This window comes from Marmota flaviventris, chromosome 2, assembly GCF_047511675.1.
Source record: "Marmota flaviventris isolate mMarFla1 chromosome 2, mMarFla1.hap1, whole genome shotgun sequence".
NCBI classification, from domain to species: Eukaryota; Metazoa; Chordata; class Mammalia; order Rodentia; family Sciuridae; genus Marmota; species Marmota flaviventris.
Genome location: NC_092499.1, coordinates 81,708,802 through 81,768,992, shown reverse-complemented (window position 1 = coordinate 81,768,992; position 60,191 = coordinate 81,708,802). Strand labels below are relative to the sequence as shown.

Here is a 60,191-nt window from a genome sequence, read left to right as displayed (position 1 = left end):
GATATCAAATCAGAGATACGCCATCTGATAGAAGAAAAAGTTGGCTACGATCTACATACTGTGGGGTCGGGCTCCAAATTCCTCAATAGGACACCCATAGCACAAAAGTTAATAACTAGAATCAACAAATGGGACTTACTCAAACTAAAAAGTTTTTTCTCAGCAAAAGAAACAGTAAGAGAGGTAAATAGGGAGCCTACATCCTGGGAACAAATCTTTACTCCTCACACTTCAGATAGAGCCCTAATATCCAGAGTATACAAAGAACTCAAAAAATTAGACAATAAGATAACAAACAACCTAATCAACAAATGGGCCAAGGACCTGAAGAGATACTTCTCAGAGGAGGACATACAGTCAATTCATAAGTACATGAAAAAATGCTCACCATCTCTAGCAGTCAGAGAAATGCAAATCAAAACCACCCTAAGATACCATCTCACTCCAGTAAGATTGGCAGCCATTAGGAAGTCAAACAACAACAAGTGCTGGCGAGGATGTGGGAAAAAGGGTACACTTGTACATTGCTGGTGGGACTGCAAATTGGTGCAGCCAATTTGGAAAGCAGTATGGAGATTTCTTGGATAGCTGGGAATGGATCCACCATTTGACCCAGCTATTCCCCTTCTCGGTCTATTCCCTAAAGACCTAAAAAGAGCATGCTACAGGGACACTGCTACATCAATGTTCATAGTGGCACAATTCACAATAGCAAGACTGCGGACCCAACCTAGATGCCCTCCAATAGACGAATGGATAAAAAAAATGTGGCATTTATACACAATGGAGTATTACTCTGCATTAAAAAATGACAAAATCATAGACTTTGCAGGGAAATGGATGGCATTAGAGCAGATTATGCTAAGTGAAGCTAGCCAATCCCTAAAAAACAAATGCCAAATGTCTTCTTTGATATAAGGAGAGTAACTAAGAACAGAGTAGGGACGAAGAGCAGGAGAAGAAGATTAACATTAAACAGGGATGAGAGGTGGGAGGGAAAGGGAGAGAGAAGGGAAATTGCATGGAAATGGAAGGAGACCCTCAGGGTTATACAAAAGTACATACAAGAGGAAGTGAGGGGAAAGGGAAAAATAATACAAGGGGGAGAAATGAATGACAGTAGAGGGGGTAGAGAGAGAAGAGAGGAGGGGAGGGGAGGGATGATAGTGGAGGATAGGAAAGGCAGAAGAATACAACAGACACTAGTATGGCAATATGAAAATCAATGGATGTGTAACTGATGTGATTCTGCAATCTGTATATGGGGTAAAAATGGGAATTCATAACCCTCTTGAATCAAAGTGTGAAATATGATATATCAAGAAATATGTAATGTTTTGAACAACCAACAATAAAAAATTAAAAAAAAAATAAAAAGGGATATTAAACAGCAATAATTTGTGATTTTTTTGTATAAATTTGTTTTTCCTTGTGACACGTGTTTGAATGGCCTTCAAATCTGAGTGAAACCTGTGGTATGAGTATGAGCAAGTTTTAAATGTAAAAATTGTACAGAGGAAATATGAATGTCCAGGAAAACCACATTCTAAGTTGATATGCAGCAATAGAAATAGAGGGCACAGAGAAGTTACTAAACATCCAGTTGTAAAGTTTGAAAGTCAGGAATATGAATTATGGAGGAAGGCAGAAATAAAGTTGCAGGCTGAGGACATATTTTAGTGGCAGAGCACTTACCTAGCATGTGCAACTTCATGGGTTTGATCCCCACCACTGCAAAATTACATAGATAAGTAAATGCACCATATCTTCCCACAAATCTTTCAGACATCTATTTTTCTCCCAAAATGTGGACTCTGGCCTCACTGGGTGGGTGATCTTCTCACATATCAGGAATGTTTTGACATTGCAGAGACACTGGATTTACTTAAAAGTTGGTTTGTTCATGTTGTTTTGTTCTAAGATAATGGGATTGCATAATTTTAAAAAACAATTTCTGGAGTCATTTTTGAGTTTCAAGTCAGTTTCTTGAAACTGATCAGATTTATTTTGCATTTTAAATTGGTTTAAAAGTATAAAATAATTTTGAAATTTCTTCTGTGCATATGTTTTTTTCATCTTAAAATAAAATACTGTGAAATTGCATTTTATTTATTTTTTATCATCACATTTTCCTCAAATAAATTATCTTCAGTTTATTTGTTGATTTTTATATAAATCTAGTGGTTAACTGGTTTGTATTAATTAACAATTAATTAATTATTTTTTTAATGCTGGGGATTGACCTTAGGTGTGCTCTACCATTGAGCTACAACCCCAGCTCTTTTTCATTTTTTATTTTGTGACAGGGTCTCTCTAAGTTTCCAAAGCTGGCCTTGAATGTGCAATCCTGTAGTCACAGCCTCCCATTGTGCTGGGATTAGAGGCCTGGGCCACCCTGCAGAGCTTAATTAGTATTTATTTTTATGTATTATTTTCTGACATTTTGCTTTGTTATATTGTATTGTTCATTACCTAAATGGTAAAGCTAGAAAGTAAGTATAATATTTTATTTATTCTTAATTGTGTTTGAAATGTTTAAGAGTGATTAATTTTTCTCTAACAATTTTTTAGCTACAATGTAAAGGTTCTGATGACTATATTATCATTATTATTATTATCGCTACTTGACATTTTTCTTTTTAGTTATAGATGGACACAAGATCTTTGTTTATTTTTATGTGGTGCTGAGGATCAAACCCAGTGCCCCACCCATGCAAGGCAGGCACTCTACCACTGAGCCCCAGCCTCAGCCCCTCTACTTGACATTTTAAATTGCATTTTATTTGAACTAAAAGTTGCAAATTAATATTTTCTTTGTATTATACATTCCAATTATCACCTCTCTTATCAATTACAATTTAAAACATTTTTGTAATTGCTCTGGAATTAAGAATTCACATTTTTAATTAATTTGCTTTTTCAAACAGCATTATACCATTTCATATTTCATATGACATTTTCATTATAATAGAATATTCCCAGTTCCTCTCTTATGTCTCTTGTGACACCGTTATCATTCATTCTTCTATCTATATCTTTAATATGTTTCATTTTCTAATCAGTGAAGAATGAGGAAGACCTTAATTTAACCCTTATTCCATCTCCAAAGCTCTCCATTCCTTTATGTACATCCATTTTTTGATATATATATAATTTTCTTTCTGCCTGAAGAACTTCTACCATTTGTTTCAGGGTGGGTTTTGCTGGTGGTGGAGTTCCTCTGGTTTTTGTTTGTGGAAAATATTTTATCTACACCTTGATTTATCTACACTTTTAATATACCTGGATATAAAATTCTAGATTGATTAATTTTTCTGTTTGAATCCATTAAATATTTCAATCTATTCTTTCCTTGCTTGCATGCTTTCTATAAAGAAACCCAGTGCAATTTTTATTCTGTTCTTTTATAAGTATTTCTTCTTCCTCATTCTGATTTCTTTCAAGACTTTCTGTCTTTGGATGTCTCCAGTTTGTATGTCTTGTGTCTACATGTAGTTTTTTGTTTGTTTGTTTGTTTCTCTTATTATATATTTAACATACTTGGTGTTCTCTAGAATCACTGGAACTTTTTTTGGGTGCTTTCATGGCATTCAGATACTTCTCACCCATTTTTTCTTCAGTTATTTCCTAGACTTTTTTTTTTCTCTTTTTCTTCTCTCTTTGGTATTACTTATATCATTTCATATTGTCTCACCAATTTCTAGCTGTTTTTTCTAACTTTTTTTTCATTCTTTTTCTATTTGCATTTGTGTTTGAGAAACTTCAAATTCATGGCTTCTTTCCATGACTGTATCAAAACCAAATTTCTCTAATATTTTTATGTTATTTTTCTCTCATGTCTTGGGCTTCCTTAAGCATTTCTCCTTAGAATCTGTGACCTTCAATCTGTTGTTATGTACTGAATTTCTCTCAGTATGATAGTAAATTGTAGGAGGAAGGGTTCATTACAGTTTAGAAACCTAAAACAATGACAAGCAAAATAAACCTAGAACAGAGGAAAATAGATATTTAAATAAATATTATAGAAATCAACAAAGTTGAAAACAGAAAAACTCAACAACAGCAAAAAAGGTAGCTTATTTTGAAAGATCAAGAAAATTAATAAACCTTTGATAACAATAAAAGAAAATGGAGGGAGGGAGGGAAAGAGAAAGAGAGAGAGAGAGAGAGAGAGACACAAATTATCATGGAATTATTTAAAGGATAATGAAGAAGTATTATGAACAACTTTAAAATCACATCTTTAATTCTTTAGATAAAATGGATCAATTCCTTGAAAGGTGAAAATTATAAAAAAAAAATTTGAAAAAATAAATAATATGAATTGACCTACACATAATAAAGAGATTATATAAACAATAATTTTTCAAAGAAATACAGTTGGTCCAATGGGTTTCATTGGTGAGTTCTACCAAATATTATGGAAAAATGATACCATTTTTCTAAAATTTATTTTAAAAAATAGAATTGTGTGGGCTCTCTCTCATTCAGGGAGGCGGTCCTCAGAACAGGGTAGAGGAGAGTGTGGCTATGGAGTCCCTAATGAAGACATCCGGAGACCAAAGGAAGCAGTTCTGATTTTATTGTGTACTTACCATGTATATATACTCAGGCAGTAGCTAAGCAGATTACAGGAGCCACCAATGCAATTTCTGGCCAACTGTCCCTGCAGCGACAAATCGAGAAGCTGGAGCTGTCAGTGGAGCAAGCACAGGGACTGCAACACTTGGCCTCACGCCCAGGGCTGTGCCTACTGGGTAAACGGTTTGCCAATCACGTGTCTAGCATGAGAGGGGTGGCCTGCCACTCAGATGCCCTTCATGTATGCTATGTATGCAGTACTCTATGCACTTGTCCCCACATAGAAGCTAGACTAGAAACCTTTTAATTCATTTTATGAAGGCTGTATTATCCTTATGTCAAAGCATTTATGTAAACACTACAAGAAATGAAAAAAAAGACCAACATCTCTTCTGAACATAAATGCAAAAAAGTTTAAACAAAATATTAACCAATCACACATTATAATGTATTAAAAATTATAGCCATAGTATGTTTATTGTAGCCATGCAAGGCTCAGTAAAATTAGTCAGTAAAACCATCACAAGAGACTAAAAAAGAAAAGTCAGATGATTACATCAATCGATGCAGGAAAAGACATTGTATATTTTGTGGCAAAATACACTCCCCCAGTCATGATAAAACTTCTCAGCAAACTAGAGATAGAGGAGAATTTCCTATATTTGATAAAGAACATGTGAAAAACCAATATTAAAATCACATTTAATAATGAGGAAAAACTGTACGTTTTCCCTAGTCTTAAAATGATATTTAGGTTTATAATCCATTTTAAATTAATTATATACTCAATGACTTTGATTATTAGTTACTAGCTCCAGGAAGAACCCAAGTTATAAAATAAATATTCATAAATCCACACTGTCACAAATGATTGACTTAATTAATCAGTGGATCAAATTAATTATTAATCACAAATTAATTATTAAAAATTAATTCCTCTTTACCTGTGGTCTTTCTCCATTACATTCATATGCTTGCCTAATAGTCTATCAGAAAACTATCAAATAAATCCCAATAAAGGGGAAACCTACAATAAATTGGTCATGTTTCTTCAAAGCTGTAAAGGTCAGGAAAAACAAGGAAAGTCTAGGAAACTACCATGCAAGAGAAACCTAAGTAGACATTAGGTAAAATTAAGGAAATGTAAATAACTCATGGAATCTAATTGGTAATAATGTGTTAATATTGGTTCATTAATTATAACAGATATACCATACTAATGTAAGATATTAGTAGCAGAAGAAATTGTGTGTGTGTGTGTGTGTTATGTGTGTGAACTCTTTATCTATACTAGCTGCTGAGTTTTTATCCAAATCAAAACTTCTAAAAATAAACTATTAATAAAAAAATAAAAATAAAAAGACAGTATAAATACAAAAAATACTTTTAAAAAATTTAACAGTGATTACTTGATGGTTCATAAAAGATTTTTAATTTTCATTTTGTTACACTTTTGAAATCATTCATCAGGAATAATTTTTACTTCACATAATGGAAAGCAAAGAACAAAGTTGGAGAAATCACATTTCTTAATTTCAAAACTTACTACACAGCTACATCCGTATAAATTGTGTGGTAGCATAACACAAGGAGTGTGAGTGCTGAACAGTTCTTGTTTCCCACACCTGAAGAATGAAGTACCAGATGTCAGAGGGTGAGAATTCAGTAGCAGATGCATTCACAAGTAAGCAAGGAAAGCTCCCAAAGACGGTACCATGGGTAGCTTTCTGTCTGAGGGGTTTTATAGGGTTTTGATGAGGAACTAGACTTTCATTGGAAAGTTTCTCTTGATTGTTCTCCTTTTCTGACTCAATTGAAAACGTACAATGCTAATTGTACATTTTCCATAATGGGATGGTTTAATGTGTTTTTAAACCTGAGTTTTTCCTGTACTTGATCCTTAAAACAAAAGAATTTCTTGGGTTCAAAACAACCCTTTGAAGATGATTAATGATAGGTATTTGAAGAAGCCTGGGGCAACAACAGAATGTAGGGGTGTCCAAGTGTGAGTGGAGTCATCCAGTCAGGCAGCCAAAACCAAAACACAAGCTTTAGGCTAGGGTTTTAATCCGGGGTTGTGGGACCCTCTTTCTCTCTGGTTCCCATTTCTATCATCTGCTTCAGTACTAATATCAGGATAGACAAAAAGACCAACAGAGGAGAATGGGGATCCCATAAATAAATCTATGCATTATGTTAATTGATTCTTGAACAGAGTGCCATGACTGTTCAGGGGAGAAAGGATCATGTATTCAACTAACACTGCTGGAACAACTGGGAAACCATGTGCCCCTAAATTCCATGAAATGTCTCCAACAGAATTCTAAAACCGTCTCTTTAGTAAGTTCATTAATACCTATACCCTTTTCACTGATATTGGTCTACAACGTAGTTAATTTATTAACAGACAAATATAAGATGTTAATTTTCTTTGAAAATATTTTCCTATCATATTTTATTGAAGTTTCCTTTGCCTTCTGCTTACATTCTTAATGAAACTTTCAGTTTTGTTTTGTTTTTTCCTCTTTAACACCATGAGGATTCAAAAGTAGAATTCCCATGATAAATGGCTTGGGGACTCAGATCACCAGCCATCAGGTGGTCACCAAATGCTGCTGCTAGGTCCTCGTTAGAGCTGGAGCACTTGTGAGAGGCACTAAACACACAGCATGAGAAGAAAACATTTTTAAAAAAATCCTGTTAGGGCAGAAATATTGATTTCTGGCATCTTTCTTTTGTCATTAGCCAGGTGAATGGGGATGATGTAATTAAAGTTAACAGCTTACTAAAATGATCAGTTATTTTTCTTATATAGATAATGTCCGGTACCTATGCCAAAACATTAAAACTTTTTCTCCAATTCTATTCTTCGTTTCAAAAGCACCCATTGAGCATATACTTATTTTGTGTTTCCAAAGGGGAAGTTAGAGTTTTCATTGCTCTATATGCCTAGATTCTGCTTTGATTTGCAAGGAAATTTCTGGGTTTAGACCACATTATTTTTCTACAGAAACTAGCAAAGAGCCTGGAAATTGGTATCACGGTGAATTTTCTCAGAACTGCCATAGGTTTATGATAATTTATAGAGTTTAATAATTGAATTATTGTTTAACAATTTCACTAGCATCACTTTTCAATAGGACTGGCATCACTTTTCAACAGGATCAGGATGTAGTCTTTACCAAAAAAACTTCTTTACCAAAGAGCTATCATCCTCAATCATTCGTGCATTTATATACACATGCATGCTTGTACCCATCTAACCACACACTTCTCTCTCAACATGACAATACTTATGGTGAAGGAGGATTTATGAAAAAGATACAGTCCCTGCTATCAAGAAGGCATGGATTTAGCATGGCAGACAAGGAGAACACTCAGTGTAAATTATACCATGGGACAGGCAATATAGGAAATTTGCCAGTATGGTGCAAGAGCAAAGAGGAGGAATACCTAATACAGACTGGATAGAGAGGGAGAAGACCTTTTGTTGTTGTTATTGTTGTTGTACCTATTTATTTTTAAATGTTATCCATATTTGTATTGGTGCATTATCATTGGGATTCATTGTTACCTATTTATACATTCACATTGGCCAAGTGGGGAAGTTGTCCTTGATGAATTGACACATGGGATAGAATTTTTACAATAAAAATGTAAGGGGTCCCTTTATTTCATATGTATACATATGTTTATCTGAACCTGGGCAGTAGACTGATTCCAAGAGTTTTATCACTATACTCGGATATTACCAAGGCAGAGGTCAGTAGGGAATTTAAGCAAGGAGCAGGCAGGGAAGACGCAGGCAATGTTCCTCCACTGGTAAGCTGGTTCAACTGCTTCCCTTTCACCTTTGTGCTGCTCTTTCTTGCCTCTGTTCTCTATTTCTTCCCTTTCCTTGTCCAGTTCCCTCTCTCTACTCTCTTCTCCCTTTGCCTTTCATCTCCTCCCTGGAATGACAGACATATTCACAAGAAGCCAGCAACAGACTTCACAGGAACATGAGGTTTTGTCTTGGTGATAAATCCTTTGCCAAGAACAGGCTCTGGGAAGCAACTCTGAGGATTTTTCTTTTTTATTAAAAAAAGAAAAAAATATTTTTATTGAAATCAGAAAATAGTTGTTTTCTAAACATTTATAAAACTTTGTTATAATTTGTAAATGCTACTTGAATGTTTATGATATCCCTACATTGAATTTGCAGGGCAATTTGTCTTTAATCTCTTATTTTGTATTTAAAAAATCAACTTTTATATCCAAAGCAATACATGTTTTTTTTTTTAGGGTTGTATGACATAACACAAAAATATAGACCTTTGGTAGTGAAAACCACATTTTATCCTACTTCTCAGGATTTGCCACTGGTGGTATTTGGTGTGCATTCCAGGACATTGTTTTATTCAAATACATACCCTCATTTCCATAGTATTAAATTCATTATGAGTTCTTGTTTTTCACTTAAATATGAAATATTTCCAGATTCATGTGTGTAAAATGATGCAACTGATTTTAATAGCTTCAAATATGTTATTTCAGATATGTTCTATAACATGCTTAATACCTTCAATATTGATTTACACACTTCTATATTTTACTATATGCACATGTATCCACATGTAAATATATGTCATATAGATGTACCTAGATATATATTTGTTCATTTGCTAGTGTGTCTAGAAACGGATGTTACATTTTTGTAAATATCATCAATATGCAATTCAACAGTGTAAAAGAGTGCCTTTTATTTTGAAACCTGAACGTCCTGGGAATTCTATTTTTCTCCTCTGTGTTCTCCCAACCCCTTATTCTTTTTCTTTTCTTGTTGATTGTTTAAACAAAAACAATGAAACTAGTAATGACTGATGAATTTAATGTCAATCAGTCTACTTATTATCCATCCTTGTGTGCTCCTGTTCCAGTTACTTCTGCTTCCCTATGTGGTTTTTAAATTTAACCCTCTCTTCCTGTGGTGTTAACACATTGATCCTTCTATCAGTCATAATACTCTGATAATATTATTTTTATGTTCTTATTGAACTGTATGAAATTAAGACAGTTTATATCAACGTAGGGAAATTTAACATTTCAAAAGTAAAGATAAAAGAAACAAATTAATCATTCAAATTTTCTAACCATTCAGAAAAAATAAATCCATTAGCACTGCCATATTATACTTACTTCTGTTTTGGTCTTATTTTTTCATTTTTTTAGTTAGGAAAAATAGAGAATGAACATTAATTGTCCATTATTAACTATTCCATTAATTATTCCTGAATATGTGCACATTAAAATTCTCCCAATACATGATCAAAACTTTTAGATAGATCTGATTATAACTTCTGCCCAATATAACGTTGTCATTCATTGCAATTATTGTCCCTTTCTCTCTTGCTCAATTAATTTTTAATTTAAATTCAAAATTAACTATTTTGTAAGAACATAAATTGTACATATTTATGGACACCAAATAATGTTTTGATACATATACAAGTTGTATAATGTTTAAATAAGGGTAAACATAACTATGTTCTCAAACATGTATCATTTCTTTGGGTGACAGCATTCAAAATCTTTTCATTGGGCTGGAGTTGTGGCTCAGGGTTAGAGTGCTCACTTTGCACATGAAAGGCACTGGGTTCGATCCTCAGCACCTTATAAAAATAAATAAATAAAATAAAGGTATTGTGTCCAATTACAACTAAAAAAAATTGTTTTAAAAATCTTTTCATCCAGAATTTTGAATATAGAGTACAGTAGCAATAAGGCATTATGTCCCCAATTCTGTTCTATTCACACTTACTGTCTATGAAAGTCCTAACTTTGTGCCCTTTTGGTAGAGCCTCATCCCATCACCCCTGCTTGTTTCCCCCCCTGGCTACAGTGCCCACTCTATACCTTATGAGTAATGCCGCTACCTGCCTGGTCTCTCTGCTTTGTCTGTTTTTGACTATGATGGTTGCAGGATGCTCTGTCAGTTTATTTGCTTTCCTTCATATGAAGTGTACAGTGGTTTCCACGTGGAGCCAGGGCTTGTTGTGGAGTGGCAGCAGGGACAGTGATGACATGAGAAAGAAAGGTTGTTAGTGGGGTGAACCTGGGGAAAGCTTGGTGGTGGTAAAGCTAGTTGGAACCCAGGTCACTCCAGGTGTGAGAAGCATGAACTGTTGTTTATTCAAAGATGAATTGATTTTAAAAATTTAGACGGGAAAAAAATAAGTCCATAGATTAGATCTATATACAATCTATATTTAACCTTCATTTTACGGTGACTGAAAGAACAATTTTTTTTTCAAACTAAAAAGTAATCCATGAAAACCCAGAGATAATAATTTATCACTAAAGATTTTGGAAAAGTATCTTTGTATATTTTCTTTGTATATATACAATTTTTTAACAATAGGTTTCCTATGTGTTTTGACTAAATTGAAATAGTTTACACTGTCACTGTCAATGTAAGAGAGTGTCTAGTTCACTCATAGCCCCATTTATGGTAACTTATCAATTACTGAAAAAATTGTGACTTATGTTCAAAAGAGTAAACCAGTGTTGTCCTATTTAAGTTTCTCTAATACTAATAATATGTTTATAGTTCATATGTTGATTGACTATTAGGATTTCATCTTTTTTCCCTTGTCTTTATATAGTTTGTTCATTTTTAAATTAATTAACATTTCATCCATTATATTTGAAAGACTAATTTTTTTTATAAAAAGGTTAATGTTTTGTCTGATATTTTGCAACTATTTTCTAGTTTGTCTTTATTTTTATAGTGTTTTTAAGTTCTTATAAATATATCTACATGTATATCTACTTTCACTGTCTTCATGCATCCATGTGTATATATACACACACACACACACACATATGTGATATATTATTTATATTTTGTTATTTTGGATACTAGTTTAATTATATTCTGCATGACTTGTGAATATGGGGTATTCTGGCATGAATTTTTAATATTAATATATGCCTAAATATTCCCATAACTTCTTCGGATTTGTTTCTCCTTTCAACATTTAAGTATCCAGTTAATTTTCATTGATTTTATTATTTAAAATATTTTTAATTGTTCATGGACCTTTATTTTATATATTTATATGTGGTGCTGAGAATCAAGTCTAGCACCTCACACATGCTAGGCAAGCACTCTTACACTGAGCTACAAACTCAGCCCTGACTTTATATTGATAGGCAAAGATCTATAGTTTTCCCTGTTTTATCTTTTCTGTGACCATCATTGTTTGACTGATACACCTAGTCAACCAGTATAGCCAGTATAACTGTTATGTATCTTCACTCGGTCACCTTATAGTCACTATAGCCCTTTCTTTCCACTGAATCATCTATGAACATTTGAAAATAGAAATATGAGGAAGCTGTTGTTTAAAATCCTTGATAGTTTTCTGTTGCTTTTAGGATAAAAAAGCAAATCTCATGGATATAAGATTCTGTATCAATGTAATGTGATCTCAGTTGTTCATCCTCCTGCCCAATGCCTTCCTGCAGGTCTCAGGGTCTTTGAACAAACATTTCACAATATGGACTATACTTACTCTTAGTATAGTAACTTTCTAGTTAATTCAGTCAAAGCAGCCACCTTGAGTTAAGCCACTTGTTTTCGTGTAGTACTCAGTTCTTCTCTTCAATCAGTTATCAGTGTCTTATCTACATTTAAAGATATTTAATACCTAGATGCACCATTAGCCCACAAATCTGCTGAGGCCAGAATCAATGTTTTACTTCTACTTCGGAACTTGACATAGTCCCTGGCATACTGTATGCACTTATGGTGAGTAGTAGTTGAATGGATAATAAATACACTCACTGATTTTTCAAAATATATTATAGATATTTTTGAAGATTTCCTTTTTAATTATTCTACCTTATAAAATAATTTAAATCTGTTACAATATTTATTGATGATTAATTATTTTCTTATTGATTTGTTTTTGATGTTTTAGGTAGCACACATACACAAAAAGAAAGAGAACCAAATGTATGAATCCAATTTCTCTGAAGTTTCTGAATTTATATTGCTGGGACTTTCTAACTACAGACCAGTGCAGCATTTCCTCCTTGCCTTCTCTACAGTGTTTTATCTCACGATTATTCTGGGAAACACCCTTGTTGTGTTTACAGTGACCTTCGATGCTCATTTACATTCTCCCATGTACTTTCTTTTAGCTAACCTTTCATTTATTGATTTGTGTTTTTCCACCTTAGCAGTTCCTAAAATGATTCATGATCTTTATTCTGGGGATAAAACCATATCATTCCAGGAATGTCTCATCCAAATTTTTGTCCTTCATATCCTGGGTGGATCTGAGATGGTACTCCTGGTAGCCATGGCCTTGGACAGATATGTGGCCATCTGCAAGCCCCTCCACTACCTGACCATCATGAGCCCACGGATGTGCAGTTTGCTTCTGTCTGGTGCTTGGCTTATTGGTATCATTCACTCAGTGATTCAGGTAGCTTTTGTTGTCCATTTACCTTTCTGTGGTCCTAATGAGATAGATAGCTTTTACTGTGATCTTCCCTGGTTTATCAAACTGGCCTGCATAGATACCTATAGAATGGAATTCTTGGTAACTGCTATCAGTGGATTCATTTCCATAGGCACCTTCTTCTTGCTGATTATCTCCTATATCCTCATCCTGTTCACTGTATGGAGATGCCCTTCAGGTGGTTTGTCCAAGGCCCTCTCCACCCTTTCAGCTCACATCTCTGTGGTCGTTTTGTTTTTTGGACCATGCATCTTTGTTTATATGTGGCCATTTCCCACAGTGTCGGTGGATAAGTTTCTTGCCATTGTGGACTTTCTGATCACCCCCATCCTGAATCCTGCCATTTACACAATGAGGAACAAAGACATGAAGCTGGCAATGAGGAAACTGATTAGTCAGCTCCTGGGTCTGCCGAAAATATCCAAATAACTTATAAGAGCTCAATATGGATAATTTCACATATCTTAAGAGCTAGTAACACTTTTTTTGGTGGTGTTCACATTTTGGTTAGTCCTGAAAAAAAATCTGAAAGTTTTATGAATTCCAATGTTTGGTGTATATTTGTAGACCTACTGATATAAGTTATTATTTTCCTGTCTCATTGAGTTAAAACTATTTACATCTAAAGAGGAGAATTGATTTATTACAGTTATTTTCTTTGGCAAGTGAAGAAATTTATATTCTACACTGATTTGGGTTTGTTTTCCTTCATTCTGTACTTTATTCTATTACTTAAGTTAATAAATATACCCAGTTAAAATGTAATTTTTGTAAGAATTTTTTAATATAGTAAGGATCATTTAATATTTATGTATGCATAAAACAATAACATTGATATAGGGACATATATTTGTATTTTGAGGACCGTTTTGGTATCTAGTTATAGGAATCTGACGTTAGTCTATTTCCATCCTTCTTTAGTTAACATGCCCTTTAAATGTGTACTCGAAAAGTAAGGTATGAATTTGGAAGTACCATTCCATCAATAAAACAATACTAGGTTGGGATTGAAGAAATTTTAAAGAAAGGACCTCAGATGTGTGCTTGCCTCCAAAGGGATCCACTGTACAACTGAACACTACATAGTGTGCAATCAGAAATCTGGTTTTGAACATCCCAGCCTGGGACACTGACCAACACACAGAGCAGCACCGTTCCTTTTGTTGATATTATATTCTTAAACTGATTCCTATGATTTGCACACTGGTTGTTTATTTTAAATTCTGGCATTGTGCATAATAAACTATCTTCCACATTGTTCCCCCTTTTATTGTTTAAAAATCAAAATAACTCTACTTAGTTTCAATATTCTGTCTGAGGCTAAACATATGAATCTTACGTCTTTTTATTTAATTCAATTTCTGTCCACTTTTATTCTTTTTAAATGATACATAAAAACAAAAGTTGTACATGTCAATGAAGTACCATGTAATGTCTGACATGTATATGTTTTGTAATGTTTAAATCAGATGCAATGTATTTATCTCCACAAACATTTCTCCTTTCTTTGAGGTGAAAACTAAAAATACTTTCTTCAAGCTTTCTCAAATATAAAGTATATAATTTCTACCTATAGTCATAATCGTGTGCAATAGTATCTGTTGCGAGCCATCCATGGACTATGGGCGTGAGCTATGTGCATTTGAGCATATAAAGGGACGGGTCTGACGTTGCGCGCTGATTTGGTTGTGCGACACAAGTGTGCCTGTCCTCTTGCTCTTCCTGTGATCCCATATAGCACCTGAGATGAGTGAAACCAAAATAAGAGAAATAAACAATAGCAAAAGAGAACAAAAATAAACAAAAAAGTCTGCATGGGCTCTCTCATCCAGAGAGGAAGTCCATGGAACAGAATAGAGGAGAGTGTGGCTGTGGAGTCACTAATCAAGACCTCTGGAGACCAAGCAGGAAGCAGGTCTAATTTTATTGAGCAGTTACCATGGATATATACACAGGCAGTAGCTAAGCAGATTGGGTGCAACACATGGCCTCACACCCAGGGCTGTGCCTATGGGATAAGCAGTTTGCTACTCATACTCCTTGCATGAGAGGAGTGGCCTGCCACTCAGACAACCTTAACGTATGTTATGTATGCAGTACTCCATGCATTTGTCCCCATGAAAATCCTTAAACTTCAAAAGACAAAACAAAGAGAAAAAAATTATAATGCTAAAAATGAGAAAATGAAATAAACATAGATAAATATCTACATCTATGTGAATATGTGTATGTATATATGCATATATATATATATATATATATATATATATATATATATATATCCACAAATCAATCAACACTGAAAGAACCCCAAAAGAAAAAAAGGAAGAAAAGAAAAATGATTCTTAATAAAAAAGTAAGAATTATCTCCACTGAAGTGGCAAAACTGTCTCTGAGGATAAAGGTTCATTGCCCTTCTTTCCATTTCTTCTTGGGCTGCGTATCCCTCAGAGCAAAGGCTAGGAGTTGTTAAACTCTTTCTCTTTTTGTGTTGCTCATTGAACCACCAGCTGAAGTGGCCTAGGACTGAATGGCTTTCAACTTCCCTTCTCAGTAGGATAAGGTATGATGGAATGGGAAATATTATCAATCGGCATTCTGTTGGGACAGACCAGGTGGATGCACTCCCACGGTGGGGCTGCTGCACAATTCTAAGTGGTGGGCTTCAGTGGCTGAGCTAATCATGTCTTAGGAACATTGTTAGGTGATATCCTCTCTGGATAGTTTAGATCACTACACCCCTAGGACAGGCAGATGCCTATCTCAGGTGGTTGTCTGGATCTGAGGAATCTCTCAAGAATTTTTCACCAGGAGCTGGGGAACCAACCCTCCACAAGTCTTACACACTTTGCCATCCATGAATATGACCTTCCCAGGTTTACTCCCTGAGTGTATTCACACTCATCTGTTCAATTTCCTAACTCTCTTTAGCTTGTCATATGGGTCGCCATGCTCAAGGAAAAGACCAGTTATATTCCCCTCCATATCTCTGGCTTGAATCCTCCTTTGTACAATCTTCTTTGTGCCTGTTTCACTAACATTCTGCCACATACATGCCTTACCACATGGTTGCACTTGCAGAGATAGTCTGGCAATGTCTGCTATGATGTCCTGGGCTCCCACAGCAGCAAGCTACATACAACATGGCTCCTCAGCAGCGCTCCTACCTCAGCTCTCTGCTTGCCAGTTGAAAAACAGAGCACTTTTTAAATACCAGTTTGCTATAAAGCCTCTGGATCAGCTATGTCCACGTTGCTTTTCTGTTTCTACAGGTTTTTCCATGCCAATTTTGTTGTCTGTTTTGTTTCTTTCTCTGTGTTATCCTTCCACTCTGAGGTGAACAGTGATGTTCCTCTATTGTAACTTACTTGTCTCCAATGTAAGCTTTCTTGTTCTTTGCTGAGTGTACCCAAATTTATGAATCTAAGAGACTCTTACTGTCTATTACTAAATTTCAGTGATTTCTCTTTTTTACCCACTTTGCTAAAAAGCAGTATTTTTTTTTTGCATCAAGAACCACAGAAATCTAGAAACGCAGCCTTCTTCCAATTCTCCATCTTGAATTTCCAGCACCTCTTCTTAATCAAGTAATCACCATAGAATTCTTTCTTTGATTATTAATGTGAATTAAATTTCAAGTATTCAGCCAAATGTAAACCAATACAAAGCACAAGTAACATCTCAAAGAGAGTTGTGAGAATTAGAAAACAGACCTGGGATGTGGGATAATCCACAGGGCTGAGATTAATGAAAAATAAAAGAACTGTCTCCATTGAGGTGGTCAAAACTGTCACTGAGGATGGAGGATCACTGTGAATGCCCAGCTGTCTTTCTTTCCATTCCTTCCTGGGCTCTGTCATCTGATGAATCCAGTTGGAAGTAGGCTATGCTCCATGAACATGTTCATTAAATTCCTTTGACTTCACTGGGGAAAACTGGGTGCTTTTACATTGAAATTATCTCATTCCAGTCTTATGTTGTCAACTTTGTCACTTACAAATTCTATTTGTGATAGAATATGTTAAGTTTTCCACAGCATTATGATAAGCCCATACTGATTTCAGAAAACTTCCGAATGAGTTGCATCAATATGTTTGTACATATATGGTTATGGACATCATATGTATATTGGCCATGCCTTTCATCTTTATGAACATAATTCTTAAAAGGACTTATATCATCAAATAAACCATTTGACTCAGCAAACCCACTCGTAGTCATTTACCTATTTAAAAGAAAACAATATGTATCACAATTTCATGAGTATTCACACAATTTTAAAATTAGCCACTACATATTAGACATAACCTTAATGTCCTAAAGTGGAAAATGAATAAAAAAATCACGCATGGAATTGAATGTGAATCATCAATGAATAGAAATTACTAACACACACAAGCACATAAATGAATCTCAAGTGAAGAAACCTAGATTCAAAAGGGAACACTCTGGGTGGTTCTGGAAGTCAGAACCACAATGAGAACAAACAAACAACAACAACAAAAAACCCTCTACTTGTTAGGATGTCTGTTATTAAAAAAATAGAGTGAAATGTCAAATGAGGCAAAGTGGCACATACCTATAATCCCAGGTACTTGGAAGACTGAGGCAGGATGATCCCCAGTACCAAGCCAGGCTTTATATATCTTGAAATATAAAGTTCTGGTGATATAGCTCAGTGGTAGAGGACTTGCCTAGCATCTCAGTGTCTTGGGTTCAATCCCCAGTACAGAAAAAAAAAATGTTAAAGAGAGTAATTAAGTTATGTTGAGTATGTAGAAGGAGAACTCTTGGATACGGTTGGTAGGCATCAAAGCATCAAGAATTATAAAAAATTAAAAATAGGACTACTATATGATGTAGCATTCACTATTGTATAAATATGCAAAGAAAGGAAATAAACATCTCCAAGAGACAGTGTTTCACATTCATTGCAGCATTATTTGCAATAGCCATTGTATTATTAACCTGTATCCATCATTGGATTAGTTGATAAAGGAAATGTGGCACATATAAAAACAATAGAATACTATTCGGCATGTATAAAGGATATAATTGTGGCAACATGGATAAAACTGGAGGTCATTATGCTAAATGAAATAAATCAGAATTAGAAAGAAAACTAACATATAATCTCGTTTATATGCAGACACTTTAACAAAATCAATAAATAGCAAGAGCAGAGAAATGGGATTACAAAAAGCAGAGTTGGGGAAGAAATAGGTAGAAGTATCAAATTTTAAAATGTACTGTTAGGATGAATGAATCTACAGAAGTCATGTATTGCATGAAGACCATAGTTTTTAATTTGGTTATTGCATGCCAAAAATGTGCTGAAGATTTGTAGGTGCTCTCACCAATACAGTTTCTATGTAAAGTGATGGATAATGCTAATTTGTTTGAGTACAGAAAACATTTACTACTAAAATAAATAGCAAAACATCATGCTGTGCAATTTAAGTAGATGCAATGAAGGCACATTTAAAAACTAAAAGTAAGGCAAAACTGTAGGAACAAAAATCAGATTCTTGGTTGTCTGAGTCAGAGTGTGGGGCTTGGTTAACTACAAGGAAAGTCTGGGGTTTAACGGGACTGTTGTATATCTGGATGGTGTGATAGTTTTCCAAATGTGCATGTTTAGTTCTAGACCTGTGGACTTAAACCTTCTCATGTTATTACATGTATATTATATCATGACAAAAATAAAAATATTACATCATCATTTACACACTGTAAGGAATTGATTTATTGCATCACTAAGGTCCTACTACTTCTTCAAGTTTCACAGAAATCCTAAACTCCCTCCAGTTCTCTAAACCAACATCCTTGCCCAGATGCTGCCTCTCATAGCTCCTTCACTTCATAGCTGTGGGACATGCACAGGCATATACCATTGTTTATGCATTTTCACATCTGAAAGATCCCAAGGGCTCTGGTTGAATGAGGCAGTGCCAGGAAGGTTTTTAGAGTCCCAGCCTGCGAGAAAGCCTTGAGTCCTTAGGTTCTCTTATTGAGATGACTTTGGACCCTAGTCCTCAGGTTACAATAATGGATGGTAGAGCAAATAAGTTCATGTAAATATGTGAGAAAACAAATGAAAGTAGTAAGGAAACAATGATAGAGAGTGAGGGAGAATGAGGGAGGAGGGTAGCTGGATCAGAAAAAAAAGATGCAAAAGGCAGAGGATAATCATACATTTCACATCAAACTAGTTGAAAATAAAAATGGAAAGCCAAGAAACACAAGGGGAAAAATATCTCCTTTGATAGATATATGTTCAGTAGTCCCCCTTTCAAAAAAGGATGAGGGTTTGTTGGTTTCAGCAGATGTCTGAAACCAACAAACCTTCATAACTTTGTTTGTTCCTGTACATACTCACCTACAATAGAGTTAATTGACATGACGAGATTAGCAACAATAACTAATGAAGCAGAACAATTGTCAGAGTGCACTGCAGTAGTAGTGAATTGGAGCTCTCTCCTCTCCCCTCAAAGTGTCCACTGTCCTATGCTGATCTTTCTTTTTGGCCATGGTTTTTGGTGGGGAACTAAGACTGTGGAAAGTGAAATTGTGGATAAGTGAGGACAACTATATATACCCTTCTCATTTTTTATAGAAACAGTTAACAGATGAATTTGCTCCAAGCTCAGAAGTAACAATAGCATTTGGATAAAACTGATATAAAATGGCTGCATATAATTATTGTGTACAGTGTGATGAGTTTAATCTGTGCACACACCTGAGAAACCATGACCACAGTCAAGATAGTATACATATCCAGCACTTGCCAGTGTTCCATTGGGTCCCTTTGGTTTTGTTTGATTTGATGTATGGTATTTTGGGTTGGAGGTGCTAATTTTTGTTATTTTGCTATTTGTTTTTTGGCTTCTCTTGTAGGAACTCAACATTAGATCTATTCTCTTAAAAGATATTTAAGTGTACAATACCATGTTATTTAATCTGGACATAATGTTGTATGGTGGATCTCCAGGACTCATCTATCTGTCATAACTAAATCTTTATAGTTATTAATGCCTCTCTTTTTTTCCTCCTCCCCAGCCCCTGGACACGACTATCCTGTGGTCCACTTCTATGAGTTTCACCATTTGAGATTCCTCACAGAAATAGAATCATGCAGCATTTGACCTTCTGCAACTGGTTTTAATTCACTTTCGTATAATGCCCTTAAAATTTTTATTCACGTTGTCAGAAATGACAGGCAATAATACTCCATTATATGTACTCCATTATATGTACACACAATTTCTTTATTGATTCATCTGTCCATGAACACTTAGATTCTGTATCTTGGCTATTGAGAATAATACCTCAAATTACATGAAAAATTATATATTTCTTCAAAATACTTATTCCATTTATACAAAATATATTCCCAGTGTAGAGATTGCTGGGTCTCAGGATAATTCTATTTTTAATGTTTTGAGGAATTTCTACATTGTTTTTCATAGCAACTCTACCATTTCACATGGCAACCAACAATGTACAATTCCCCCATGTCCGGGCCAAAATAATTTACCTTTTATTTAAAATTTCTTTTCTTACATTGTAACTTGGTCTAACTTGTACCTAGCATTGAAAATGGTGCGGTATCACATTATGAGTTTTCAAATCAGGGAGGGCTGAAAGCTAAGGATCCCCAAGGAACATGTAAACAAAAGTCTCTCCACATACTTGGTCCTATTTAAAAGCAGAACTGGAAAGTCTCTAGCCCAGGTCTATTCTTCACAGTGTGTATGTATCACACTGAGGTGCACACACTGTCACCAACACGGAGGATCACCTTGTAAAGAAAACTGGACTTGGCTTGAGATGTAAAGTAGAATGTAAGGTAATCATCCTATGAGAATCTGGTGTCAGAGCTGACTCCTGTAGAGTAAGTAAATCACAAATGATCTGATTTTAAACTTACACTGCATCCTCCCATCCAATAATTTAAATTTTTTTTGAGCAGTTTTTCACAGCTAAATCTATTATTTAGTTGCTGTGCTATCAGAAAATAATATAGTTTTTTTTTTTTTTTTCCAACTGGTCCCTGAGACTTCTGGACTCTTTACAACAGTTTCACAAAGTAACAAAAGACAAAGTCCTTCTACACTCTTACAAACTCCCAGACCCTCATGTTTGGGAAGCTGTTTTACAGGTAATTTAATTTTCCTTAATTTTTTCTAATTCTTTTGGATTGTGATGACTAGTATCTTTTGCTCAAAGTGCAAAAAGCTGCAGAAATACTCAGGCACTATAATTAGTAGGATAATGTATAGTCAAGTTGAAAAGAAATGGTTAAGTTAAAATTATCTTAATATATAATTAGCTTCTTTCTCTACTTCCATATGCAATGTAAATTTATTTTTATTTTGATTATCTCCTCATAGAAAATATGTCTTATTTCACAAATATTATTAATTTATTAGTCCTCTCAAAATCAAGATTTCTATCAAAAGCCATGTCTAACATGAAATTTATATTGCAGACTTTGAAGTCAGACAGACCTAGCTTCTATTTCAGCTCTGCCGCTCTCTAGCCATATGATGGGAAAATCGAGTTTTCACATCTGCAAAATGGCAATAAATGCTGTTTTATTAAAATATGATTCTTTCAATGTGCCTAATACAAAGCTGGCATATAATATCTGGTAATTGTTGAATTTGGAATCTTCCAGTTTCTAACCTAAAAATGGTAAGGGAAAAAACATTGAAATTGAGATGGAAGGAGACAAAGAAAGAAATGGAGAAAAAAAAGAAGGAAATGAGGAAGGGAGTGAGGAGAGGAGAGAAGAAAGGAAGGAGAACAGGAGAGGGAGGCAGGGGGAGAAGAAAGAAGGAAAAAATTTTAAAAATGAACTTGGGGCTTTCTGGTATATAAATATAAATAGTTCAAGGAGAGCAAATGAAATAATATAGATGAATAGTTTAAAAACAAATGAGCTTATAATTTTATTATATCCCATGAGGGGCTAGCTGTCACATAATGATCATTTAAACTATTCCCTAAGATGATACCTGTCTTACCAATAAGAGCCAGGAGCCCATCAAGGCATGACAATAGGGGCATTGCTCAGGCCAAGGAATATACAGTTTTGAAAAAAATATATTCTTATGGAGGAATTCAAAATATTCAGAAATACAGTATATAATGATATAAATGTGCATTCAGCATCTGGGGGCACTTTTGGTAGCTAACTCCCCTATTTTAAATGATTCGATGAACAGTTTTTCACATACTTTGCAAGTAGACTTTGATTCAATTAATTCTCCTTTTACATATACATTTAACAATAGATTTATGTAGAAGAAATATATTTTTGCATCTGGAATATATCTACATTGTTGCTCTGGATTCACTCTGGTAAAATAAAAAGAGTAAACATTTTATAGCTGTGCATTAAAGACAAATCTTTCTTGCAGAAGAGGCAGATTCATTTATGACTTGGAAAAACTGTTTATGGGGAATATTTTATTATACATATTTTAAATCAGAATATTCATTTTGATAAGTGTGTATATTTCACTTTTGATGAGTTAAGTTTTTTGACTTGCCCTTCTTTTTTCTTTTAACACTTTTTTTCAAATGTCTCCAGTTTATTAAATATCAATTATGCCTTCAAAACCTCTTTAAAAAGACAGTGGAAAGAATTATATTAAAGATTTATTAAAACCTCACAATAAGCATTAGAAAACTATTACAAAATAATTATTGTGCATATGGAAAACATGAGCAAAATGGAAATTGTGATGTAGGATACTTTGTAATCATACTTGAAAATGACCTGCAGGGATGCACTGAGCAAGAAATACAATGTACTTCTCATTTCCTCAGAATATAACATCAACCCACTTAGGGATGTGCAGCATTGTACTTCCTTTGATGTGTAAAATGGAGTGAGGTTTCCAATGAAGCACATCACAGCATTATTATTTTGAGTCTTTAAAAACTTCTCTCCTTTGTACATCAAATAAATTCTTGGGCTATAAGAAGATCAGGAGAGCAACAATGAATGAGTAGCTCCACTGTCTCACCAATTGCCCAAGATTTCTTCTGCTCTTGCCTTCCTCCCTTATCACAAATACCTGATTGATTCTATCTTCTTAATAATCAGTCAAATGTAGCCACTTCCTTCCACCTCTTTTCTCTTTCTTCCACCAAATGGACTGCTGTGATGTTCGACCTGCCTTTCTATACTTTGGTAGCCTCCTGCTTAGCCACAGGCTGTGCACACATGTAAATTCAAGAAAAATTTATTTTAGACCTCAAGTTTAGTACAATGCTAAATAAAATTCCCATTTTGTGCATGAGATATAGTTACCCCCACAAGTTGAACATTAAGTTCTTGTTTTTATTCTAGAAGTTCATTACTTTCTCTTTGGATCCCATTAGAACAGAAAATACTAAATGGAAGAAGCAAACCAGTCTGTGGTGCATGAGTTCATTTTGCAGGGACTTTGTAACTCAAAGGAGCTACAGATCTTCCTCTTCCTCTCATTCTCCATACTCTACATGATGACTATGGTGGGCAACCTCTTTGTTGTGCTGTTAATCATTACTGACCCCCATCTTCATTCCCCCATGTACTTCTTGTTGGCTAATCTCTCCTTTGTTGACTTCTGCCTTTCCTCAGTCACCACCCCTAATTTGACCACAGACCTCCTAAAGGACAAGAAGACCATTTCTTTTGGGGGATGCATGAGCCAGATCCTCTGTGTTCATTTCTTTGCAGGGGGTGAGATGGTGCTTCTTGTGACAATGGCCTATGACCGTTATGTGGCCATCTGCAAACCACTCCATTACTCCAGCATCATGGACAGACAAAAGTGCATCTGGCTAGTTTTGATATCATGGATCATTGGCTTTGTGCATGCCATGAGTCAACTGTTTATGATTTTGGAGCTGCCCTTCTGTGGTCCCAGAGTAGTAGACAGCTTTTTCTGTGATATTCCTTTAGTGCTTAAATTAGCCTGCATGGACACTAATACTTTGGGAATGTTGATAAATGCAGACAGTGGTATTTTGGCAACAACTTGCTTCATTGTTTTGCTGGTCTCCTACACCTATATCCTATTAACTGTCCGCCTTCACTCTGAAAGTGGTGCCTCAAAGGCCCTGTCGACCTGCACTTCTCACATCATAGTGGTGGTGTTGTTCTTTGGACCCTGCATCTTCATCTATCTGTGGCCAGTCAGTATCACTTGGGTGGACAAGTTTCTAGCTGTGTTTTACACAGTAATCACACCTCTGCTGAACCCAGCCATTTACACACTGAGAAATAAAGATATTAAGAAAGCCACAAAGAAGCTTCTGAATCAGCATGTGAAATCCATGGGACAATAATTAGGTCTCTCATGTCATCAGAAAATCTACTGGGCAGCCCAGCTTGTCTGCACTTTGGCCTGTAAATTAAATTGTACTGCATATATGACTTATTCTTATCTATAATCTATGAGTGCTCACAGATGTATGGCTTGTATTCTTTCAATTATGAAAATTATTAAATTTTAAAAAATTTAATACTTATATCCTGACCACTTGGAGGGAATCATAACTCTATATCAATATCCCTTTGCATAAGTTCACAGATTATTAAAATTATAGCTATAAAAAATTTCAGCTATTTATTAAAGACTACACATGTTCTCAACACAGTGCACATATTTGACCTAGATTATGTAGTACATACCAAATCTCTTTGAATTAATTATTTCTGTTTTAAAAATGAAACATGATTGCTGGACATAGTGCACAACTGTGATCCCAGGTGCTTGGGAGGCTGAGACAGGAGGATCATAAGGTTGACACAAGACTCAGAAAACTGGTGAGGCCCTACGCAACTTAGACCCTATCTTTAAATGAAAAGTTATTTAAAAAGAGATAGAAAACATTACTCAACATTAAAAAAAGAACAAAATCATGGCATTTGCAGGTAAATGGATGGAGTTGGAGAATATTAAGCTAAGTGAAATAAGCTGATCCCCCAAAACCAAAGGCCGAATGTTTTCTTTGAAACAAGGATGCTGACATATAATGGGGATGGTGGGGAGAGCATGGGAGGAATTTTAGATAGGGCAAAGGAGAGGGAGAGGAATGGAGGGTGCATGGAGGTAGGGAAGATGGTGGAATGACATGGACATCATTACCCTGAATACATGTATGAATACACGAACGGTATGAAACTACTTTGTGTACAACCAGAGACTTGAAAAACTGTGCTCTATATGTGTAATATGAACTGAATTGCATTCTGCTGTCATATATAACAAATTAGAATAAATAAACAATTTAATTAAAAAGAGATAGGGATGTATCTCAATGTAATGTGCTTCTGGGTTCAATCTCCAGTAGTCTCCTCCTAATTAATTTAAATAAATTCAGCATGGGTATATGCCACAGTCTGGCTGGGCACAAATGCCGCAGTCTGGCTGGGCACACAATCACGAGCCACCACACAGCTTGTAGATTCAAACAGCAACTCTTTATTCCCGAACTCACACCAGCCGTCTACAATCACGTTCTGGGGAAATCCACGTTCTCTGCCCAAATCCACGTTCTCTGCCCAAATCCACGTTCTCTGCCCAAATCCACCTCCACTGGGCTTCTATCTCCAAAATATACTGTCTGAATCCCGTGAGAACTCAAGGGGAACTCAGGCAGCAGGATACGCCCTATTCCCAGCAGGAATAATCTTAAACCTTAAACCTGGAACCTAAACTGGGAACGCCCTAAACACGATTATCTTAAAACCGGGAACACCCTAATCTGCCTTGGTCCTTGAGCAAGGTCACCTACATTCAATGTCGCTGCAACATGTCAGCAACATGGGGTATGCTGGCAAGGAAATTGTCATACCTACTTGGCTAATGGCTCCCAGCAGGTATATATCAATAGAAAATGTGTAATGCTTCTGAAATATAATTTAAAACCCTTAATCTCTAAGGGAGGGTCCCATTACACTTATATGCATGTTTTTGAAGGCTATTTTGTGTTCCATGCAATTCAAAGGAATCTAAGAATTTTTTTTCCAAGAATAAGGAACATGGTAAATGAACGTATTAGAACTTTCCAATATAGTTATGGGATATAATCTACTCATAGTCTCTTTCTAAGGATACTGTTCAGGTTTATTTAAACATGGTTTCCCCTCCATTATTCAAAGCATAAAATTAAATCATCATTTGATATACAGTTGAAAAATTCCAGTACGACATATTCACCTTAATTCGGAGATGGAGATGATATTAAGACATTTGCACTGTCTTCTCCCACTTGGAAAACAAAATGATAAAGGAGTGGAACCACAATACCATTCCCTTTTCTCTATGAGAAAAACCTTTTAAGTTTTCAAGACTTAATTGTTCGTATAAATGTAGAGTCCCTGGATTTTTCAATTTTCTAATACAAAGGGAGACGTATTTGCAACCCTTAGTTATTTCTTGTCTTGGTTAATAAATTATTTTTACAATTACACTTTTCCTTACATGTAAAAAATTAACATAATTCAGGATGGAGAAGGAGAGAGTTTACTGATTCAAAGCAAAAGAAATTTAGACTGTTGGTTCCAAAGGCAAAGAATAAACATCAATAACAACAAAGTTAGATTACCCATTTAATTTCTGCAAAGTTTGATCAGCTATATGATTATGTAGTATTGCACCTGACAAATTTTCAACGTTGTACTCATACCTGACAACAACCCTCACTCTGAAACAGCCAGATAGACACACATGATACAACACTTGCAACATGAGTGTCTATATAGATGTACACATAGATGCATGTGTACATATAATGTTTTCTATATTTTGTAAAATTGTTATTTTACTTTATGTAATACTGATGAAATTATTATTTTACTATATATAGTAACATAACTATATTACTACCAAAATATGGATAGTAAAATACAAATTATACTATATATGTATTTGTGTATATGTATGTGTATGTGTGTGTGTGTGTGTGTGTGTATATATATATATTTACAGACATATTCATGTGCATGCACACACACACACATCATCATCATCATCATCATATTGTCTATGCTTATTTCCCTCAGAGTAAAAATCCTGTGTATTTTTCCATCTCTTGAACCCTAAAGCAACATTAGTGCACTGGCTCAGCAGGTTGTTACCTTGAGAGTTAGTTTTGCTCTGAGGAGAGATTCTGATTAAAACCTGCTGGGAATCTGGGTGAGGAAAATCAGAATGCATTGGGAGGTCGAGGGGAGTGAAAGGCACTTGCTTTTGCAATCAGTAGTTCAGGAATCCAGCTATCATAGGCTGGGGAGTGAAGAGCTGCATGTGATTTCTCACTTGGTAGCCAAGTCTGGGGACATCAGAATCAGGGCAACAAACAATTACATGAAAAAAATCTCAACATCTCTAGCCACCAGGAAAATGCAAATCAAAACTATACCATGAGGTTTCATATTACACCAGTTAGAATGGAAAATATCAAGAATACAAATAACAATAAATACTGGCAAAGAGAGCATGGAAGAACATTTATATACAGTTGGAGGTAATGTAAATTAGTAGAACCCTTATGCAAATGAGTATGGAGGTTCCTCAAAAGATAAAGAATATTACCACCATATGTCACACTGCTCAGACATACCACTTCTCAGCATTTACCCAAAAGAACTAAAGTCAGCACTATGGAGATATATGCATACTCTTGTTTGTAGCAGCACAATTCACAAACAGCCTAGGTGTTGGTCCAAAGATGAATAAAGACAATGTGGTATATATACACAATAGAGTTTTATTCAATCCAAAGAAGAACAAAATTATGTAATTTGCAGAAAATCAGTGGAATTGGTAAGCATGATGTTAAATGAAATAAGCCAGACTCAGACACTCAAAGGTCAATTTTTTTTCTTCCACTCATTGTAGGGCCTAGAGAGAAAATGAGGATACAAAGGATTTAATGAAAGTAGAAGAGAGACCAGTAGAGAAGAGGAAGGGAAACTGGGAAAGGGATGAGGATAGGGCAAGAGGAAGTCCTAGAGAATGAAATTGATCACGTTATGTGCAAGTACGAATATGCCACAGTGAAACCCATTGATCTGCAAGGTATTTATGTACCAAAAAAAAAAAAAAAAAAAAAAGAATCAAGGGCAACAGGTCACATGGCTTCCACCAACCTCATAGAGCAGTTCTTTCCTGACTCCATTGCCTCCCTCTCTCTACTCTCAGGGGCTTCTGGGAATACAGACCTTAGCTGACCCCAATTCTTCCCTCAAAGTGTTCTACCAGTAAGCTCCAGAGAGAATCTGTACCTGAGGGGCTCCACTTCACATGGTAGCTCATTCCAGCATGCAAAGTAGCCAGTAGGAATCCAAAGAGTTTCAGCTGCAAGTCACTCTTGCTGGTCACCAAGCAAGTACCATAAAGGAAAAAAGAGGTGGTTGCCCCCAGCCTTTGCTCTGTCTACTGAGTGCACAGCCCAGGAGGACTTGTAGAGAAGCTTTTATCAGCATAGGTGGTGAGCATACATTCTCTCCCTTTTATTCAAGCACCTGGGTAAGGAGGATATTTTTATTTTCTATTAATATTTTTTTGTTGTGGTGGTTTTTCCTCTCTCTTCCTTCTTTCTTTTATTCTTTCCATATCTATCTCTTCTTTTCTCCTTTTCTTTGTAATATTTCTTTTTTATTCTTTTTTATACTACCATATGATCCACTACTGGTTGTATACTAAAAGGAAATGAGATTGGCATAAAAAAGAGATACTTGCATACCCAGCACTATTCACAATAGCCAAGATATGCAATCAGCAAGTTCCCATCAACAGAATAATACATAAAGAAAATCTTAGTTATGTACATATTGGGAGTATATTCAGCCATAGGAAGAATGAAATCACAGGCTTTATAGAAAAAAGGATGGAATAGGAGGAAGTCACATTAAATGGAAGAAGTCAGACACATAAAGACAAGTATCCCATGTTTTCTCTCATATACAGAAACTTTAAAAAACCCCAAGATTTGAAAGGGGACCTTTTAGGATGGGGGTATGGGAGGAGATAGGGAGAGTGAGGAGGCAGAGAAAGGCAGAAGGATATGTATGTATGGAAAAGTCATAGTGAAGCCCATTAGATGTACAATTAATATATGGTATTAATGAAACAAGTACCCCATAGAAATGATTCAAAATTGAACTATTATTAAAATACTTTTTGTCTGGAAAAAATAAAACAAAATAAAATTCAACATATCAATAAAATCAGTTCATTATTTCAAAAGACAACCAAAATTGATCAAACATTAACAAGGCTGATCAAGAAGGAAAGGAACAAGGCACAAATAAAGTCAGGAATGAAAAATAATGCCATTCTACAGATGCTTCAGTCCTTACATATCTTACCCGGTGGTGTATAAACAACTTTGTAACAAATATTTAAAAATTTACATAAAATGAAAATTTTACTTTTAAAAAACATTACTAAAGTCAGAACATTTTAATGTCTTGTATCTGATAAACAAATTAAAATATTGCAGTTAAAACATTTGCTGTCTCCACTGATCCCTCTCTTATACCATCACAGTGAGAGAAGGTGGGGTGCCTCATTCTTCATAGATAGGAATATAAATCTGTTGCACTACTCAGCATTCTGACCCAACCTGGGAGAAATCAAAAGTACCTGATTACATCCAGGCAGACATTGAAGCGCAAGTTTTTATTCAGTCTTTACTATCATGAGTGTGGATAGGGCCACAATATCTTCTGTTATTTTAGAATATAGTAGAGCATTTACTGTATAATTTTTTCAATCTTGCTAGGCTGCCCTTTTCCAGTTCTTCTGGATGGAAGCACAGGTTTTTGTTTGGACTATTTTTGTCTTTGCCTATTGGCATTTACCAGTTACCTGCATCTTCAATTTCCAATCGGAAATCTAGGAGACAATGAAAGCCCAGGGGACTTGCTACCATGTTGGTTCTTGAGTTACAAAGTTGAAATTTATATACTTTCTCATCGCCATTTAGAGTCTTCTTAACATTATTCTATATACATATTGGTCAGGGTTTTTACTTGTACTTGGAGGGATAAAAATACGCCTACTCCACGTTTCCAGAAGTAGAAGTAGGATTTAGTTTAAAATATTTAACCTCCTTGAATTTCAATTTCCTTATTGATGCTATCACAATAATAACAGTTACCTTGCAGACTTGTTGAAATAATTATAAATAACTTTAAAACTTGGCCTTTCATGTTATGTACTCTCTAAATACAATTGTCCAAAAGATGCTGGTTGTGTGAATGACTCAGTGTACTATGTCTCACCTGCAGCAGAGCACATTCTAGTTATAAAAGGAAGAAGGGAGGCAGGTAGAGAAGGAAAAGGGAAAAGCTATTATATGATTTTTTTTATCGTTACACAGTAAGAGCATCAGTGTGTTAAATTTTGACACAAGTAATAATATTGCAATGAATTAAAGCTATTACTAGGTGTATCTCAGTCTGTAAAAGGGGCATTGGTACATTGGGATAATGCTAACAAGAATTTTTCTTCTATGAAGACAACATAAGAAATGTTAAAATATGGACACTACTACATTTTAGATACAAGAAAGTTGTTATGGTTATATTTATTATTAGCAATATTGTAATATTATAAAATATTTGTAAAACATTTGAGTTACACTTTTTTATAACTTTAGGGTCATTTTACATTCTAGGACACTTTAGTGTGGCTTTTAAAAATAATAAAAAATCAGTTAAATATTTCATGCAATTTCAAGAAAATGTTAACAATAGGATCATATCATAATGAAAAAGAAGAAGAAAATGAAAAATTTCCTTTCTCTTCTCCCTCTTTAACATTCCGCAGCTTCCTCTAGGTTCTCGTATTCTCTCCCTATCTCAGTCTCTTTTGATATTGTTGTAAAAAAAAAAAAAACTGAGACTTGGTACTTTATGAAGAAAAAGAGGTTTATTTGGCTCTAGATTCTGGTGGCTAGAAAGACCAAAGAAGAAGACACAAGAGTCCTGATGAGGGGCATCCTTCCTGCATCAGAAGGCAGAGAAGTAGAAAGGGAACTGGCAGAATACAGAGGGGCCCAAGGCATGGGATAGCCTTGCTTTATATTAACCAACTCATGAAAACCCAGTCATAGGAGACCTGAATGATTCCCACAAGACAAGTCTCCCACAAGACTGAACCCATTCATGAGGGTGGAGTCCCATAACCTAATTACTTTATACTAGGCTCCACTTCTAAAGGTTCTACCTCCTCAAATTGCTATACTAGAGACCCAGCTTCCAGCAAATGAACCTTTGGTGGACAAACTATATCTAAACCATAGAATTCTCCAAGCCTTTTCTTCCAAAAAATAAAACTTTCAATTGTAAAAAAAAAATTGCTGTCCTATAACTACTGACTCATGTCAACAACTGTGTCTTCATAGTCACTGTGCAGAGACATCAAAACAAAATATTATAATTAAAATTGTAAAAATATGATCTCCTTTTTTTTTTCAAATAGTCTTACTGGATTCTAATCACCCTTTTCTCACATTGAGGTTGCTAATGGAAACCTGATATCACTTAAAGGGCAATCATGGATGGGGAGATTACAGTATGTGTTCTGCTCACTCTATATGTAGAAACAGAAGTAGAAGATGTAGTTCAAGTATGGTGGTTGTTACATCCAAGAGTGAGCAAAAACACGACAGGAGAAATTAAGGCCACCTTCAGAACAAATGTCTCCAGTGAATAGTAAGAACCTTATTAAATTAGACTGGATCTGTATGCTGTTTTAATATTGCAGTACCCATTTTCTTTTCATCATTGAGAGAAATGCCCAGAGTATGTTTTCACAATAAAACTGTGAACTTCAGACTTCCACTGAAGGAAGCACTGAGAATAATGAGACCCAAATGCTCCTCTGAACTTACAGGAAGCATAAGTCCAAGTGGACCCTAAGGTCACCAGCACAATGACAACATGGAGATGCTGAGTTGGACAGTACTGCCCTCAGCAGAACTCTAACCTACAGAGTTGCCACCAGAACACACATTAAGGTTCAATCATGTGACACCAGAGACGCACAACAAATAGAAGAGTGTCACATCCTCCTACACACACCAGAGAAAAAATACTAAACATCATGTTGTTGTTTGAACTAACTTTTGATTTCCTTTGATTAGAGTGACTCGAATCTAGCACAAACATTTTCATATCCCTTGGGCACTAAGTTGAGAGAAAGTAGGTGGCTAAGATTCCCCAAGAGAAAGAGAGGGAGAGTCTTTCTAATCATGGCTCCACTTAAAACACACAGCTGAAAAGTTTCTCCACCAGAGTCCCTTCCACATGGAGTACTGCAATGAGGAGGACACATTCTCACTGAAATTCTCACCGCAGAAAACAGAATGGAGTTCATTTCAGACTTAAAGTAGAATTTAAAAGAACTTCACCAACAAGGGCCTGTTTCCAGTAGTGGTGGCTGTGGGTAAGTATATCACAAATTGATTTTGGAGGTTTCACTTTTCATCACACCACTAATTTAGGAATTATATTAGCATATATATATATAATTTTAATTGGTGCATTTTAATTATGCAGAAAATTAGTTTCATTGTGACATATTCTTATATGTAAACAACATATTAGCCACCAAACATTTCCTCCCGGACATGCCACAATAATGCATGCATGTTCACAAGTTTGGTCAGATTCACTCCACAGTTCTTTCCTTTTCCAGTCCTTTCTTCCTCCACCCCAATCCCCTTTACCTGTCCTACCAATTTTCTCTCTCTCTCTCTCTCTCTCTCTCTCTCTCTCAAGATAGACAGAGGGAAACAGTTTTAATTTATCCAGTAACTGGTTAATTAATTTTCTTAAAAAATTTTTATGGAAATAGTTTTTAAATTCCAACTCTACTGATGACTTCTCAAGGTTTTATGAGATATCCCTTAGAAATTTAATAAATTTGTAATACACCCAACAAAGTTTTCAGTTGAAACAACAAATAATCATATTTGACTATATGGACAGATCTGAAAACAGACTATGGAATAGGCAGAATTTGGGGAAGAAAGGAGAAAATGTCTTCTTCAATTGTTAAGATGGAAAAATACATACATTGAAAGCAAAAAATGAAAATGACAATAGAAATGAGGAGGAAGCAAGTGAATTGAATGTTTGGATATAAATATTGAGCCCTGGAGAAGGAATGTGGAAGACAGAAAGAGTACTCTCAGGTATTTGAAAGAATAATTAAGACATTTATTAAAGCATTGTATTCTACTAAGAGACCGTGAGTTTGAGTTTGACAGGTTGTTAGGAGGGTTGAGATGGAACTTTCTATGTATTTACTACATACCATTCTTGACACTATACTCTGGATTCCTGAAATAAAGGAACAGATTTAAAATTTTATCTGTATGTACTATTTAAAATCAGTAAAACTGATATTGGATAAAAAATAGGAATAGCCCATGAATCATCAAATAAATGAAGGATAAGCAGAAGAGAAATGACCATTATGTAATAGTAAGAAGTACAGAATAGTATGAAATAGTCTGAATTTTGTTATGTGCATGTATGAATGAGACACAATGACACCCACTCTTTTGAATTATTATACACCAATAACTTTTTTTAAAGAAATGAATGAGAAAAATTGGGAATGAGATGTAATAGAAACAGTCAGTTTGCATTCTGCTGCAATTAATAGAAAAAGAGGTTTATAGTGTATGAAACAAACTAAAGTTCAATTTTTTCTCATTACAAAAAGAATTTAAAGCCTGTTGATATTTTTTGTTAGCTTAACTTGCCCTTTGAATCCTGCTTTCTTTCAAAAATTTCAGTGTGTCACTTGTAGAATATAACATTTAGAACTTCATGCTTGCTGTACCTTTAGGAATAACAATAGATTAAATGAATGAAATGATGGATGAATAGAGTACCTGCACCATATGAAACTTTGATTTTGTATCAAATGCTCAATGTTCAATGAATCAGTGGACAAAGTAATGGGACCATAACATCAGGATTAGAAAAGTTATATTTATGTTCCTAATCTGAGATAAGGAACTTCTTTAGAAATTGAGAGATTTTCAGCCAAAAGTATGAGGGAATCTCATTGGTAAGAGGCAGGAAGGAGAACAGCATTGTAAATCCAAGAAGCCAAAGACAAAAGGAGTTACAGAAACAAAGTCATGATAAACATAATTCAATCCTACAGGGACAAAAAATGGAAATGATGACCAAAAATGGACAATGATATGAAATATTCATAATTCAGATTTCTTCACAAGAAATAAGGCATCTGTACAAACTGGATTATTTTGATTTATGGAGTAAAAAAGAAGTAAGGATTACCAGTGAAGGGTTGGGTAGAGAAAAGAGTAATTAGAAAGGGTCCAAGTTACAGCTATTTAATTTTTAAATAGAATAGTTTTAAATAGTTTGCTGTATTGATAAGAGTCAACAGATGTTAAAGGAAGTACAATTGAATGATATCTGGGCAAGTTCCAGAGTGCCTTGAAGGGACTATCCTTGTGCCATGTGGAAGAGTATGGGTTATGGTATCCTACATCTCTGGGTACAAGTCCTGGCTCTAAGAGCTTATCCATTTAAGACTCAGATTCTTCATTTACATAATGGGTCTCATTTAACAATATCTACACATGAAATTTGTGTTTTTAAAAATGATGATGTGGTTAGACCTAAGCTCTGTATGGAGGATAAAAATAATAAGTATTAATATCATTAATATTTAAGTAAAATTTTTGTTCATTACCAGCTATTCATTTTATTAGACATAAGTTATCCAATGTCAATGCCCAGGCATCATGTGAATAACAACCTTGACATGTAAATTTCTGCCTCACTGGTGACATGTATAATAATCAAAGAAAAATTTGTGGATTATTACAGCAGAATAGTGTGTGAACATTTTGGGTAACATGAGATCTTTAGACTAGGAAAAAAACCAGAAAGAGGCAATGCAAGATTAACAGAAGTTTCTGGTCATAGCAAAAAGGAAATAAGTTATTTTATTCTCATATAGTACACAGTATAATTTTCTTTAAATTGAATCACAATAATTTGCTGCTTTTATTACTTTACTTATTTACATGCTGGTTAGTGAATTCAATGATTTTTACTAAGGCTTTTTTGACCTACAGAATGGGGAGCCCATGTTAATTCCACGAATTCTGACTCTTCATCATATTATATTCACAGGTGGTTTAAAACCAATTCTTACCATCAAAGCAATGGATGGACTGAATGGCTCTGTGGTTTCTGAGTTTGTGTTGCTGGGACTCTCAGGTTCTTGGGAAACTAGAGTCATTCTCACAATAACATTCTCCTTGCTCTACTTAGGGATCATCATGGGAAATTTCTTTGTTGTCTTTTTGATAATTGTTGATTCTCACTTACATTCTCCAATGTACTTCCTGCTGGCCAACCTGTCCTTCAATGATATTGGTGTTTCCTCCACTACAGTTCCCAGGATGATCACAGACCTGTTAACAGAACACAAAGTAATTTCCTTCCAAAGCTGTATGACACAGACATGCTTCGTTCATGCTTTGGGAGGAACAGAAATTTTGCTGCTCATAGCCACGGCATTTGACAGGTACGTAGCCATCTGCAAACCTCTCCACTACTTGACCATTATGAGCCCCAAAACATGTGTTCTGTTGATAGTCATCAGCTGGGTAACGGGAGTGATCCATGCTATAACTCAGTTTTCATTTGTTATAAACTTGCCTTTTTGTGGTCCTAATAAAATAGACAGCTTTTGTTGTGACTTTCCCAGGATCATACAGCTTGCATGCTCTGATGCAGCCAAGTTTGAGTTTGTTGTTACTGCCAACAGTGGTGTCCTAACCATAGGTACCTTCTTCCTGCTTCTCCTTTCCTATGTCTTCATTTTGGTCACTGTCTGGAAACGTTCCTTTGGGGACTTGTCCAAGGCTCTTGGCACATTGTCAGCTCACATCACTGTGGTGGCTCTATTTTTCACTCCATGCATATTTATCTATATGTGGCCTTTCCCCACATCATCAGTTGACAAATACATGTTTATTGTTGATTTTACTATCACTCCTGCCTTGAATCCTCTCATCTATACATTGAGAAACAAAGATATAAAGATAGCAATACAAAGACTGAGCAAATGGCTTCATTATGACAGATTTTGCTGACCTCGGACACTGAAACCGTACATCCATCTGACTTTTGGACATTTACACTTAGGCATTTTCCAGTTAACATGGCCAACTGAATATGTCAGCTACCTCAACATCTTGTGCCTACCCATAGTAAGACTAGGTCTTTTCCTCCTCCAGAGCATTTGCTCATTTCCTTTTACTAACTTCAAAATGATAATCCATTATGAATTTTTTTGGGGGGAGAGGGAGAAATTGAATAAATAAGGGTATACATATTAATTTGAAATTATTTGGCCATAAATATGACTACATCCTTTTGGTTTCCCACAGTGTTCAAGTAACCTTAAACTTGCTTTGTTGAATGTCAGAAATCATCTTAAAAAATAGTTACATAGGTAGAGCTAACTCTAGTTAGTGCTCAAATCCATTCCCTCCAAACAGTATGTGAGACTAAATTTAACTGTAATTAGTTTATTTGGAAGCTAATTTTTTTGAAAAATCAGTGAGGAGGTTATATCAAGAAAGGAGACATGCATATGCCCATAAATATAATTGGGATGCAAGCTCCTGGGACCTTCTAGGAGACTATATAGATTCTGTAATTTAGTATTATCTCACTTGAAAGACCAGGTATCTGGAGTATTGCTTCATATTTAAGAGGTACATTGATTTTGAGGAGAACATCCAGTCTTTCTCAACAAAATGTTTTGTGGGCATTTTAGGCTGCCAGGACATGCTGGCAGGTAGCCTTTCTGGTACCTACAATAAAGAGACATCACTAAAAATTGTAAAAAAAAAAAAAACCAACCAACCTAACAAACAATAACAACAACAAAAAACACCCTTCAATATGACTTTGTTCTTACAGAAGTGCAAGTTGAACATTATTGCTCTTAATTTACATGATACTAATTAATCAATGAGTGTGTATAATTCTGTCCTCTGAAAAATATTCTGATTCTCTGCTTTGCACAAGTACCTTAAAACCAGAAGTTCAAGTGTTCCTTCAGCCATGAACATGATTAGTAAGACAGTTGCCACCTATGGTTTCAGCTACCAAAGATGTCACCATCTAACATCAACAGAAGTCATTTGTCTTCTGATATACCAAAAATCAGCATCTTAGCTCCTGTTCAAGAACTACAGACAAAATAAAGTAAGAAATTGACCATCTGAAAAATATATCAAATGACTTTAAAGATATAAATTCTATTGCACTTTCATGTATATAATAGTTGTGTTTTATTTTTCTTTTGTATTTAAGAAAAGGTGCATTATCAAATGATACTCCCACTTTAGGAAGCTCAGAAACTAAGAGGTATCAACCTTTCCATATGCCTCACTTATCTAAAACACAGAACTTTATCACCCTAGATGATATGATCTGTACTAAATATGTCCAACACTAATAATAATACTCTTAATTAACAATATCCAAATAAAACTGTGTTGCTTGTTTCTTTGGGTTGAAAATATATTCCAAGCTCTAGTCACACTTAGAATCAGCATTATTCATGAAAAAGATCTGATCACAAACAATGATGTTAAGGGCCTATACCACAAATCTGATCATATTATCTTAATGTAATCGGTGTTTTCCATTCTTCCTCATATTTAAAGTAAATTTCTGGTGAATTTTATATTAAATTCCTATATACACACAAAAAGAGATCCAGGAAGTTTTATTAAAATAATTTAAAGTTGTTTTTCAAATTATTTCTGTGCCTCCAGCTCTTCTACAGCAAAGAACCATATGGATAAAAGCTTCTGACAATCTATAAAAATTAATCATTTGCCATGGAAAAGAAAAAAGCCACTAGGACTAGAGAGTCTGGATGGCACCTTAGCAATAGGAGCCAGAGCCCTTTAGATGTGCACCCCAGTCATGCTGCCTTCCGGCTCTGTGAATTCCAACAAGTTGAACTTTCCCAGATACAACCTTTCCACAATGAGGTACACTTTATGGGGATATTGTAAAAATTAGGTCAGACAATATGAGTGGAAGCTCCTGGCATGTTAAGTATATTCAGACTCTCTGGTTTTTCTTATAGAGCTCCACTTATTTATACTCTGTCTTTAGGAAGAGTTCTGCCTTGAAGTATTTGATGACAAAAATTAACAATGGGAACATGAAAATATAACTTCTCTACCTTTAGCACCTCTTCATAATAAAGGAATCACACTGAATTCTTTCCCTGGTTATTAACATGAATTAAATTTTATAGCATTTTTAATAGTCAATTGTAAATCAATACAAAGTATGAGTGACACCTCTCAAGGAGACCTGGGCTGTGGGATAATCTACAGTGCTCAGGGTCTCTGTCATCTGATGTGTCTAGCTGGGAGTGGGCTGTGTTCCATGAACATGTCCATTAAAGTCCTTTGACTTCACAAGGGAAAACTGGGTGATTTTACACTGAAATTACTTAGTTCTAGTCTCTTGTTGTCAAATTGGCCACCTACCAATTTTATTTGTGATACAAAATGTCACATTTTCCACAGCATTATGGAGAGCCATACTGCTTTAGATAAAATTTCTGAATGAGTTGCACCAATACTTTGAAATATATGCTTATGTATATAATTTCTTATGTATATTAGCTATACACTTCATTTTTATGAACATAATTCTTAGAAGGATTTATAGGATTTAATAAACCATTTGACTCAGCAAACCCACTCGTGGCTATTTATTTACGGGGGTGGGGGAAAAACCCATATGTATCACAAGTCCATGAGTATTCACAAAATTTTATAATTAACCACTATATAATGGACATAGCCCTAATGTCTTGAGTGGAAAATGAATAAGAAATTAAGCGTGTAATGGAATGTGACTCAGAAATGAATAGAAATTACTAGGACACACAAGCATGTAAATGAATCTAAAGTGAAGAAACCTAGATTACAAGGGAACACATTAGATGGTTCTGGAAATGTGACTCAAAACCACAATGAGAGAAAAACCCTTTAAACTGTTAGGATGCATGCTATCAAAAAAAGAAGAAAAGAAAAAGAGAAAGATCAGATGGAACCGGATGCCTATAATGCTCAGTACTGGGGAGGCGGAGGCAGGAAGATCCCAAATTCCATACCAGCCTGGGCAAGTTAGGAAGATGTTATCTCAAAATATAAAGTTCTGGAGATGTAGTTCAGTGGTACAGTAGTTGCTTAGCATGCCTGGTACCCTGGGTTTCATCTCTATTATCAAAAATTAAAAAAAGATAAAATTAAAGAGAAATATCATGGCTTGTTGAAGATGTGGAAAAAAGAACTCTTTTATATAGTAGGTATGCATCCCAGTATAAATGATTGCCAAAAATTACAAATAAACTTATTGTATGACGCAATAAATACAGTTGGATAAATATGGAAAGAAATGAAATAGGGGCCTCAAAGAGATATCTGTGTTCTCACTTTCATTGAAGCATTATTCCCCAAAGCCATGACATTGTTACCTTTAGTATCCATCAATGGATTAATGAAAAAAGAAAATGTGGCACACATAAATACAATGGAACACTATTTATCATGTATAAAGAATACATTGTCATTTGGTCAACAGGGATGAAATTAGAAGTCATTAAGCTAAATAAGGCACAATCAGAAATAAAAATAATATATGACCTAATTTACATGCAGAAATATTTTTTACAAAGCTTAATAAATAGGAACAGAGGGGGAAAGTAATTACAAGAAGGACAATTGGGAAGAAAATAGAAAGAAGTGAGTCAATGTTTTAAAATATATTTTTAGGATGAATAAATCTAGGGAACTATATTGCATGAAGACTATCATTTATGATTTGGTGTTATATGGTGAAAATTTGTAGGTGCTCTCCCCACATACATGCACAGTTTCTATGTAAAGTGATAGGATAATGTTAATTTGTTTGAGTATATAAAACACTTCATTATTTTTACAGATATCAAAATATGCTGCTCACCTTAAACAGATACAATAAAAACACATTTAAAAACTAAAAGAAAAGCAAAACTGTAGGAACAACAATCAGAATCTGGGTTGTCTGAGTTGCGGTGTGGGGCTTGGTTAACTATGAAGTACCACAGCATAGTCTGGGGTTTAACAAAATTGTTGTAAAATTGGGATGGTGTGATGGTTTTCCAAATGTATACGTGTAACTTTGGAACTGTAGACTTTTCATGTTTTTACACATAAATTATATCATAACTCAAATAAAAAGTGTCATATCATCAATTACAAAACATTTGTACTCTGTAAGGAATTGCTTTATTGCATCACTAAGGTCCTAGTACTTCTTCAAGGTCCACAGAAATCCTATACTCCCTCCAGTTCTCCTCTAAACTAATGTCCTTGCCCAGATGCTGCCTCTCATAGCTCCTTCACTTCATAGCTACAGAGCTTGCAAAGGCACATACCATTGTTTATGCATTTTCACATCTGTGAAAGAGTCCAAGGGTCTCTGGTTGAATTAAGCACCACCAGAAAAAATCTTTGGAGTCCCAACCTGAGAGAAAGCCTTGAGTCTTTAGGTTCTCTGACTGAGATGACTTTAGATCTAGGTCTCAGGATACAATAATGGATGGTAAAGCAAATAAGTTCATGTAAAGGTGTGAGAAAACAAATGAAAGTAGTAAGGAAACAATGAGAGAATGAGGGAGAGAAGAGGGAAGTGAGTAGATGGGTCAGAAAAAAAGATGCAAAAGGCAGGTGATAATCACACATTTCACATCAAATTAGCTGAAAATAAAAAAATGGCAAGCCAAGAAACACAAGGAAAAAGTCTCCTTTGATGGATAGATGTTCAGTAGTCCCCCTTTCCAGGAAGGATGAATTCCATGATCCACAGAAGATGTCTGAAACCAACAAACCCTCATAACTTTGCTTGTTCCTGTACATACTCACCTATGATAGAGTTAATTGACAGGATGAGATTAGCAACAATAACTAATGAAGCAGAACAATTGTCACAGTGCACTGCAGTAGTGAGTTGGAGCTCTCTGCTCTCTCCTCAAAATATCCGCTGTCCTATGCTGATCTTTCTTTTAGGCCATGGTTTATAGTGGGGAACTAAGACTGTGGAAAGTGAAATTGTGGATAAGTGGTGACAACTATATATACACTTTTTATTATTTATAGAAACAGTTAACAGATGGATTTGCTCTAAACTAGGAAGTAACAACTGCACTTGAATAAAACTAATATAAAATAGCTGTATATAATTATGTGCACAGTGTGGTGAGATTGACCCATGCACATACCAGAGAGACCATGACCACAACCAAGATAATACAAATGTCCAGCACTTGCAGAGTTCCATTGGGTCCATTTGTTTGTGTTTGATTTTTTGCATGATATTTGGGGTTGGGGGTGTTCATTTTTTTTGTTTTTGCCTATATTTTGATGGGGGTGTAGTGGCACTCCCTCCTCCACAGAAAAATATTAATTAAACTTCTCTAGAAGGTCCCACCATAGTAGTTCTTAGATTCTCTTGACAGGGGACATGCCTGGAGAAATACAGTGTGATAAGAAAAACTAACTGCAGGCTTTCACAGAGGCGCTTGCATTTCAGAGTTACATCGTTGAAGGGCAGCTGGTGAGACACAAAACGAAATAAAAACTCCCTTTCCCAGGCACTGATTTTCACAGAGAAAGGAGAGAGAATGTCCTTGGGGTTATTTTGTGAAACCTGGCCTAAGCTAGGAGCCAAAAAGAGAAGAAAAAACCTGTTGCCATGTGAACTTCTGTAGACTGTGAACCTCTGAGGTCCTCCCCCCATACACTGTGTATAAAGTTCTAAATCTTCCTGAACTGGAAGGGGATTGATTGATTAGAGTGAAAGCTTTTCCCTCTGAATCTGGTTGCAGCCAAATAAATTTGATTCCTGATAATTCCTTGGTTTCATATCACCTCTGACCCTACAACATTTTTGGCACCCCAGATGTGACAGAGAAGGTAAAGACAGCTATTCTGCCTCTTTTGTCTCCAGTGGCTGGCTTTTCCAGGTCAGTGGAAGACAATGTTTGCCCTGAGTGGGCACAAGTTTCTCTTTGCCTGGAGGAGGAATGACTTATCTGGCACCTTGGAGCTGTCACCCCAGAGGACAATAGAATCCACAAGGAGTAGGGACCAGAGTTAAAAACTTGGAGCACCACCTGACTGGATAGGTAAGGACATGGGTCCATTTGTGGTAGCCCACCTGACTGCCCCACAGAGACCTAAGCAGATGAAAGAGAGGCTTGATCAAATTCTGTGGGTCCCTAGTACCCTCCAAAGTATTTGGAGCTGAAACAGACCGGGGTGTCCCCTGAGTAGAGGTTCAGCAAGCAGAGGAGAAACTGTGACTCCCTTTTTGGTTTGCAATTTGTGGAACTTTGGGGATTTGGGTGGTATAGAAATTTTGCTCTGACCATATCTGTGTGAAAGTGTGTGAATGAGACAGACAAAGGAAAGGGCTCCCACCCAACCAAAGGGCCAAAGCGAATGTGGAGTCCCCTATCTGTGGTTCTGTGACACCTCATACATTCTCTGGAGGAATTTCACCAACCAACATCTAGGCGAACACTCCAGGTTGGGGGTTAATACCAACCTGTAAGATTAAGAGGATCCTAAGTCCCCGCGAGGGGAATGGCCAGAGATAGATGAAGTGTGCGACACCAACACAGGGTGGAACATGGGAGACACACAAAGTAAACAGAGTTCCTTGAACCCCTTGAAATGTATGTTGAAAAATTTTAAGAAGGGTTTTAAGGGAAACTATGGGGTGAAACTCACTCCACAAAGGTTGCACATTCTCTGTGAATTAGAAAGGCCCACCCTAGGTGTGGACTGGCCACCAGAAGGATCTTTAGATGAGACAGTCATTGATGAGATCCTTTTAATTGTTGTTGGAACCCCTGGACACCCCAAACCAGTTCCCTTATATTGATCACTAGCAAGAAATAGTACAGAAACAGCCCCCTTGATTGAGATCCTATCTAGATAGACAGTCCAAGCTGATGTTAGCTTGGAGCTAGCAGCCTCTAAGACTCAATGGAAGGCAGCCAGACAGAGAAAACCTGATAGAGAATAGACAGAAAAGATTTTTGCCCAGTGAGCCAGAAGAAAATTGACCACCCTATGTGGCACTCTACCCAGCTTTGCCAGGACCACTGGAAAAACAGGCTACCCCCTCAGCCCCCTCATCCTCAGAAGCAGCAGATGATGGTCCTTTGACACCAGCTACCCTTTCCTCCATGATGTCCTCAGAGCCAGAGTCTTCCCCAGAACAAAAGACTCTTTCTCCACCCTCTGAGACCAGAATGGAAAACTGTCCTAAAACCAGAGCCACTACCCAGATAAGAGCTCTCCAGATGCCCCTATTAGAGACTAGATGACCTGCATATCTTGACCAAGAGGGAAATGTTTTGGGAGAACATTGCATTTATATGTACCAGCCTCTCACTTTCACCAATCTTTTAAGTTGGAAGAATCATACTCCCTCCTACACAGAGAAGCATCAGACCATGATTGATTTGATGCAACCGATTACATTCTACCTGGGTGTACTTCCACCAGCTCCTTCTATCTCTGTTCAATACTGAAGAGCACAGATGGGTGACCCAAGAAGCTATAGGAACAGGCTAGAGGAACATGCTCCAAATGCACAAGGCAATATCTAAACCTAGGCCTAGGACAAATTCCCTAACTTAGACCAAGGGTGGGATTCCAACAAGGAGAAAGACCTCCACGAGATAAAGAGATACCAAGAAGTCCTCATAGGAGGCCTGAAAGAAGAAGGAAGAAAAGCCCAAACCATGAACAAGATATCAGAAGTGCTTCAAAAGCCTGATGAAAGCCTCAGCCAATTCTAGGAATGACTGTGTGAGGCCTTTCAGCTTTTCACTTCCTTTGATCCTGAGGCACCAGACAACCAGTGGATGATCAATGCAGCCTTTGTGGGATGAGCCCAGAGTGACATCTGTTGAAAATTACAAAACCTAGAGGGCTTTGCTGGGAAGTGTGCCAGTGAGCTGATCAAAGTGGCCACCACTGTGTTTATCAATCAAGACCAAGAGGCCCAATGAGAAGCAGACCAAAGGATGAAAAGGAAGACTGCCACCCCTGGCCTGTGGGGGCAGCTTAAGGTCACTTGTGTGAATTTCCAGGGACACATATCCCTTCACACACAAACACATACACACATACACCCACACACTCACACACCCAACATGTCTGTGTAAAGTGATGGATGTGCTCATTTTTTTTAGTATAAAAAGCATTTTACTAAGTGTATGTACATCAAAACATCATGTTATACACTTAAGTCTATACCATAAAAATGAATTTTAAAAAGGAGATACATTCACACTAGCCTCTGCTGGGCCTTGGGGCACAGCAGGCCAGGTCTATCCCTTTCCTGGTGGGGCAGACACTCACCAGAGCCTAGACTCTGGTGCAGGGCTGCCCCCTCTGACCAGCAAAATACCATGGGAGCCGAGATCCAGCCCAGACCACCCAGACCAGCCCACGTGGGATCCAGGATCTCAGTATGCACAGATCATTCCTCCCGCGGCTGGGCAGACACTGCCAGAGGCTAGCCTTTGATGCAGGACCACCCCTTCCTACCACCAGACTACCACAGGAGGTCAAGCCCAAATGCCCAGATCCACTGACAGTGGCCTCTGCAGGGCCCAGACATATAGCATGCCTGGTTCAGGCCCTTTCCAGCAGGGAAGATACTTGCCAGAGCCTAGCCTCTGGTGCAGGACCACCCCTTCTGACAGCAGACTACCACAGGAGTTCAACTGCAGAATCCCAGATTTATCTCCTCCAACTTACATAGGTCCCAGATCCAGGATGCAGTAGCATTCATTGAGGGACACCAGCAGGGTCTGGAAGCCCAACATCAAGGTGAGGTACAGACAATCTGTACAAGTACTACAAGAATATACGGAAGAAATTATAATATCTCAGATCCACACTGCAAGAAAGTAAGACACAAAGACAACATGAAAAAACAAGGGAGGAAAGTGCCCCCAAATGAACCAGGATACTAAAATAACAGAACCTATGAACAGCAAAGTTGATGAAATGTCAGAGGAGTTCAGAAGGTTCATAATTAAAATGATCTGTGAATTATAGAATGACATAAATAAGCAAATACAAGCAAAAATTGATCACTGCAACAATGAGATAAAAGAGCAAAATACAGGTAAGATTACTTCAAGAGAGAGATACAGACCCTGAAAAAAAAAAAACAGTCAGAAATCCTTGAAATGAAGGATACAAGAAATCAAATAAAAAACTCAATAGAAAGCATAACCAACAGACTAGATCACTTGGAAGAAAGAATGTCAGATAATGAAGAAAGAGTTTACAATCTGGAAAATAAAGTTGACCACACAGTGAAAAAAGTTATAAACCATAAACAGAACATCCAAGAATTATGGGAGAGCATCAACAGAACAAATATAAGAGTTATTGGGATAGAGGAAGGCACAGAATTTCATACCAAAAGAATGCATAATCTCTTCAATGAGATAACATTAGAAAATTTCCCAAGCATGAACAATGAATTGGAAAACCAAATACAAGAGGCTTACAAGACACCAAATGTACAAAATTACAACAGATCTACACCAAGGCGCATTATAATGAAAATGCCTAGCATACAGAATAAAGATAGAATCTTAAAAACCACAAGACAGAGATTACATATGGGGGGAGACCAATTCGTGTATCAACAGATTTTTCAACCCAGACCCTCAAAGCCAGGAGATCGTGGAAGAACATATACTAAGCTCTGAAAGAAAATGAATGCCAACCAAGAATCTTATATTCAGCAAAACTAAGTTTTAGATTTGATGATAAAATAAAAACCTTCCATGATAAATAAAAGTTAAAAGAATTTACAACTAGAAAGCCTGCACTACAGAACATCCTCAGCAAAGTATTCCAAGAAGAGAAAATGAAAAACAATGATGAAAATCAGCAGAGGGAGGAATTACACTAAAGGAAAATCTAACCAGAAGCAAAACCAAGTCATGTTAAATACCCAAAATAAACAAAAATGCCTGGGAATACAAATCATGTCTCAATAATAACCCTGAATGTTAATGGTCTAAACTCACCAATCAAAAGACATAGACTAACAAATTGGATTAAAAAAAAGACACAGGGTGTGTTAGTCTGTGTCAGTCATAATTTCCTTGGCATCTGTCCTCAGAAGGAGAAAGTCCTCATTCTCAGTGTGAGGAAGTTAAAGGGTAAAAGCAGAACAGAGCTTTTAATTTCAAAGGGTGTTGTTTCAAAGTTTGTATGGATAACAAATATTGTAATTATATATAAACATTGCCTCTTCTTTGATTATGGTTGCTATTGCTAACATGATAAAGAAAAAGTAGTTGATTTAAACTCCAAGTGAATATTTTTAATATTCTCTTTTCAACACTCCCATATTTCTCAAATTCTAATTCATTATTCCTCAAAACCATAAGTTGAATGAACAGTTAAGGGGGCATTGTAGGATTTGGTCCTTGACCTGTTATGAATGCCAAACAGATACAATTAGTGTTTTGGTAACTTTAAACAAATCCAATAAACATTTAATGTCTAAAGTAAGAAAATATTTTCAGAGCCACATAATTACTGCTCATCACAGGGAATCGGTCAGTTTCTATTTTTCTCTATTCTATAGCTAATGACACTTGACCCTTATGGAAAACAATGTGCAGGGAACACCTAGTGTCTCCAGAAAGCCAATACCAAGGCAGGTGCTGGTCATTATTCCAGTCCTGATAATTGGCTTCATTCCTAAAGATAAGAGCTATTTATAGCCGTGTGTCTTGAAAGGTAATGATGCCTCTAAAAAAAGAGCAAATTTCTCTGCATTTCTCATACCTTGGAGCTGCTGAGGTAAACTCTCTGCTGGCACAGGTAGGGGGGATGCCCATCCTTTAATTCTTCAACATCAGGTTGCATTATTATCCTCTATGTCCCCTGTTTTGCTCCCCATTGTCTATTTTTCTTCCTGTCTCCACTTTTCTTTATTAGCTCACTTCATTGAATGATTTCACTCAATTTGTTTTGTGTCCTCTGGTCTTTCCTCATAGTTGAAATTACATAATGAGATGAACTAAAAATATTCATCAAAGCTGTAATTCTTTTAAGCAGTACGTGAAATACTTTGATTCTTCTATCTCTTCTTTCTCTCTGAAGACTAGGATCAAAAAAATTAAAAGCAATATCTGTATCTTGGCTATCACCTCCTTACTGATACAACATGAAAACATGGTGCTTTTATTTTTACCACAGCCATTCAATCACTGTTCCCACTCTGAAAAATTCTAGTTTAAATATTAATAATTATATTTATATTTAATACAAATTAATATATTTATGTTAATATCGATATATAATATAGATATTCCTAAATGTTATCAAAATTATTATGATAGATAACACTCCTTTAGAACTTACCGAGTGCTAAAGTATTCATAGAAATGGCTCCATATAACTTTTCCTTTTTATTCTATTTATTTTGATAGATCTGGTTTTAAATTAAAAAGAATAAATGTCTTTTAAAATAGAGCAAATCAAGTTGTAGACAAAGAAACAGCCATAAAGTTATTTAAATCACACAACCCTTAGAAATTTTTAATAACTCTTGAATATTTACTCATAGAAAATACTATCAAGTCCACCCCCATAAAAATTATACTATTTCTTTGAGTTATTAATATTCTTTCCATGCTTATTAAGATGGACTGAAGAATCATTCGTAAAGCCTGTATAAGAATTCATCCATTTACTTACCTAATTGGTCCCCTTTTAAGCAATTGATTTCCACTCAGTATTAGAAGAGTACTCATAATGAAGCAAAGCAACTTTTAATACATTTTTCTGTTTGTCTGTTTATTTCCTTAAAGTTTATTCCATGACAGAAGACAGTTGAGTCACAGCTAAGAGTGATGGCTATCACCACGTCACCCTCTGCAGTGAGCCCACACTTCACCTTCCCCTCAGCTGTGCTAAGCAACTCTGCCTCCCAGTCCTCCGCAGCCACAGGTGTGTTCTGTTCAAGAAACACTTTAAAAGTGGAATCCATCTTCTGAATTTGGAGTTAACTTACGCCTTCTTAACCTCAAGTTTTAAAAAATTAATTCAAACACATTTTATAAAAATTTCATATTTCCCTACATAATCATGATGTCTTCTTTGTCATGTACTAAATTTTCCTATGTGCATCTATTTCTATACTTTTTAAAACATATTCTGTTAAATTTAGTCAAATAATTATGCCTTAATTATTGTAGTTTGTGATATATTCTAATTTGCTTTACAGAAAGCATTCAGTTCCTCCTCTAACTCCCTTTATATTTACTTTTCATAATTTCCCTGATTTTGAAGTGGTCTTTGGTTTACTTTGCATTGTTCCATTAGATATCCACTGAACTGTTGATCTGCACTGCAGTTAATTCTTGGATTAGTTCAGTGAGGACCTGTAGTTATATAATTTTGAGTCTTCCTTTTTTTATTAGATAGTTTGAATTCCCATCTTATTCAGTGTTTCAAATATATCAGAAAAAATATATATGCAAATCTCAATACAATGCATATTTTCATATTTCCTTTATAAATAACACATTTTATCATATTTTAATAGGTTGTTACTGAGTTTTTATATTTAAATAATCTTATTAAATTTAATATTTCCCATGTAACATTTTGAGGCAGGAAGTTATGTGATTTGACAAGCAACAATTACAATTTTACTATCTTCTTTTCAATGGTATTACTTGAATTCATCTTTCTCTCTAACTTGTCATATGTTATTGAACCATAATGCTAACAGGATTCTTTCCTTGACTTAAGTTTAATGATTTACCTGTAATCATTAGCTTGCAGCTTCAAGTCCATTAGAAACATCCTGAATGGACTATTTTTAACAGTTCTTATTTTCCTAAGTTAAATAGAAATCAGTTTTGAAGTTGACTCCATAACTACATTGTATATTCATTTCCTAACATCATTAAGGAAATACCCTCTGAATCAAATGATGCTTTCTCACACATGAGTTTTGTGTTGTAATGTGTGGAATTTCCCCTAGATAGAGCCATCAAAGGATATAAATTACAAAGTCACAGGAGTGTATTTGATCTTTACATGGATTCCTCTAGAAGATTAGTACACAATAGTGTGGACTTGGGGAAAAAGGAAAGCAAAGATATCATGCAATAAATTACCTTTTGGTTTTCAGGATGACAAAATATAAAAAATTAAAGTAGAATAAAATGACAATGGAAATTGAGAGACTGGAGTTTATTTAGAACTATTTGTGAATAAAAAGTGTGCAACCAGATATTAAAAGTGAAGGAAGGAGAAGAGTTCCACACAAACGCCTGTGTTGGATTTCTGGAAGAATGCCAATGCCATTTATTAAGACATTGGAGGAAGTTAGATTTTATTAGAGTTAATGTGAAGTCTGGAGCTGGATATGGTAGATAAGATGGTAGATAAGATGACGAGTTCAGTTTTAGGTTAGTTTAGTTTTAACTTGAAGGTGGAGGTGGATCTCCCATTTGTTATACCACAAACAGTATTGGACTTATGATTCTGGGGTTCAAGAATAAAGTTGACTTAGAAGTCAATATGCATGTACTAACTTAAATGAGTAAGCCAGTATTGGATTTTAAAAGAGACAGTTGGTTCAAAACTCTGAGTCATGTCAATTATTGAATATTAGCAGGTGACAAATAATCAGTGTCTCATATAGAAAAGTTACAGAGAAGTGGGAAGTATTAAGAACAATTAAGAGAGAACTTTTGTAGAAATATTAGGATTGTAGTCATGTGTAATTAACAGAAAACTAGATTTTAGTGGAACAAATTATTATTATTATTTTTACACATTACAGGATCTGTAGTGACCACTGTTGGCTTTATATAAGTTGTGCAATATGCCCTTCATGTCCTAGGGTCTTTCTAATTCTTCATTGTTATTTTATGTTTTATAATTTCTGGGTTGTTTCACCTTTAAGCTTAGCATTAACAATAAATACAGAAAAAAAAATCCCTCTTCGGGCTGGGGATGTGGCTCAATGGTGGAGTGCTTGCCTAGCAAGTGTGAGGCACTGGGTTCAATCCTCAGCACCACATAAAAATAAATTAATAAAATAAAGGGATTGTGTCCATCTATAACTTAACATAAATAAATAAATAGATAGATAGATAAATAAATAAATCCCTCTCTACATAAAGATTTATCCTTTTGTTTAAGAAAAGTCCTCTAGAGGAAATGTTGGAGTACATCTCATCCAACAGTCCTGGATCATAGGCCCCATCTTAGACAAATTCATGGTGGAGGAAATGGAATTAGAACAATAGATTTAGAAAAGTAATGCATTGTGATCTTGATCTGGAGTAGAGTCATTTTGTCTAAAATTGATAGATTTTAGATAGATAAAATTCATCCCCCTACCTGAAAAAATAGACTTTCTGTTAGCAAGAAGTGGGAAGGGGAACAAGGTTATAGAAGTCACAAAGCCAAGGGTAGGAAAATTTATAGCAATAAGGTCATGACAAAAAGTAACAAATCCTTCAGGGATATTAAGCAAATTAATATTAAAATATCATATTGCATAGGATATTAAGCATTAAAATTTCTTTCTCTGCAAAATAAATCTATAGATCCAGAATGTTTCAGTTGAATGAAGGAAAAGTAAAGACAAACTTATCCCTGAAAAATTGGAGAGAAAAGGAAGAATTAAAAGGGGACATGGAATAAAAGGATTTTTTTAAGTTATTACATTAATAATTTAAAGATACTAAAGGTCAAATGCAGTTTAATTGATGGATGTTTGGAATAGATGTGTACTACATACTTGAGGACACTGGCCTTGAAGAGCAGAGTACCATGGTTAGGTGTGTGATTACCATTGGCAGAGGTCTGGATTCAAGTGTTGGTTATAATACTTCATCCCTCTGAAATTCAGTTTTAAATATTTTTTTTTTATTAAATGGAATTTTATGTAGTTTAAATCCAATAATGGGCCAAGTTTAGTGCTTTGCATGAAAAACCATTTCATAAATGTTATCTATTAAATTTATAAGGGTTTAATCATCATATTTTACACTGTAAAGGTATTCTGTCATTGTAGGCAATTTTGTGTTGAGTATGTAAGTCCTTGTGTTGCTGCCAGTGATGAGAACCAATCAGGGCTGAGTTATGTTTTCCCAGATGTGAAGATTTAACACCTGAGAAATGCTGAGACAAGTGTAGAAAGCAAGTTTTATTGAAAGTATAGAAACAGACTTCTGGGAGAAAGAAGGAGGCCCAGAGCAGGGTGTCCAAAAAAGTGGGACTGACCTGACCCTTTTATACATTTTAGATTTCCTGTGTTCTCCTGCCCTCTTCTCCCTTTATCTTGCCCCTTTTCTCTCCTTATCCTACTTATTTGTCCAAATGGTGGGCCAAATGGTGGAGTGATCAAGGAAGGTAGCAGCAGCCCAGGAGGCATTAATTAACAACTCCTACAACTCCTGCAAGGAGGAATAATTCCCGAGGCAGGTGACCTTAGCAGAATGTTGGAGCAGGAAGGGAAAGGGCTTTAAAATGAGGAGGGAAAAAGGGAAGTATTTGATTTTCTTTCCTTTCCAACCAATACCCACCTTCCTGATTGGACGCAATTATTTATTAACTATATTGATGTCTTTTTGTCCCCTTGCTTCACTTGTATACATTATGATGAGCATCAGTTAAATATTATGAATCTCAATTTGTGCCCCTGGTCTCCATGGTAAATTGTTCAATAAATAAATAAATAAAACACAAAAATGAAATACGGTGAAATGTACCAAACAATTTGGCCTGGAAACTCTGAAAGTGAAGTAAGAAATTCAGCTAAAAATATTTTTTTGAATTACCACAAAAGCATTAATTTAGGAAGCGCTGAAATTATTGGCACTTGAGATTATGAGAGAACATTTACAGAGTAGTGGCAGAAAAACCATAGAAATCCTTAAGAGGCAAACAAAACAAAACAAAAAGCTTGCTCATGAAACAAAAAGGAGAGTAACCCATCTGTGTTCATATGATATACATGATGCTGTTTCATTTGTTATATGGTATATTCCTATAATTTTTATATTGCATTTTGTTTTCTATTAGGTTCAATCATTTCTAACTCTCATATCTGTAATCCATAGATTAGACTCGCAGGACTTATGAGGAGCACAATTTATACCACTGAATCTGATCCTTCCTCACTTTTTAGCCACAGATGTTTGGAAACAACTTTCCAGCCCAAGTCAATGGATGGACTTGATGATTCCGTGGTTTCTGAATTTGTATTTCTGGGATTCTCTGGATCTTGGGAAATTAAAGTTTTTCTCAAGCTGACATTCTCATTGCTGTACTTAGGGATCCTCCTGGGCAATCTCTTCATCATCTTTTTGGTAATCACTGATTCTCATTTACATTCTCCTATGTATTTCCATCTGGCCAACCTTCCCTCATTGATGTGGGAGTTCCCTCCACCACAATTCCCAGGATGGTCACAGACCTGATAAAGGAGAAGAAAGTAATTTCTTTCCAAAGCTGTATGGCACAGATATGCTTCATTCACATTTTGGGAGGAACAGAAATGGTGCTGCTCATAGCCATGGCATTTGACAGGTATGCAGCCATCTATAAGCCTCTCTACTTCTTGAGCATTATGAGCCCGAAGAAATGCATTTTATTTTTAGTCATTAGCTGAGTAACTGGAACAATCCATTCTATGTCCCAGTTTTCTCTGATTGTAAACTTGCCTTTTTGTGGTCCTAATACCATAGACAGCTTTTACTGTGACTTCCCCAGGGTCATACAACTTGCATGCTCAGATTCAGCCATATTTGAGTTTCTTGGAACTGCCAACAGTGGATTCATGAGTCTGATCACCTTCTTGCTGCTCCTCCTTTCCTATGTCTTCATTTTGGTCACTGTCTGGAAAAGTTCCTCTGGAGACTTGTCCAAGACTCTTGGCACATTGTCAGCTCACATCACTGTGGTGGTTCTTTTATTCATTCCATGTATATTTATCTATATGTGGCCATTTCCCACATCATCAGTTGATAAATACATGTTTATAGTTGACTTTGCTATCACCCCTGCCTGGAATCCTATCATATATACATTAAGAAACAAAGATATAAAATTAGCAACTGAAAGACTGACTAATCAGCATCATTCTGACAGATTCTCCTGATTAGTCTGTTTTTGAGAGCTCAGGAACTCCTGAGATGGACCCCTCTCCTTAGGCATCTGTTTCTTAATGTGCTCAAATGATAGTGGCATCTACCTTGCTCACCTGCTCCTATTTATAGTAGGATTATGCCTATTCCTCCTTTACAGAATTTACTCCCTGCTTTCTGCTAACATCAGAAATGAGTCCAATGTAATATGGTTTTCTTTAGGAGGCAGAAGCAATGTGTATAAACAAGGTTGTATGATTTACCTTGTGATCACTTTACCATAAGAAATTTAAAATGTCATCTCCTCTATGTCCCATATTTTCTAAGCAACTGCAAACTTAAATTGTTGTATCTCTCCCTGTCTCTCTCTCTCTTTTTTTCTCTCTCCTTTTTTTTAAAAATAATGTAGCCATCTTAACAATTGTAAAGTCTTTTTATTTTTTTATTATGGTTCTGAGTTGCATTTTCTGAGCCATACAGTGTATATATTTGACCTAGATCATATAGTAATTACCAAGTTTCTTTGAATAGTTTATCATTTCTGTTTTAAAATCATAGCAGGATTGCTGGGCATAGTGGTGCACATTGTAATCCCAGGTACTTGGGATATTGAGGTATGAGGATCCCAAGGACCACGCCAGCCTCGGCAATTTAAGGAGACCCTATTTCAAACTATACCCATGAATTATTATCAAAAGTTAAATGAATGTATAATCTATAAATATGCAAATAAAGGAAATTAAAAATTCAGCATGTAAAAAGGACATAATTGTGACAACATTGATGACACTGGAGGTCATTATGCTATAGGAAATAAACCAGAATTAGGAAGAAAACTAATGTATGATCTTCTTTATATGCAGAAACTTACCAAAAAAGTTCAACATAAGGCTAGGGATATAGCTCAGTTTGTAGAGTTTTTGCCATGCATGCACAAAGCCCTAGGTTTAATCCCCAGCACCCTCCCCCACAAAAAATTCAACATATTGGAACAGAGGAGAAATGAGATTGCCAAAATAGAGTTGAAAAGGAAATAGGTACAATTAGGTCAAATTTTAAAAGGTAATGCTAGAATTAATAAATCAACAAAAGCCATGAACAGCATAGTTTATTATTTGGTATAGTATGCTGAAAATTTGCTGGGAATATTTAAATGCTCCCAACACGCAAACACACACGCATAAACACCCACGGAGTTTTTATGTGCAATGATGGATAATATTAATTAGTTTGAACATAGAAAACATTTTGCTACCAATACGGATATCAAAATATCATGCTGAGAATCTTATGTAGATACAATCAGAGTGAATTTCAAAACTAAAAAATAAAGGCAAAAGTAATAGGAAAAAAGATCAGAGTTCTGGTTGTCTGACTTGGGATGTGGGGCATGGTTAACAACGACGTACCTCAGGAACATCTGAGATTTAATGGGACTATTGTATATTTGTTTTTTTAATGTATTTAAAATTTGTTCTGATTAGTTATACATGGCAGTAGAAAGCTTTTTGACATGTCATACATGAATGGAATATAACTTATCATTCTTCTGGTTGTACATGATGTAGAATCATACTGGTCATGTTATAATATATGTACATGTGGTAGTAATGTCTGATTCATTTTATTGTCTTTTTTACCCCCATATCCCTCCCTTCCCTTCACTCTCTTCTGCCTGATCCAAAGTACATCTATTCTTCCATAGCAACCCCCCTTCCCATTGTGAATTAGCATGCACATATCAGACAAAACATTCAGCTTTTGGTTCTTTGGGATTGGCTTATTTTGCTTAGCATGATATTCTCTACCTTCATCCATTTGCCTGCAAATGCCATAATTTTATTCTTGTTTAATGCTGAGTGATATTCTATGTGTATATATACCACATTTTCTTTATCTATTCATTTGTTGAAGGGATTCTGTGTTGTTTTCATAGTTTAACTTTTGTGAATTGAGCTGCTATGAACATTGATGTGATGTGTCACTGTAGTATGCTGATTTTAAGTCCTTTGGGCATAAACCAAGGAATGGATAGCTGGGTCAAATGGTGGTTCCATTTCAAGTTTTCTGAGGTATCTCCGCACTTCTTTCCACAGTGATTGCACCAATTTGCAGGCCCACCAGCAGTGTATGAGTGTACGTTTTTCCCACATTCTTGCCAACACTTATTGTTTTGTATTCTTGATAATTGCCATTCTGACTGGAGTGAGAAGAATCTTAGAGTAGTTTTGATTTCCATTTCTCTAATTGCTAAAGATGTTGAGCATTTTTCATATATTTGTTGATAAATTGTATTTCCTCTTCTGTGAAGTGTCTGTTACTTTCCTTAGCCCATTTATTGATTGTGTTATTTGATTTTTTGGTGTTAAGATTTTTTGAGATATCTATATGTCCTGAAGGTTAATGCTCTATCTGAGGTGCCTGTGGTAAATATTTTCTCTCATCTTGTAGGCTCTCTTTTCATATTATTGTTTCCTTTGCTGATAAGAAGCTGTTTGGGTACATCCCATTTATTAATTCTTGATTTTGTTTCTTGTGCTTTAGGAGTCTTGTTAAGAAAGTCAGATCCAAAGGCAACATGATGAAAATTTGGGCCTGCTTTTTCTTCTATTAGGCACAGTGTCTCTGTTCTAGTGCCTAAGTCTTTGATCCACATTGAGTTGAATTTTGTGTAGGGTGAGAGATAGAGGCTTAATTTCATTTTGCTGCATATGGATTTTCAGTTTTCAAGCACCATTTGTTGAAAAGGTTCTTTTCTCCTCTGAATGTTTTTGGCATGTTTTTCTAGTATGAGATAACTGTATTTCTGTGGGTTTGTCTCTGTATATTCTATTCTATACCTCTGGTCTACAAGTCTGTTTTGGTGACAATACTATGTTTTTTTTTTTTTCTTGTGGTGAGTGGGAGGGTATACCAGAAATTGAACTCAGGGGCACTGAGCCAAATCCTCAACCCTATTTTGTATTTTATTTAGAAATGGGGTCTCACTGAGTTGCTTAGCACCTCAATTTTACTGAGGCTGGCTGGCTTTGAACTCATGATCCTCCTGCCTCACCTTCCAGAGCCACAGGTATTACAGGCATGCACCACCATGGCCATCTGTAGTACAGTTTAATGTCTGGTATTGTGATGCCTCCTGCTTCATTCTTCTTGCTTAGTATTGCTTTTGCTCTTTTGGGTCTCATTTTTCCTAATGAATTTCATGCCTTTTCTAGCTCTATAAAGAATGTCACTGGGATTTTAATTGGAATCACATTGAATGTATATAGCACTTTGATTGTATTAATTCTGCTTATTCAAGAGCATAGGAGATCATACCATCTTCTAAGGTCTTTTTCAATTTCTTGCTGTAATGTATTGTTCAGTAATTTTCACTTATAGATCTTTCACCTTCTTTCTTAGATTAATTCCCAGGTTTTTTTTTTTTTTTTTTTTTTTTGAGGCTATTGTGAATGAGGAAGGTTTCCTAATTTCTCTTTCAGTGGATTCATCACTGATGTATAGGAATGTGTTTGACTGTTGGTATTGATTATATGTCCTACTACTTTGCTGAATTCACTTATTTGTCTTAGAAGTTTTTGGATCTTCTAAATTTAGAATAATGTCATCAGCAAATGAGTTGCCTTTATTTTTTTTCTTCTGTCTAATTTCTTTGGCTAGAGTTTCAAGGATGATGTTGAATAGAAGTGGTGAATGAGGGTATCCTTGTATTGTTCTGGTTTTTCAAGGGAGTGGCTTCAATTTTTTTCTCCACTTAGAATTATTCTGGTCTTGGTTTTAGCATATATAGCTTTTACAATGTTGAGGTATGATCCTACTTTGCCTAGTTTTTCTAGTATTTTGAACATGAAGGGGTGCTGTATTTTGTCAAATACTTTTTCTGCACCTCTTGAGGTAATCATATGATTCTTTTCCTTTAAGTCTATTGTCATGATGGATTATGTTTTTGATTATGTATTTTAGAAATAACCTTGCATTCCTAGAATGAACCCAGTTGATCGAGGTGCACTATCTGTTCAATATGTTTTTGTATGTGATTTGCCATAATTGCATTGAGATTTTTTGCATGTGTGTTCATCAAAGATATAGGCCAGAAATTTTCTTTCCTTGATCTGTCTTTGTCTGGTTTGGTGTCAGGGTGATAAATAGCCTTATAGAAGGAGTTTGGAAAGGTACCCTCCTCCTCCTCCTCCTCCTCCTCCCCTCCTCCTCCTCCTCCTCCTCCTTCTTCTTCTTCTTCTTCATGGAATACTTTGAGTGATCTTGGCTATCTTGGTTGGTAGGCTTTTGCTGGCATCTTATGTTTCATTATTTTTTAACTGATATATTTAAATTGTGTATGTCCTTCTGATTCAGTTTGGGTAGGTCATATTTCTGTAGATATTTGCTGATGTCTTCAAGATTTTCTGTTTTATTGGAATATAAATTTCTACAATAATTTTATTTTATTTTGTATTTCAGTAGTGTTCATTTGATATTTATTTTTTATCATAAATTTCAGTAATTTGAGTTTTCTTTCTCTTTCTCTTTGTTAGCATGGCTAAGGCTTTATTAATGTTATTTATTTTTTTCAGAGAAACAACCTTTTGTTTTGCCACTGTTTTGTTTCTTTTATTTCAATTTCATTGATTTCAGCTGTGATTTTAATTATTTCCTGTCTTCTACTGCTTTTGGTTTTGATTTGTTCATCTTTTTCTAAGGCTTTGAGATGTAATATTAGGTCATTTATTCATTTACTTTCTATTTTCCTAATGAAGTGAGATCAATACAGTGAACTCTACTCTTAGTATTGCCTTTATGGTGTCCCAGAGATTTTGATATATTGTATTTGTATTCTCATTTACCTCTCAGTATTTATTTCATCCTTGATTTCTTCTGCTATACATGCAACTGTTGTATATATGAATGGTACGGTGGTTTTCCACATGTGTATTTGTAAATGAATAGCTGTAAACTTAAAACTTTTCATGTGATTACATGTGAATTATACCATTACTAAAATAAAAGTATTACATCATATATACATATATATGATATATATATATATACATATATACACACCTTAAGGGATTGCTTTATTGCATCACAAAGACCTTACTACTTCAAGGTTCACGGAACCAATGTCCTTGCCCAGATGCTGCCTCTCAGAGCCCTGTCAATTCATAGCCATGGGACATGCACAGGCACATAGCCTTGATTATGCTTTTTCACATCTGTGAATGAGTCCAAGGGTCTAGTGTTTGAAGAAGGCAGTACCAGGAATGGTCTGAAACATGCCAGCCTGGGTGAAAGGCTTGGGTCTTTAGTTCTCTCACTGAGTTGACTTTGGACCCTAGTGTGGTGAGCCGCTTCTGCCGTTTCTGCAGACTATGGTCGCCATTACAAGATGACGCTGGCTCCGCTGTGGTCTGTGACAAACAACTCCTTATCTGGGAGAGTTGGCACATGATTTTTCACCACCCTGTGAGAAAGCTCCACGTGGCAGCTTTGCATTGGGGCTTGAGATGCTTCATTAAGGCTGGGAGGGGCATCCGAAGGAGGAAGAAGAAATATCAAGGACCTGAATAAACTGCTGAAAGAAGATTCCTGAGTTGCGTCTTCCTTGCGGGCAAGGGGTCGCGACAAGTGGTGCCGAAACCCGGGAACCAGAACTTTCAGCAGTCAGGGGTGGTGCACCGGTTAGTCCCAGGTAAGTGGGATCCGCGACCAAAGCGGGGTTAGTCCCAGGTAAGTGGGATCCGCGACCAAAGCGGGGCAGCTCCTCTGTAAAGAAAGAGAGAGCATTACATTTTATTGCAGCTGCACTGTGTACTTTCGCTTTTGTTTTTTGTGCGTCCTTTGTTGTTGTGTCATGGGTGCCGCATCTTCAAGTCCGCTTCTCCTGGCCCTAGATGGCCTGTTACGTTCCAAGGGCCTGGAAGTGAAACATAGTACTTTACAGAGATTTTTACAGAAGATAGATATCGCTGCACCGTGGTTTGCATTTTCGGGCAGCCTTACTGTACCTAGTTGGGATAAATTAGGCAAAGATCTTGACTTTGCTTCTGAGCAGGGCATATTAGAGGGTGGGGTGATACCCCTTTGGTAAATGGTCCGTAGTTGCCTTACAGATGGCAGATGTCAGGAAGCACTTACTAAAGGACAGGAGGTTTTAGAGCAATTACATGAGGAGAAATCGGAGACGGCAGAAAGTGAGGTGTCTCGGGAGGATGGGAGTGTGCGGAGCGTGAAACAGGGGAGGAGACGGTTGTATCCAGATCTCAGTACGCTGCGCACACCCCCATGCGAAAGTGGGTCAGAGGAGGAGGAGAATGAGGAGGAAGAGCTCGGGAGGCTGTCTCGTCAGCTAGGGAGTTTAGCTATAGGAGAAGGGAACAGAAATAAACAGGGGCTCAAGAAAAGCGATCCCCCGGATCCACCGCCGTATGGTGGGGGTGTTTCGGGGAGAGCTTTCCATGCCCAAACATGGAGGGCTGTTAACGCTGAGATGGGTCTTGCTTATCCAGTTTTTCAGGATGACAACAGGGGAAGATTCCATGAACCCTTAGATTTTAAAATTGTGAAGACCCTGGCGGAGTCTGTGCGCACTTATGGGGTGGATGCCGCCTTCACGCTGACTCAGGTGGAGAGTCTGTCTAGATACTGCATGACTCCCTCTGATTGGGCTAGCCTTGTTCGGGCTTGTGTTTCCCCGGGTAAATATTTGGACTGGAGAGCATTTGTGCTAGAGGGCGCAATAGAGCAGGCCGCCCAAAACCATGCGGCG

At 36.0% G+C, this 60,191-nt stretch overlaps 3 protein-coding genes and 1 pseudogene across 3 annotated transcripts; all 4 read left to right on the top strand.

The window, feature by feature from the left end:
* Positions 1–12,578: 12,578 nt before the first annotated feature.
* LOC114084773 (olfactory receptor 4F15-like) lies at positions 12,579–13,520 on the top strand. Its single transcript, XM_027925793.2, has one exon. The coding sequence runs from the start codon at positions 12,579–12,581 to the stop codon at positions 13,518–13,520; it is 942 nt and encodes a 313-aa protein (XP_027781594.2).
* Positions 13,521–23,501: 9,981 nt separating this feature from the next.
* LOC114085044 (olfactory receptor 4K3-like) lies at positions 23,502–24,437 on the top strand. The gene has a single exon (XM_027926204.2). The coding sequence runs from the start codon at positions 23,502–23,504 to the stop codon at positions 24,435–24,437; it is 936 nt and encodes a 311-aa protein (XP_027782005.2).
* A 10,890-nt stretch (positions 24,438–35,327) lies between these two features.
* On the top strand, positions 35,328–36,263 carry LOC114084774 (olfactory receptor 4F15-like). Its single transcript, XM_027925794.1, has one exon. It carries the CDS (start codon positions 35,328–35,330, stop codon positions 36,261–36,263), a length of 936 nt encoding a protein of 311 aa, XP_027781595.1.
* Positions 36,264–52,504: 16,241 nt separating this feature from the next.
* On the top strand, positions 52,505–53,439 carry LOC114082130 (olfactory receptor 4F15-like; annotated as a pseudogene).
* The last annotated feature ends 6,752 nt before the right edge of the window (positions 53,440–60,191 follow it).

Bases quoted from the DNA above. Each gene is read 5' to 3' on its own strand.
- LOC114085044 (XM_027926204.2), top strand. From the start codon at position 23,502: ATGGAAGAAGCAAACCAGTCTGTGGTGCATGAGTTCATTTTGCAGGGA.
- LOC114084774 (XM_027925794.1), top strand. From the start codon at position 35,328: ATGGATGGACTGAATGGCTCTGTGGTTTCTGAGTTTGTGTTGCTGGGA.
- LOC114084773 (XM_027925793.2), top strand. From the start codon at position 12,579: ATGTATGAATCCAATTTCTCTGAAGTTTCTGAATTTATATTGCTGGGA.